The 70,869-nt window shown below is 42.0% G+C and overlaps 3 protein-coding genes across 3 annotated transcripts in view; 2 read left to right on the top strand and 1 right to left on the bottom strand.

Annotated features, from left to right (window-relative positions):
- Positions 1 to 11,434: 11,434 nt before the first annotated feature.
- Positions 11,435 to 18,958, bottom strand: ERH (enhancer of rudimentary homolog (Drosophila)). Its single transcript, XM_017830701.1, has 4 exons — positions 18,836 to 18,958; positions 15,729 to 15,816; positions 14,478 to 14,598; positions 11,435 to 11,930 (listed from the first exon to the last, which is right to left on the bottom strand). Exons 1-4 carry the CDS (start codon positions 18,836 to 18,838, stop codon positions 11,828 to 11,830), a joined length of 315 nt encoding a protein of 104 aa, XP_017686190.1. The 5' UTR covers positions 18,839 to 18,958; the 3' UTR covers positions 11,435 to 11,827.
- A 428-nt stretch (positions 18,959 to 19,386) lies between these two features.
- On the top strand, positions 19,387 to 38,064 carry SLC39A9 (solute carrier family 39 member 9). Its single transcript, XM_017830651.1, has 7 exons — positions 19,387 to 19,650; positions 23,452 to 23,560; positions 26,971 to 27,162; positions 28,666 to 28,734; positions 29,840 to 29,925; positions 31,815 to 31,949; positions 33,618 to 38,064. The coding sequence occupies exons 1-7, from the start codon at positions 19,555 to 19,557 to the stop codon at positions 33,846 to 33,848; spliced, it is 918 nt and encodes a 305-aa protein (XP_017686140.1). The 5' UTR covers positions 19,387 to 19,554; the 3' UTR covers positions 33,849 to 38,064.
- A 7,379-nt stretch (positions 38,065 to 45,443) lies between these two features.
- The window catches only part of PLEKHD1 (pleckstrin homology and coiled-coil domain containing D1), a 31,273-nt gene continuing 5,847 nt past the window's right edge, over positions 45,444 to 70,869 (top strand). Inside the window, exons 1-10 of the mRNA XM_017830652.1 lie at positions 45,444 to 47,493; positions 55,317 to 55,410; positions 56,327 to 56,416; positions 56,935 to 57,011; positions 61,516 to 61,607; positions 64,434 to 64,486; positions 66,738 to 66,832; positions 67,748 to 67,841; positions 69,114 to 69,292; positions 70,021 to 70,153. Of these exons, the coding sequence (XP_017686141.1) occupies positions 47,345 to 47,493; positions 55,317 to 55,410; positions 56,327 to 56,416; positions 56,935 to 57,011; positions 61,516 to 61,607; positions 64,434 to 64,486; positions 66,738 to 66,832; positions 67,748 to 67,841; positions 69,114 to 69,292; positions 70,021 to 70,153 (1,056 nt within the window). The 5' untranslated portion in view covers positions 45,444 to 47,344. The remainder of the gene's footprint in view (positions 47,494 to 55,316; positions 55,411 to 56,326; positions 56,417 to 56,934; positions 57,012 to 61,515; positions 61,608 to 64,433; positions 64,487 to 66,737; positions 66,833 to 67,747; positions 67,842 to 69,113; positions 69,293 to 70,020; positions 70,154 to 70,869) is intronic.

Genomic DNA, 70,869 nt, shown 5'->3' with positions numbered 1-70,869 from the left:
TTTGTTGTGTGCAGTTCTTCAACTGGAGACTGTACTGTTACAACGCTACTGACAAGGACAACCAAATGATCTCAGAAGTCCCTCTAATTACCCAAAGCTGAAGTGTCACCTCTGCTTTCTGTCTGAGGAGATAAAAGCAATGTTCAGAGACCCACTTAATACCTTAGCATTTTTCAAGGCAATCAACTGTTCCAAGCTCTTTTTCCCCCAAGCAATCTAAATGCTAAATAGATATTTTAAATAATTACCATCTCTAAGGCGAGGAGCCATTTTCCCCTGCAAACACCTGATGCTCATTAGCAACATTTAACTGTCACACATCACTTCTGTTTACTCTGAGTTTTTGTGGCAGAAGTTTGTCAGGTATCTGCAAGTAATGAGCCTATGCTGAAGAGTTGGGGAAGCCTCTCGAGCACAAATCCTTTGTCCTGAGAGAGAAGGGGTCTGGATTTCTGCAAAACTCTTCCCTATCTCCACTCCCAGCTTCATTTTGATCTTATTAAAAATAAATAGTGCCAGTGAACTACACCAGCCTGGAACCAGCATAAGCCAGGCCCCCAAATCAGAGATGAGCTCAGCCTGGAGGGGCAGGGGGGCAGAAAAGCTGGCTTCAGTCTGTCTTTGCAGCTTCTCTTTCCCAGGTCAGAACAGGACACAACTGAGACACTGGTGGCTGCTTGCAGCATCCAAGAGCCCTTGACAGGACCAGCAGCTGCCAGCACAGCTGTAGCCCCTTTGCCCAGGAACCTCTCTAGCACACATTGAACTATGAATCCCACGGGGATTCTGCTGCAAGGCTGGTAGAGCAGCTTTCTCGCCTCAAGCAGAGCATCCTGCTGGGGGAAGTCCATAGGAGGGGTCTGCTCCCTGTACCTGATACGGCTGTCAGGAATCACTCCCACCCTTGTACCAATGCAATATGTCAATGAAGGAACAGATTTTTTGGGAAACTGGGACTGCTCAAAGTGGAGCTGTTCTTAGTTCTGCCTGCTAAAGCTGTTCTACTTTGCAGCTCACATGATAATAGAGCTTTTGAACAAAGGATGTATAATTCTAGCCTGGTGGTTGGAGAGCTTCATGTCTTTGGAGCAAGGCCTGGAGCCTAAGATTGCTTCAGGAATTACTTTGCATTTTTATTCAGTAACCATTTAATTTCAAGCTCATAAACAGCCTTTGGAGGTCCTGCGTGGAATGCAGGACCTTTCTGCAAATACCCCAGCTGCTACTAGAAAACTATAATTACTTTCACACTGGTGCAGTCCGTCCTCAGATATTCCATATCAAGGATTTCAAGAGATCCTCACCATTAGACAGTCGGTGTTTTGGCCTTTAATCCTTCCTGCCCGCCCCAGACAAGCCTTTACTGTTTGGGGAAATAGAGAAAGCAGCAACTCTTATTTTTCCATTTATTTGCAATGGCTGTGTTTGGAGAAGGCTTATCAAATCAAGGAAAGTGAAGGAACACCTTGTTTATGAGTTCCCTTAGCACTTACTCTCAGAGGTGTCTGAACACAGCTGAGATTAAAACACTTCTGGATAGGTGTTGAAGCAGATCCTGAATTGTGAAGACTGAGATGTGCATATTTGAGGTGAATCCAGCTTTGGACAACAGTTGAACAGAGGCTTTTTGGATTCCAGTGTGAGATCTAGCAATTCACATCGCACCTACAGCCTTTGGATCTGGGCTTTTGGACACCATCCGTTGTCTGGGGTACAGCTAGAAAAGAGTCTGAAATCATCTGAATTTGTGTTTTGGCTAGGATGCCACAGATACTTTCTAAAGTTCTTATTCAAATGTCTTATTTGAATAATGAGTGTTTTATTACCACAGGGGCTCTTATCCTGTAATATACTGCAAACAAGGCTGAAGGTCTCAAGTGAGTGGACCCTTTGATGGATGTGCTGTGCGTGGTAATGCTATCATCTATGACCTCTGTGAACTCAGTGCCTCCAGACACCATGTTCATTAGTAAAAAAGATCATACAATCTCAAAGGGGATTTTTGGTGTTGCTCAGAGGAAAAGCAAGCACTGCTGTAGGAATTTCCTCTGAATTAGGTAGTAATAAAACCTGACCCAGGTGACTGTGAGCATGTGTGAGAAGGGTTATCTGGGGGCTCTCCCTCATAACCCAGGGTCCCCACCACCTGATCTTTTCAATCACATCTTAATCTGACCATAATCCCAGCAAGCTAATGAAAGGGAAGTGGCAGGAAAGGCTTGGTGCCTGCTGCAGCAGTGAGTGACCAAGCAGATCCTGAAAGCTGTAAAAGCTTTTAAGGAGATCAATATTCCCTGTGCACTCATTTCTAATTGGGCTTTATTGCAGGTCTCTGATTCATGTAGTTCATTAAATGGACTCGGAGTTTCTATAACTAAGTTTATACTCCTAGGGCATAGGATCAAAATAGCAGCAGCAAGCAATTGCCAAGGCCCCTAGAACTTATCTGGAGAAGTAATTGCAAGAGTGCTGAAGTATTAGATTTCAAAGAAGCACAGATATGGCTAAATCAGTATTATTAATTACTTTTAACTTTACCAAAAAAAGTTATCTGCCATGTTAAGAGTGACTTTAAAAACCACCCAGTGCCATGAAGTAGGTATTTCAACGGATTTGTAGTACCTCTTGCATTCTGGGGCAAGTATTTTCTGAGTCTTCATGAAGCCCATGAGTAAGCAGCTCCCAAAGAGTAACTGTATCAGCTAGTTATACCATCTCCAGTTCTCTCATTTTCATGACACTCATACCCAAAACACCAAACTCTTGGAAACAATGAGGAAAATATGTACAAAATACATGGAGAAAAAAACCTACGTATTGCAACTCCTTATCTACCTTAGGTCTGCATAGACACTTTCATCTTCCCTACAAAACATCTGTGGAAGATGTTTGTTAAGTAAAAAGAAATACAACACAAACCCCCAGTATCAGAGTGCTTATGTGCATCGGATCACATACAAGTGCTACATAGCCCATTCGCCTGGTTCTGTCAGTGACACACACCAAGTATCTAAGGAAAAATGTGAGAACAGGGCAATTGAGTGGTGCTGCTCTCCCAAAACACACTCAGGGCCCTCAGTAACTTCTGATGCATTGACACCCTCATCCTTGGATTTAACAGCCATGATGGATTTCTTTTTTATAAGGCTTATCCAAGTAAATAGGAAGAGGGTGTGTTTCAATTCTCTGAGGATCCTCTGCATCAACTAATTAGCACTACTTACTTAGGGTGAGTGTCAGTTTTTGATGGAAGGTAGGACGGGAGATATCAGTTAGGTCGGTGCATGCGTGAGGAGGGAAAGGGAGAACTGGACCAAAGTGCTCAGCTGGTATTGGCCTGGGACCTGCATTTTATTCTTACATTACACTACCAAAGGAGAGTCTAGGCGAGTCACATAGGTAGCTTTTTTCAATTTGAATTATGTGCCAAATGCCTTTGAGGCTGGACCTCTATTCTCTCTGCAACTAGATTTAAGTGATGTCTAACTTCTAAAAGACAGATTGCCTGGAGGTAGTAATGAATTTTCTACAGGAACAGTTTAAACAGAGAGGTCAGATTTATGGAGCTTAAAATGTTTTATTTGAGGTGTCTTTGGGGGCAGGTGGAGGCTGATAAAAATTCTACTGGCTGCTGTTCCCCTACAAGAGGAATCTGGGCCTCTAAGTGAGCTGCCTATGCATCCTGTACCTAGGGAGATTGGGGTCTGAGGAGTGGGACAGACAGTGGAGCCAGCATGTGAGGAGAGAGCTGCTTAGGTTATACAACATGCTAACAAAATGTTTAGTCCATTAATTATAAGATGGAGGGAGGTACCTATATAGCTCCTGGAGCTACAGCTGACCTGATTTGGTGCCATTCTGCCAAGAAGCAGAGCAATACAGTTTTGTGGTTAATGTAGCTCCTGCTCTGCTTATTTCAGACAGGCTTTGAGTTCCCTGGAATATCCAAGGCGAGTGTCCTCATTAAGATCAAATACTTGGTTATTCCCATGTGTTTCTTCCTCAAGCTTTCTAGCTGAAGTTATTTTAATTTGTACGAATAACAAATGCTTTTACTTGGAGATGATACAGGCAAGGAATAGAGTGATCAACAAACAATTGTGTTGTAAACACAAAAAACCCCAAATGCAATTTTAGGAGGCATTAAAGGATTTATCTGATTAAGACTGAGATATCATTACCACAGTATGAAAGACTGGTAATCTTCATTTAGAGCTGCAGGTGCAGTTGTTTCATTGAACTAAGTTCAATCAAAGACAAACTTAGACACGAAAACCTGCAGAAAACTGTCATGATGAGCAGGAAGCAAACATAAAGTGGATAGAAATTGAAATTAAACTCATTTGACCCAGAATCTAGAAGGATACTAATGAGCTGAGAAGTGTGTTGTAGAAGAGCATTACAAACCAGGCAAGGAAAGCAGCATTGTTTTGGCACTGGCTAAACTTCTAGAGATTATGAGAATGGAGAAGAAACAATTCTGGATTCGAGAAATGCACTTCTTTGAAGAGAAGACTTGGATGCTGACTCAGCTTGCTACACTCTGGTTAGTGCTTCTACTACATTCCAGTGGAATAGATGAACAAGCTAAGAATCACCTCAGAGACCAAGTTAATGTGCTGAGAGATATTCTCCCTGCCCCCATTTCCTTCCTGCTCAGAACCTGAGAGAAGGCATAACTAAAAATGAAATTTGGAGCAAGATTTATGTCTAGTCCTAGCAGCACTGACTTTCCTCTTTCCCCTGCAAGTACATTACTGGCTACTGCATTAGGATGCCTCTGTCTCCAATGAGATTTGCAGGGGATTGAGGTGGAGGCACAGGTGTGATTGTTTTTCTTCTCCATTGCCACACGTGGCCCGCTTCTTACTTTCTCCTGGCATTTTGCAACGTCCTTCAGCTTTCCTCAGCAGTACATCACAGATTCCTGAGGCCTTTTCTCTCTTACACTGATTTTTCTTTTTTAATTTATTGAGGGCTGGAAAGAGGGGGGAGTACGGATGCATCTGGGTGGCAAGTCTGATGACCTCTGGGCACTAAACCTCTGTGACAAGGCATTATTCTCAGAGTCCCATATGAACCTTCATTCATACACAGAGAGTATCAAAACAGAATCAAATCTGACTGTTCTGCACCCTGCCTTTTTCACTGGGGAGCAGCTGCACTTTCTGTAGCCTAGTGAATACTATTCTTGTGTCACCTAAATCCACTCATGGATACTTGATGGCCTGCCATTTCCAGCATTATTCTAGGTGGCCTGGGGAACACTTCAAGTGCCTGCATGAAACCGGTCAGAGTAGGGACTCAGAGCTTAGATTTCCTTTTTTTCATGATATGGGATGTTTCAATAGTGACTCCAACAGAATGACAGATAATTTAGGTTGGAACAAAGTTCCAGAAGTCATCTAGTCAAATCCTACTCAGGGTGGGTCTAACCAGATCAGATTGCTCAGTGCTGTGTCCAGTCAGCTCTTGAACATCTCCAAGGATGGATATTTCCCAGACTCTCAGAGCAAGAGGCTTGTGTTCAGTGTGTGTGAAACCCAATCCCCTAGGTAACTAAGAAGATAATAAATTGAATTTAGGAGCCTGTTTCCTGCACAGTTAATGAAGCAATGCAGAAGCAGGAATTAAATACACTAGATGGAAGCAAAGGTGCACTAGGGATCTGGGCTGTATAACTGCTGTATTTAGTCAGTGGTAGAGTCCAGAAACACAGCCTCTAAGTATACAGCCAAATTTTTCACTTCTCTGGGCCTTGTTGACTTACCTGACACAAACACAAGGCATGCAGAAACTACAGAGTTCCAGAAGCTGTGTCTGTGTCACTGATGGCTGATGCTAAGGCAACAATCCATAGTAACAGTCTTAGTTGGGAGGACTGTGGAGAAACTACAAGAGGTACAGCAGCAGATCAACTAGGGTGTGTACAGAATTGCTAACAAAACCCTTGCTAATGCTCCACCAGGAATGGCATATGAAGCATGCAAGTTTTACTTGCATGTCATTACAAACTCAGCATAAATAATTGAAATAAAACCTATGAATTGGACCTGTGCCCAAACTTCATCCAGATAAACTGTTCCTACAGAGATAGTTCAGATTACAGAAAACTAATTGCTAGAATCCAATGTTTTTCTGTAACAAATCCAGACAGGTCTTACTTTACCTTTAATCCCTTTCAGATACAGTGAGGAAGAAGCATTTATTAATAGGTGAGAATAGAGAGCTGCCTTGCTCTACGCAAACCCAAACACCTCCATTCAGTGAATTTCAGTGGCAGATTAATTCCCTTGCTATTGCCATGAATGGTACATTATATTTGACCAACACTAAGTAACATTATAGCAGACAATACATTCAGTGTAGAAAACTTGAGAGAATTGACTAATATGACAGGTGTAAAAAAATTTTCTATTTCAACAGATTTACTCTTGCAGTTTATGTATAGCTAGTACAAGTTATTTATCATTTTACCTTGAGGCAAATGCTGAAGTCAACACTTCTGGACTTCAGAGGCAAGTGGGTACCTAAGGCAAGTTGCTCAGAGGCTCAGTGAGCCTGAGAAAGATGCTGAGAATCTCCAGCCTCATCCATAGCCTGTCTCATGCTGGAGAATTGCTAAATTATGCTACCTGATCCCCCAAATACTCCCCGCCCCCCCCAACTTATGATAATGGTAAAGCAATTTGTTTCAATGCTCACCAGGGTCTAGAAGACACTTAACAGCTTCATAGCAGTCAAAAGCAGGAGCTTGAAATTACTCTGTACTTGTAACCCAGCTACCCTCGATTTTACTGTTTATTACCATTCTTGATGGATTGTTTGAGTTTTCAATGTAGCTGAGTTTTAGTACAATCAGGCCCTTACTCAGTGGGGATTGCAAATGTATGTAACTGTTTATATACTCTAAAGCAAAGCAGCTGGAGCAGCGCATCACAAACTAGCACAAATTGCTTGGCATACTGTAATGGGATTACAACCAGCAAATTTGCAACTTTCTTACGCTTTTCTAATGCAAGTGAAAAATCTAGTGGTTCTTTCAACCTAAAAAATACTGTGGGTAGTCAAGTCTCCTTTTGCTGTAACAGGTTTATTAGTTACTAAAAAAGATAACAAGGTGGTCTTGCTACTACTTAGCTTTTCCCCCCTGTACACGACAGCAGTGTTAAGCACAAGAGCCAACTGATCTAACAATGGGGATGCTGCTACTTTCCCGCTCTGCTTATGATGCATCGTGACGGATGTCAAGATTATGGTCTATTTTAAAACAACACGATCGATCGTAGAAATAGCAGTTGTCCTAGTTAGAACAGCTGGGACCAGTTCATCACTGTATGGGTGTAACCCAAAACTGTGTATTCTATAGCCTTCCATGCCATTTCCCAGAAACTGTTATCAACAGACCATTTACACCCTCTGCCCAGAGCAGCCTGACTCCTCAGGCTATAAACTGGGTGTTAAGAGGCCTGGGAGATAGGAGGGTGCCCCCTGTCCTCACACCCATTGTGGAACTCCCCGCCCTGAGGGAGGTACTGGGCATTCCTGCCTGAACTGGAGGATATAATCTTGGAGTCTTGGGACTTTTTTAATCACTCGTGGGATCCAGAGGAAGACTGCAGACCACCACTCTCAACCAGACTGCAGCCATCACTCTCGACTGGACTGCAACCATCACTTTTCAACCGGACTGCAACCATCACTCTTGACCAGACTGCAACAGCTCTCTCACCAGCAGGTTTTTCCCTCTCCTTTTACTTTGGACTCAGGGGGCCCAACAAACACCACTCTGTTCATGCCCAGGGTGCTGGGTTATACATTTGGGTTTTGTGGGTTAAAACCAACTGTTTGTCTGTATAATCGTATTTATTGTATTATTTTATTAAATTGTTATTCTGACTTATAATCTCCCTTTGAGTTGAGTTCATTTCCCCTGCTGGTTTACCTTTTAACCAGCACAGCAGTAGACAAGTATTTTAACTACCTAGCTTATTTCACCATCAAAGCAGGAATACAAACTCACTTTTGCTTTTCACAATTCCCCTTCAGCATACTGACTACAGAGGCTGCAGAAAGGGATTCCTGTAAGAGAGAGATCCTGTTATTATTGTGGTGTCAAACAGAATTCAGATTCTAATCTTAGTGAGGTTACTCCCTGATCCAGTGCATTACTGACTGGCAGAAGCATGCAGTGGTAGATAAACTGGTCCCTGATATATATCCACCAATTTATCTACCATGCTTGCTTGTTCTCAAAAATCTCAGTTTGTTTTTTGGTTTTTAAGTGATCAGCTACTCTGCTTGTCAGTGCTGATTGGCAGTCCTGTTCTCCCCTTCCCCACAACACCCAATATCTCTTTTGTACATAGTATGAAGTACCATTATGCCTTTCAACAGCAGGGAACTGCTAGATCAGCTCAGCCATCACAGAACTTCACCATACTTAGTGAACAGCCATGCCAAGAAATTAGTTGTACTGGTCCAGTCATGCATCAACTTGAAATCCATAACAGGCAGTCCAGAGACTGTGGAAGGACTTCCCTATTCCATAGTAAGCAAAGAAGCAGCATGGTTCCTGGCTCCACAAGACAAGCAGAAGTCAGGCAAGCACCTCTGCACTCCTGGCAAATGGATGAGGGCTCATACATCTCCTTGGCCTGAGGCTAGGCTTGCTTAATGAACTTGCTTTTAATATTAAGTATTTCCACACTTGGAAATACTAGGTCTCTGGATTCCATTCTTTATCCCTGTTTTACAATACCATACCACTCTCCTACAGAAACAGCCAATATAATTTCCTTTATCATTTACTCCCACACTGTAACAGGCATGACCAGCACTGCTACTTGTGCTTATCCTTAAGCAAGAAACACCAGACGATTTGCTGCAGGCAAAGCACGCATGGGATGGCAGATTCTTTTCTGACATACTTTCTGTAATCATGCCATTTTTTATGGCTTTACTTGTAAAATGCTGCTGCTGAGCCTCACTTTTAAAGCAGCTGAACTTGGGAAAATGATCAATATCAAATATCAAAGTGCTGTCTGATGCCTCTAAGGAGAGGTGAAACTGCAAAAAGTAGTAAATGCCCTCCTGTCATCCTTTACTCAGTAGGAGCCAAGAAGCAAACTGGAGAGTCATTTTTCACCTGGCCTGCTAGAGCAGACTACCTTACTAGAGTGCCAGCCTACTGGCATGTAATAAGTTTCCAAGGGTTCATAAGCCTCTTCACTGTATTTCTGAAGGCAGTGATTAGTTGGAGACAACTTTCCAGATTCTTCTTTCTAGCTAGTTGCACACCAGGTAGATGCTGCAGCATTTTTTTCTTCCTTTCATTGTATTTGGTCAGCTGCTCAGTTAAGCAACAAATCCCGTTGTTTCATGAATAGTTTATCAAGTAAAGCACAACTCTAAAGGACTGTGGAGAACATCAGCTGAAGAACTATGTACTACAGAGTTTTAACTAGTAGCTTATTTCAGAAAAGAAAAAAAGCCTTGTAGCTGGGTGACAAGGGGGAAAAGAGGTGATGCCCAAGTGCCTTGTCTTAAAGTAGCCTACAGACTGTACTTTTTTATCAGCAGAAGGCCAAGTCTGGCTCCAGAGGTATAAAAGGAACATTTACTTGCATTTTCCAATTCTGTGAAAACTTCAGTTTCACAGAGATGACCACAGAACTTTGTCTGCTAAAAAAAACAAAGTGAAAAAACCTTGAAGTTAAAGCTTGCTTACCACCTTCTACTTTTCAAAAAACTAAAAAACATACCTTCGCAAAGTCCCTTGCAAAAAGGCTTATTACCACTTGCTTTGAAGTTCCTTCTTCCTATTTTCTGCTCTAACACAAGAAATTCATATTTTATACTTGTTTAGTGGTCTTAGTTTGCAGTTACTATACTAGAGCCAAAATCAAGGAAGATATTTTTTAATCAGACAGAATTTAGGATATCTTTGAAGGAAGAGCTATGTTATGTTCCAATTCCTGATTACTAGGGATTCAGCATGCTCCTTGCACATTTCACAATAAGGAAAGAGCCCAAATTGCTGCTTTTCCTTGAACTGAAAACAAGTTCGCAAAATGAGGAAAATATTAAATCACTGTTTTAAATGTGATAGGTACTGTCAAGGGATGTTTATTTGGCTTAATTTAAAGACTGCAAAATTGCAGTCTTTGCAGTTAAAGACTGCAAAATTTAGCACCTTGAATAATCCAGCATGAGAATACTGGAATTTTTACCAAAAAAAAAAAAAATGAAGTTAACCTCAAACATGCTAGGAAAGACACATTATTCTACTGTGTGCTATCCAGGAGGATAAACTATACAAGCTGTTTAAATAACATTGCTTATATTAAACCAGATTGTTATTAGAGGGGCAATAGTGAATCTTTTAAGTATTACTTACTGTGTCAAGCTGTATATAAAACTTCCATGCCAAAGTATTTATAGATTTAAGTAACCATCGATGGATTAATATACTTCTGACTTACTACATTTTGAAAATCACTATTTATTATAAAGGAAGCATGTTTTGATGTTAGCAGATTGAATTTATTCCCGGTCACTATAATTCTAGAGCTAGTAGGTCTAATCTTCAACCTGTATTTGTGTTGACAGAAAAGTTTAACACCCTCTCCTGAGTATCTTTCTAAGAACTTGTGTCTCTTCAATAATTCAATTCCCAGTCTTCAGCAGCTATTACTTACCACTTAAAGGAAGCTATTTTCATGAAAGCTTATTATAGACAGTCAATTTGACCTCAAATTCTTTTAAGCCAGTGCATTTGCTGTGAGATCCATCAGAAACTACTGATGTGTATTAGGAAGTGAGGTGCATTGGAGAGAATTGCATTCCTGTGTCAATCCTGGAACTGCTCTTGGTTGAGTATACATGTACAGTCTGTGACTTAAATATGTACCTATAGCAGGCTAACTGAACTAACACAAAGGAACAAAGTACCAATCCAGCCTTGCTTTTCTACCTGCTCTAATTTTTGGTCTAATGAGTCCTTCAGTCCAAACCTTTTCTGTACAGCAAAATTACAAAGACATTAGTGTTCAAGAGAGACAGGGGCAGATACAATTTTACAGTGTGTGTAAACAGTTAAATCCTTACCCTTTATCAGGGGAAAGTTGTGAGTAGACTAATTCTGTGATGTGATACATTCAGCCTGCTCTTATCCATCACCTATCCCAGAGCAGACACACTTGAATACAAATGCCTCATATAAAGATCAAGTATAGAGTGCAAGAGGGTTGCTGTGTTTCCCAAAGATCCCCAGGGAAGACAGTATCAAGACTAGGCCAGAATTTGAGCTGTTCTGTAATACAGCAAACAACTGTTGGTTCAGTCCACATGACCTTTCAAGCCCTATTCCTCAGATAACAGGGAAAAAAAGATTTGTGTTTTTTGGCAAAATTCATAAAATTCAGCACTCAAATTTAACCAAAGGGTAGTTTTATTTCCCATTAGGACCATCTCAAGGATGTAACTGAATGTTGGAAAGCCCACAGAAGGGCACATACAGCAAATGTGGTGAAGTACAATGTGAACAGCCCCAAGGGTTCAAATAAAGTAGGACCATTAGCTAACTGGAGGAAAAAAACCCAAATCAAATCTCCGCAGAAGATGTTGTACTTTCTTCTCCATTTACACTGAAAAAAAAAGACAAATCCAACAAAATCCTTGTATCTCTAACAATACATTCAGTCCTGACTAAAGAGTTTATCAAGATGGCAACAGGATGACTATAATACAAAACGTTCACTACTACACTCTGTACACACCTGTTGTCCAAGCCCTCCCCCAAACCCATGTGATGGTGGTGCCCCCATTATTTGCTTGCTTGCTGGGCCTGCCTGCGAAGGAGGACGTAGATCTTCTCCTTTATCCAGTCTTTATTGTACGGTTGGTATGTCTGAGTGTCAGCACGGTAACTAGAAAGAAAAAAAAAATAATGAATGTTAATCTGCCCTGCAGTACATTTACCAGAAGAACTTCACAAACAATTAAGTGTCCTCAAGTGTATGAAGCAGAAAGTTGTGTACAGATCATAAGTAATATCAGAAGTAGATGGGAATTGCCACTTATCAAATGGATTTATCCTGTTCCCTAAAAAAGTTACGCAGCAGATCAGTCTGACCCTGAAATAAAACTATATGTTCCAAGGATTATCGAGTGACTGGATCACAGTGTGTTCACATTTTAATTCATGAATACAATTACGTATGGGAGACAACTAATGGAGAATCTTAGTATTCTAGAGCTCAGAATGAAGAATAGTTCCACCAGGGAACGATCGAATTTGTCTTAAGGAGCCAAACGCTTCTTCTACACTTCTTTATTAAGTTTTCAAGTGTTCAACTTTTGTCTGGAATTTCCTGAAAATTTATAAACCCAAATTTTTCCAGGAGCAAAGGTAGACTCAGAGATGGATGACAAAGGATTCCTGCCAGTTGTCAGTGAGGACAGGCTTGCATCTAACAAAGTCAATTCATAAAAAGCAAACTGAAAACAAAAACCCACGTGTCTTCTTTGCTGCTCAGGGATAGTTGATAAAAGCAGTTTCCTAGCAAGACTAGCAGGGGCCAGAGAATTCAGTTACCCAGGACACTGCTGAATCGAAGCAGAATGAGACTGAAAAATGAAAGCAAATTGCCTGAAATTGCATCTGTGTATTCATGCCTTTCTTTCTCCCTCATTCATTAAAGTTGAATATTTTGTTCGTGAAGATGGTACTTTCAGTGAATGCTTCAAGAACTACTAAAATCCTGATCAGTCTTTAAATCTTGGTACACATACTTCTGACCAGGTAAGAAAGGTGAGATGGTCATTGGTAAGAACCTGAATAAAAATCTGAAATTAATTCAATCCAGAACAATTTACAGTTCTTACCTAAGGAAAACACCCTAAGCACACTGTTTCTAAGAAAGCCTTTTAAAACCTCAGCATGACTTGTTCAAGGCCAAAGAAAGAGTTTATGTTGATAGAGCAGTAGTTCTTGTGCAGTGTAAGAAATGTTAGTTTCAGGAAAAGTTATTATTTTCTATCCCCCACCCCCAAATCCACTCACAGTGCTACACCGCAAGATCAGACAGCAAGTCCTTCAGGAATCTCCATGAACACAGGACATGTCTGATACACCTCGTGCTAAGTATGCCATCTGGTGGAAAACTAAAAGCTGAAGTAGAATTTGGCACAACACTGAGTTTAGGAGCCTAATTAACAAAGGCACAAGACTGTACTAGAAAACAGTTGCTACCTCCTAAAGCAACTGGCGAGCTTTAGTCTGTTAGATAAACTGAGGTTTTCAAAACCTGCATCAGCCCAGCAATATGACACTTGAAAATCAAAGGTGGCAGAATGTCTAGGGTCAAACCAACTCTGCAGAACCTGTAAGCCCATTTTACTTATTCTACTCAAAACTTTAGCAAACGGAATTTGCAACAAGTCATTATCAGTAAGAAATTTTGTACTGTACATCAGAATACAAAGGAAAACAATCCGATGCTCAGTTTTTTTAAATAAATTATTATTTTAAACTGGAATTAACTGGCAAAGTCTGTTCACTGTGCAGCTAGACAAGTACTTGCACCAGAATTTCAGCCACAGCAGTACAGCTGCAGGAATGTCTATACCAGAAACTCATGGGCTTAAAAATGTTCTGGAATTTTGAGATTCAAAAGCCTAATACTGTGTCTTTTGTTACTTGAATATGAGATTTGTATCCTTATTCCTATGGAATTTCTGCAAAGTTGATACCACTGTCATACCAAACCATTACCTTGAAATTTATGGTATGGAAAGTACTCAACCTAACACTAAGTTTTGTTCTGGACAGTGAAATTTAACATTTGATTTCACAGTGCAGTCAGAATGGAAAGTACTCAAGACCATCTTTGCTTGCCCACAACTCCGACACACAAATGAGGACTGGAGATAATGTTTTCACGAGAGCATGTAAACAATTAGCTAGGCTTTCTAGAGGATTCATCTGTTCCTCGGTCACTTCATTAGCATTTACAGAAACTTCCATCTTGCTGTATCGTGCTCAAAATAAACAGCTGGCTGTAATGCACTTCTGTAGACTTCTACCGTACCACTAGTACTGCTCTCAGCTGGAAAAAGTTCTGTAACTATTCTGCCTCCTTAGGAATCGGACCAACGGCACAAAGGCACATACAGCCCCAATTTAAACAGATTCTAGCAGTAATAAAATAAGCAGCTGTATTAAACTGTTGGATTTCAGTATCTGAAATGCTGTAAGCTTCAATGTGACTAAAATCCAACTGGAATTGTCATTTTCTAAGCCTTCCTTAGAGATTTCAATGCAGATAATTGGAGCAGGCAACATGTTATGGCAGCTACAATACTGTTGCACTACAGTTATTGCAAAAAACACTCAAATAAAATGTGTAAGAGTTTAGAGGGAAGACTTGTGACTTCCCTGAGTCAGTGAAATGGATTTATACAACTGAACTTACACAAGACAGCTGAGGTCTGCCAAGTCATCAATGAAGTCAAACAATTGGCTGATATCATATGTAATGGATGGACTGTTGGGATTCATTCTCTTCAGATGCTCTTCATACATTTTACAGACTCCTACAGAGGGACAAGTTTAACAATGCAATGTTAAAAACTGTATTTGCTGAAACTTCTTCAGCTATTGATCCATAAATATAAGGAAAGTTTAGAGATGAATACCATAAAAACAGAGAGACAGTCAAGATTTTGCAGAGTTGAAATTCTTTTGTTCTAGCTATTTGCACTGAAACATAATACTATAAAATCAGGTAAGATGCATGGAAAAAAGAATTTGCGTCATGTAGAGGAGAAAGTTTTAGCTCTATCAAATATATACCTTTCCATGCAGTAAGCTCCAATGGACACCTAGAACTCCTAATAATTTTAAGACGGCAATTACAACATATATTTCTACTGTACAAAACACCTGAGAAATAGAAGAACTCATAAGAATGATCATTATTCATCACAGAGTCAAACAGGACTACTGAGGTAAGACTGACAGCACAAACCTAAATAGCTTAATTAATTTAAATCAGTTTTATTTATTTAAGCTAGCCCACAAATAGTTCAGATACATTTGAGAAGAATGTAATATTAAAGTGAGCATAGAGGCTTTACATAGTCTTTATTATGCTTTTGTTTGCCTTGCAAAACTTCCTGGAACATTAATGTTAAGTGAACTACAGCTCTAGTATGTCAATCTTCTTTCCAAGCTCATTAGGTGACTCAAAGTCTCACAGGATCTTTACTCTGGCACATACACCAAGAGGCTGTAAGTTATGTATCAACTGCACAAAATGTTTTATTTAATATATTATATCCAGTAGTAATCTTTCCTTTACAGTGCTGCCACAAAGATTAGTGAGAATTAGGTGCTGATCCTGCAATAAAATGAACTGAAGCAAGTCCGCTGCATGGCCCCGCCAAGAATATTGCATACTCTCCCAAACTGAATGTGACTTCATCTAGTTAAATCAAAAACAAATATTTAAGATTAAAAGAAAGTTTTAGGAACAAATAACAACTAGTTGTTCATTTGCTAGAACATTAGCAAACTAAAAGCATGAGACACTTTTTCAAATTTTTTTCTGTGAACTACCTTTGAAAAACATGAAGAGCAATTTATTTTCTTACTGAGTAATTTTGACAGTATGTCAAAAATGGTAGTTAAAAACTGGTGTTTAAAACCCCATGTCTTCACCCACCTTCCATGCACTCATTCACCGATTCATAGTCAGCGTATGTTCTGCCTTCTGGCCTCTTGGTAGGCTGGACAAGTAGAATTGTGTGAGACTGGAAAACAAAACAAACATCAAGAAAACAGGTTACTTGCACAATTTGAATGATTTGTGTTTGATTCAAGTAATTTATCTGAAGGAAGCACCAAAAAGCAGCATAATATTAAAATAGTGAACTAGCAATCAAGGACACATTTTCCAAATAGCATTTACTATTCATATAAGCTGTGTTAACTTTTGTTTCCAATCAGTCCTATCAATCCTTATAGAATTTTAAAATGTGTAATATCACCAGTAAAGCAGCTACTGTGTTGAAAAAAGATACCACAGAAATAGTAGTTTCTATCTAGACACAAAAGCAAAGCAGTAAGGTCACCGTATAAAAGCTACGGCATTAGTGCATTTACTTATTTTATTCCAAATGCAAGCTGTTAGTAAGATTTCAAATGCCCCAATTAAAGTGCAAGGAGGGGATCCAACTTAATCACATTGTCACTCTCACCTTTAAGATTTTAACAGCAATAGCTATTTTGAGTTATTCATTTAATTTCAAGGGAACACAAATTATATAACAAATCTGCACTTAGTATCCAAGATTACTTCCTGCAAAACAGATGTACTGGGTTTTCACACTTCAATGAGTTTACTGAAACAGTAATTATGGCACAGAAAACTGTTGTAAATGTTGGAGTCCATAAGCTTGTTCTTCTGCAGGGAAGACTTAGATGATTGTACACTCTGTGGCTTCCATTATTTCCATAACGTTTTTCACTTTGCTACTGCAAGTAATCTGAGCAAAGAGTGAGCAAGAATTTTTCAAGTGTACACAATCTGTGATCTAATTAAAAAGGTACATAGCACAGAAAGTTCGCAAGCATGCTACAAAAATGGCCATTTCCAGTGCTGCTAATTGGCTCCAACATTTTCAGTGCTAATATAAGAGGTGAGCACACAACTAAGAGGCAACTGCAGAGTAAAACATATTATTTGGCTTAAATTAATCAGCTGCTGACAGAAAAATCCTGAACCATACTTTGGGCATCAGTGAAGACACCATTTCAGTGTTTATCACATGCCATGACAGAAAATAGAAACGACAAATATTAGGATTTACAAGAAATATATAAGAAGAAAACGGGACAAATTCTTGTCCCATGACTGACAGTGTTCTCATGCTTGGAATAAACAGTTTTCAGTTCTTTAAATTCTGCCTCAAATAACACAGCAGTTGCAGAGTCCAAGAAGTCCAGGAAAAAGTTACATGGAGTAAAAGAAGCAGCAAGGCTTCTCCCAGTCAGAAGCGGCAGAAGAGGGGAATTGAGAGCTACACACTGTAACAACAAGAATCACACAAAGGAGACCAGATCATTTAAGTCCACTCTCATGTATGCCAGAGGACGCTGGATTTGACAGGAATTCCCCAAGGGGGCCGGTATTTGGCTGTCCCTAGTGCACTGCACTTGAACAGGCTTGTCTTGCCAGGGAGTCCAAGCAATTTTTCCAGCACTATCATTTTAATTAGCTGGTCACTGAGGAGCATTAAATTAATCATATATTCTGAAATTATCCAAATCTTTAGACTGAAAAAAATTAAAAAATCAGTGAGCCAGACATTTAAAGAACTTCACAGCAGAAATTATTTGGGCTTCTGACTTTAAGCTGTTTATCACTTCAGACACTATACAACATCCATATCAGATAGTGGCCTGGAAAATATTAAAATTAATGCCATTGGGACCATCTGTATTGTAGAATTAATGCTTTTCAAACATTTTTTGGGGGATCTTCATGTTACCTTAAGGGGAAAAAAAAAAGAAATTGTTTGATTTGATAAAATTGCTGGTCCGGCCCTACCACGTAGGCACAAAAAATGACAAGTTCAGAAGCCTGCTGGAAGTTTCCTCTGACTATTATTACCTGCCCCACTTGCCTAGGTGACACAAAACCAAAACAAGGGAAGATCCATAAACCTTTTTGCATTAGCACCAGGTTATCTGAAAAAGCCCAATATGGACCCTTCCCTGCATTTTCTTTAAAAGCATAGGTGGACTGGCTGTTAAGAAGGACACGTAATGAGACACCATATGTTTATATTATACCAATTCTGAACTTCTAGAGAGAACTTTACAAATTGCTCTTGTTACTCAAGGCAGAACCCTGTAAAATTGGTTAAGACAGGGCCGACAGCCAAACCAGAAGGACTTAAAAGCTAGGCAGCATGTGTGCAAAGAGGCTTCCACCAATTGTAGTCTATTAGACAATAAAGCAAAAAAAAAAAAGGCTCCAAAACAATAAAAAAGGAAGATAAACACGGATTGCAAGGGTAAGATGTGCAGTGATGCAACTAGCAGTAGCACATTGCAGACACCTAAATGCCTTTTAGTTCCCTCTGCTAGGCAGAAAAAGTGGTCTAAGGGTCACTCTTCACTCTGGACAACACAGAGAGAGCTTGTAGCTGCTCATCCTGGCCGAAGCCAACTGCTTCGATCAAGTGCCAGGCAGATATGGAGCTTCGCTGCAGACCCAGAAGCAGCTTCTTCCCGCCATGAGGCAACAACTTGCTGCAACGTATCCTAATTCATTAGGTGAAGGCAACAAACCGCGATGAGGGAGGCCTTCGAACTTTAGCGTGCCATTCCGACAGCCCACCAACGCACGCTCCCGCCTTTCCCTTCTCCGACCGGAGGGAAGGAGCAGGGACAGCAGCATGGAAAGCGCCAATCAGCCATTTAAGGCAGACTCGCTCGACGAGCGAGACTCGAGGGAAAGAGACGCGCTTCCAGCAGCGCCCTGAGAAAGGGGCCTGAGCTGCCGGGGGGAAGGCGGGAGCCCCCAGTCCGCCCCTCCACGAGTGCCTCTGCCGCCTTTGTGCCCCCGCCTCGTCCGGCCCTGCCCCGCCAAAACGTGCTGCCGCCCGCCCGGGCCCGCACCGCCGGCCGCAGCCTTCCCGGCCGCGGCCACCCATGGGAAGGGAAGGGAGTGGAAGGGATAGGAGTACAGCTCATGCGGGCGCGGTGGGTCCCGTCCCGCCCGGCGGGTCCCGTCCCGCCCGGCGGGTCCCGTCCCGCTCTCACCATGGCGGCTCCGCTCCCTCAGCACTGCCAGGCAGAAGTGGCGCGCGGCGATCCCCCACAGGCCCCCGCGCCCGCCGGAAGCGCCGTCGCGCCAACGGCCGCCACCATAGAGCCGCCCGCGCCAGAGCGCCGCTCGCGCGCGCGCGCACGCGCCCACAGGGCCGGCGGGGGAGGCCTCCCCGGAGCGGCGGGGGCGGGGCGGGGCGCGCGGCCATCTTTGGTGAGGGTCAGGGTTCTTCCCGCCAGCCCGCGGCCTCGCCCGCCATCTTGGGGCCGGGAAGCGCGCGGGGCTGGGCGAGGCGCGGCCCGGCCCGGCCCGGAAGGGGAAGTTCGGACGTGCCACTCGGGCAGCGGGTGCGGGGCAAGAGCGTCGGTCCCGCAGCGTCCCCTCGTCCCCGCTGTGAGAAGCCGCTGGGGTGCTCGCTGTCCCGTCCCGCCTCCCCTGGGAGCGGCGCGGTGCGGGGGAGGGTTCCTCTGGCTCAGGTGAGGGCCGGGCCTGCCCGCCGAGGGCAGAGCCCCCCCCCGCCCCCCGGCCTTGGCGGGTCTCCCCGCGGACCCCCGGCTGGGGGCACAGCCGGCCGGAGCCGCCGGGCGACAGAGACATGGCTGAGAGCCTCTCCTGGGAGCTCGGTGTCTGCACGGGCTAAGGCGTGCGGCCGGGCGAGGTGGAAAAGTTGCTGTTGAATTTCACTTCAAGGGACCGCACAGAAAGCGGCGAAATGGATGACTTCCCCTCCATCTGCCTGCTGTCCCTGGCCATGCTGGTTGCCTGCTATGTGGCAGGAATTATCCCCTTGGCAGTTAATTTCTCCGAGGTAAGACAGCTCCGCCGAACTGCTCGTTGGTTGCTAAGGGAGAAACCAGATGGGGAGATCTCCCAGTAGGAGTTAACGCTGTCCTTTTGGAAGTCCGGCAACTTTGTTAGGGGCAATGCTGTAACCTTAAAAGGTTTTTAAGGAAGTTCTGAGTGCGATTTTAATTTTCATTCAAAGTTGCTGTGTAAAAATATGCTGGTTTCAGAGTGTGTATAAAAGCCATTTAAACATGCCAAATTCGAGTTGAGCATCTCTGCTATAGGTGCAGCACAGTCTCAGCATGGAAGGACATGAATAGGAGCTGGACTTGGCTATTCTTAGAATTAGAAGCTTGTGTAAGAAACTGCTGAAGTCAGAGATTATCTCTTCTTATGTGCCTATGGGCTACTCAAATTAAGGCTTTCAAAAACGATTCCAAGAATGTTATCAGAAAACTTTGACTGACAATTTTGTTCACAGCTTGCAATGCTGAAAATTAAAACTTAGCTTTATGATCACAATACAAGTTCAAGTTACTGCCCCGGGTAACTCAAAGCATTCTTTTGGAAAAAAAATATCTTGGATAAATAAGGTACTGTTGAGGGAGAGTGAGACTTTCATAGATTGGGTGAGTTTTCAAAACAGTATGGGATTTCATCATTAAGTGTATTTGGTCATTGCGGTGATGACGATTGTTACAGTCTCTGGAAGTCTCCTAATATCCTCTGGTGCCTGAGGGGTTTTTCCTCTTTCTAAGTGATTGTTGTTGTATAGAGGTATGGTGTGAGAATTTAGTTGTTCTAAGGTAGTAAGAGTGCTCTTATGGGAGATTTCCTGTTTCTCCTGGAAGCAGTGCTGCTTTTGTGAAGCAAGGTGCTGGAAGAGATGTTACTTTTTCTTCCATCGAGTCAGAGGGTGGGTTGCACCTGTCCTTTGGTCCCATTATTTCTAGGAGGCTTTGGGAGCAGTAGACCCTGAGCAGCATGGAAGGAAAGGCTGTTCATTTCAGGAACAGTACAAGTCAGCTAAATGAACTGAAACCTAACAATGTATTCTGAAGTCTTCACATAAATATTTGCAGAGTTCTGTTTTGCCAGTGCTTGCTCTGATGCTTTGATGGACCTCCCCTTATGTGTCTTCAGTGTTGTTGCTTCCAGCATCTCACTCTTCAAAAGTCACTTCTGCCCTGAAGCCTGTGAAGGGTTTTCTTGTGAATTTGCTGAGAGCACTGCCTTGCATGCTAATAATGTCTCTTTTTTTATTTAATTTTGCATTTTGTTGTGTATATGTTCAATAGTCATCTGTTTTCTCTGACTTTATATTCAGTGTTGTTTGAAGATAGGGTTCTTGATCTGTCTTTATGTGGTTTATTTATATCATTGAATCAGTGGTCTCCTAAATCTCTCAAGGCTTTCAGCAGTGCAGGAATACAGATCTGTTGTGGATCCAAAATTCTCCATAAGCAGCAATCATGTACTTATTAGCCTTTTGTGTGTGTGGTATTTTACCATCAATGCACATGTGTGCAATCAGGTTTATTGTAGTATCTCAAATTCTCAGAAATTCTTGACTAAGTTTTACTCTTGATTTAAATTGGGTGTCTTAAGGGTTTGCATGCAATGCTGGTTTAAAAGAGGAGAAGAATATCTCTGCAAATTATATACAAATCCTAGCTAATCCTGGGAGTGTATAATTAGAAGTCAGAATGGTTTTGTTAAAAGTGATTGCTTAGGATTCTGCAACAAAGACAATTTCAAACTGAAATGACTGGTTGGACTATGCATTCTATAGTTTGCAAAAGTTGTACAGGTAGCCCAAGTTAAATTGCCTCTTCCCACTGGCCATTTATAATATTTGAGTTGAAAACAAAAAGTGAATGCTATACACAATATACTCCAGATGCTGGAGAACAGTGAAATTATTCATTAGTGTTATTACATTCCTTCAGATGAGTTTTTTGCCATGGAACCTATTACTTGTGTTGTGATTTCATGATGGTTTCTATTATTGTAATTAGATTAGGATATCCTTGAAAGTATAAAACTGGCAAAGCCAGGTATGACTAAACACTGGTGGTAAAAAGGTGCAGATTGTACCGAGCTTCACCTTACTTCTGTGTGCAGATGTACCCTCTCAGCTTAATCCTAATTTACAGGACTCTGTTGGTCTAATTTAGGGCTAGAAACAACACTGTACCAGTTCTTGAGGCTATTTCTTAAGTTTTAGTCTAAACGCAGAAGTTTAAAAGAAAAGAGTTGTAGCAATTTGAATGTTTTGGTGATATAACAGAGGCCAGCAGTGTTGTCTGTGAAAGTAGGTATGAGTTTTTTTTATATGTTCCAGTAAAAGTTTCAGTGCCATGTAGATTTAAAATAAATACTGAGCAGTGAAACAGCTTGCTAATTTGAGGAATTTAAGATTTTTCCCATGGATTTTTAGCACTGTTTACTCTGCTGCTCTTGTTTTTTACCAAGAGACACACAAGTGTGTTTCACTGAAATTGTTTGATTTCTTGGATAAAACTATATTGCTTTTGCTTGTCTGTGTAGGCTGTTATTAAATTTCTGTATTTGCCACATCTAAATATTTTGTACTGAAAAGGAGATGGAGTCTTATCTTGAAACACTAACTTGTTAGTGTGTATTATTTCCATGGATATTCAAAATTCACAGATGCCCAAGGGAAAGCAAGCAGTACTCTGTATTTGCAGTTGTAATAAATCAGTATTACTTTTGACACTTTTTCCCTTTTTTTATGTATGTATGCAAAAGATGCTATAGTGTTGCAGGTAAAAATAATTTTTTTTCCCTTGTAAGATACTATGTTTTTGCAAAATGATTATGAAAAGTGGATGTTGAAGGTTATCTTTTAACGTAGATTGCCACTGTATAACAATTTACCAAGTATAGTTATTATATATGGCACTATAAGGTGCATGTTTGCAGAAACTTTACAGGTGTTTTCATCTCTTCCATATTACTATTTGAATTTTCCCCAGTAATGCTGCAATTGTTTCCTTACGGCCACATTTGGCTTGCTTTCAGAAGGTTAGCTATGCACCTCCCTAGAGCCTCCTACTTCTTCTGTGCAAGTGTTGCCTGTTTTGGTGAGACTGAACAATTTGTGTCATTATGGTGCACGAAGGAGGATGGATGGCACAAGAAGGGTATGTGGCAAGTGGTTTCCCGTTAATCAGACACTGACTTCTGCGTCCAGGTCCTCAGTAGTTAAAGTCTGTATTTTGGTAGCATTGAGCATGGGAGATGATGATGATGGCTCTGCCACAAAATATGTGCTACGTGGTTGTTATGAGGACCTAGACTCCCCTGATTGCTCCATGTGATATGAGCTCTTACAGAAATTTTGAGAAGTGGCCTCTGCAAACTGTTGTATTTTAGAGTCTATTAGATGTTCATGTAATTGGATTTTAGTACATGGCTTTGACTTAAGCCTGTCACGAGGAAATGAATTGGTAGTTTTATTGATAAAACATAATATAGTGAGTTTGGGAGGAGTGATAAGTCTCTAAGCTTTTTGCCCCAAATTAGAATATAACTAGGAAGATAACCCTAAGTAACAGTACAAGTACTGATAAACTATGTCTGTTTTTTAATCTTGTAGAAATTCTTCCCAAAATATGAGTTAAACTATTATTCTTTGCTATACTGTAAAACCATTTTTAGGTATTGTTGTTAAAGTTTAATTGCAAATTGTCAATACTAATGTAACAAGTAACCCCCTGTCCCAACCTCTGTTAATAAGGGAGATTAAAGAAAGCATTTTTATTCGTAAAGATGATACTTGTTTTCTACTTGCTTGCAGGAGAGGTTGAAGTTGGTGACTGTTCTGGGTGCTGGGCTGCTATGTGGGACTGCCTTGGCTGTCATTGTGCCAGAAGGAGTACATGCACTTTATGAAGATATTTTGGAGGGTAAGAACCAAACCCAGATGGCCTCGCTCAAGGGTTTGCTCTCCATTCAAATTTAATTCTGAATAGACTAATTTTCTCCTGTAATGTTATGGCTAGTAGTGAATATAATTGCTGTGAACGTTTGCATTTTTTAAGTTTTTTTCACTAAACGGGGCATACTGTTCACGTATGACATCTACAGCTTGCAGTTTAGAGCTACATGGTCTGTAACTTTGTTTAGTTTGTGGAAAAAAGAGACCATTACTGCAGAAATATTCCCAGAAGTATTATATTAGTAATATCAGAAGTATTTACCTAGAAAAAAAAGAATTTGTCTGTGGCTTCAGACTCCATGTCTAACTCACAGTATCATGTCTAAAGACACTACTGTCTAAAGACAGTCTATCAGTAAAGATTTTTTTTTTTTTTTATATTTCAAAGGGTCGAAATTAAAGGGGTATTACAGATTTAACTACAAAAATTATTTCTAGTATTTTTCTTAGAAAAGTAGGATATTCAAAGTTAAGCTTGTGAGAACTTAACAGCTTTCTTTTGTTTGTTTTTTTTTGTTTGTTTTTTTAAATTCACCTATTTACATAATTAAACCTAGAAAGGTGCACCTGAGGGAAATATTGAGGTGTATTCATAGAACTGGAAAAACAAAAGGAAGAAGGTCTTTGTTTTCCCATTTTCAAATGTAACTTAAATCTGAGACTGGTTGCTTGCTATCAAGCATTTGAGTGTTTTTCATTGATACAAAAGTAATTTACTGTTACTTCTGTATTTACCTGCAGGCCACGGAATAAATAACTTCTAATTTTTGACCTTGTAGGCTAAGAGCCAACAATAAATCACGACGTGGATTATTCTTTGATCATAAACCTCTGTATGTGTGTATTGAAACCTTGATTTGAGTGCTGCCAGCAGATAAAATTCTTTTGCTGATATCAGTCCTTTGTTTTGACTCATGAAACTGTATAACCACTGTCAGAGAGATTGCCATGAGTTACACACTATGTTTTACAGCTTGAAATGATCTGAAGCAAACTTAACTTCTTAATATAGATGACAACAATCTTGTGTGGTCTGAAGTAATTTTTTCTTGTTCAGTGAAGATATGTTTGAAATCTTGCAAGGGCTACCAAGCCTATTCTGATGTGCTTTGTAGCAAAGGCACTGCAACAACATTTTGTACAGTGGGATGAATGTACACTTGTGTCTCATCCAATAAGATATGTGAATACTCCAGCAAGAATATGATTTGCTAGAGTAAGTCAGATTTTTGGTGTTAGTGTCTAAAATGTTTGAAGAGTAGTGGCCAACTGAAAGACCTCCCCTGACACAACTTCTAATATCTAACCTAAACCTCCCCTGACACAACTTCAGGCTGTTCCCTCAGGTTCTGACAGATCTTGAGGTTCTTTTCTGCAAAGCTGCTTTTCTGATTGTTGTCTCCCAGCATGTAAAGGTACCTGGGGTTATTTCTCCCCATGTTCAGATCTTAAGAGAAAATGAAGTTTCTGATCAAGGATTTGAACATGACGAGAGTCCTATTCATGGTATAGTGCTAACAGTTGCTTTGTGAGGGAAGAGAAATTAATGTGCATCCTTATCACCTGCATCCTTATATTGGACTGTGATGCACTGGAGCTTTGCACATGGGTTGTCTGTTTTCACTTCTTACTCAAAGAATAAATTTTTCTTGAGTTTGCATGTAAATACAGGAAAGTTGCTTCTGTGAATAACTGTGTTCTAAGTGTAAGGAAAGGACAGGAGACTTTCTGAAAGCAATTACCATTAGAGATTGCAATACCATCATTAGGTCTGTCAGACAAATATAGAAGAAACATTGTCTTAGTAGCACATTAAAAGGGTTTACAGATGTTAATTTAGCCTGCCAAATGTGATTATTGAGCACTGTCCCTGTTCTATAGTGGAGGCGACTTGTACGTGAATGGTAGGTAGTTCAGGGCTTTGCAGAACAGCATGCAACTCAAACATCTGGCTTGAGGTATCAGTTGGGGAAGTAGATTTACTATCTCTTCTCCCAGTGGAAACACTTGAGTAATACTGTTTGCAAAGCACCTTACCTGCTGTGGAAGTACAACTATGTATAATAACAAGATTGCCAAGGAGCATTAAATGCCTCTTCAGTATCACTCAAAGGGCTTTCTAGCCTGATGTCTTGTCTCTGCCAGGGACCATAAGGGGAAATACAAAAAAAGGTTTAGGTGAGCAGTGTCTGAATCCAAGAGGTCAAATATTACTGTGCTCTATATGGTAGTTGAGAACTTAATTCAAAATTTTCTATTCCTGATCTTTGGTTGTACCTTTTTAACAGTGTTATTTCTGCATGCAGTTGGGAGAAGAAGGCTTTGCCATGATTATTCACTTGTATCAGCTGGAAACAATACCTAGAATTTTGCTAAAAAATAGCTGTATTAAATCTCTTTCACATAAATGTATTAAGGCAACTCTTACCAATCTTTGCTGGCCAATACTAAAGAAGCTATGTACTTCTGGACATCTCCCACTGTGTCAGATGGGATTGCAGAAGCAGATGTTTGCTATGGTCATAAGCAAGGTTGGAGGATCTTGTGCATCTGTCTTGTGAGCTTCTAGGCCAAAGACTACTAGAAATGTTAAGTGTGCGTGCTGGAAAAACTTTCTCTTTTAAGCCTGTGTAAATTCAGAGCGAGTGATGCAATTTATGTTGAAATTGGTGGGAATTTTGTGTGGTATTTGCTAGTGATAAAGATCACACATGCTGGGTAAATGGCAGTCTGTAAAAGTTGGTAAAGTTATAATATTATATCTCTGCTTTTTAAAAGTCATTGCAGGTGGAGACATTTGTTGCTGTTGCTAATCTATGAAATATTTGAAAATGTTTTAAAATTATGAACTGTGCACCAAATAAAGCATTTTCTACACAGAAACTTAATTAAAAACCTGTTGAGACATCATCTTTTCCATTCCTAGATTTTAGACTCATTTGGAGCTCGTCTGATTTCAGCAGGTTTGATTTCAGCTGTGGGGAGGGCATGGACAAGCTTTTATTTTCTCACTTAAATGAAGATTATGAAGTAACTGCTTGACAGTATCACTGAATACTGACAAAATTGGCAACTTCAATTAAAAGGGAATTATACAGCAATTTTTATCAATTAATTTGTATTTAAAGAGCAGCATTTAAACAAAGTAGCCTGGCTTATCATGTGTTAATGCTTTACTTGCTTTTCCATGCTGAAGATGTATGAGGAGAGACCAACCAGGCTTCCCGAAAAAGATCATCTAAGAAAGACCTTAAGAACATCACAGGATGTTCTGTGTATTGTCCAAGAAAGTGTAAGGAAGGCTTTCAGCAAAGGAGGAAAAAGGTGGCCGTGTCATGTTTAGTCCCATCTCCTAATCTATTTGCTTGCCTGTCACAGGGAAGCATCACCCGGCGAGCGAGATGCAGCGAGTGATTGAGTCTGAGAAGGTAGCGAAAGTCGCGGTTGTACCTGAGCATGGCCATGACCATTCCAGGTTGCATGCCTACATCGGTGTATCCCTTGTCCTTGGCTTTGTCTTCATGCTGTTGGTGGATCAGATAGGCAGCTCTCATGTGCACTCTACAGATGGTAAGTAAAGATTTAGTAAGATTGAATCAGATTTGTTAATTCATTTTAATTACCATGTTGTGATTTATTTTTTTTGAGTGCTACCAGATTTAATTTGTCCAGAGTGTTTCAGTAGGTGCTTTACAAACAAAAATCAGGGTCCATGTAAAATGTTTATGCTGGAAATGTATCCTGAAATTCAGCATAGTTTGAGAGCTTGCTTCTCTAACATGAAATAACAGTATGAGCACATATGGTGTGGGGGTGAAGGGTGACTTGACACTTGAGTTATTGTCTGTTTTACAGTATCACCCATAGGGGATTTCTTTGGCTTTCCAAAAAACTTCAGGTTAGTCTTATATTCATTTGTTTTTTCCTACATAATTGTCACACATATAGGTAAGCTTTGCAAAGAACAGGTTATCTTAAGTAAGAATGCAGAAAGGATTAGAGGTAAGCTCTGGTCCTTTACTGTAACTGCACAGCTGGACCTCCCACACTAGTCTAGAGCTTCACTTTCACTTACTTTAAAATATCTCCTGCTTTGTCTAAAGGTTTGTCAACTTCTTGCAAGACTACAGTTGCCTTTGTTTACTGCCTGAGGCTTAATACTCAGACTGTCACTTGAAATACACCAAAGGTGTTCTGTCATTTGAGAAGATACTTTATTGCCTTTAGCTGCTCATTTTCTCCCACATAATTGCCTCTAATGGTGGAATTTGACCCTCAAAAATTAAGGAATTGATCTTAAAGGAGAAGTAAAACACACAAAGAAGAGGGGTGATATGTTTTGGTGGGATTCTCGGCAGTTCACAGTGTAGCTGTGCAAATGTTTGTATGGGGTTAGTGTCGTGGGACAGATGGAAGACCAGTGCAGGGGCTGTGTCACCCTTGTGCTCCTGAAGAAGTGTAAATGGAGCCACAGCCATGGCTAGCTGATTTTCAAAGCTTTTAGAAGGAAACAAGGGCAGTAGGGATGTCAGGAAGATGCAGGTGAGCAACTGTCAGAAGAATCCTTGGTTTGTACAGGTTATAACCCTTTTCTATGTTTCTGATCATAGCAAATACCAGAAGAAAATTTAATTGTGTCTGTGTTAGATATACACATTATAAAATAGGATATTAAGTAAAATTTTATCTAGCCTGTACCTCTGTCACTGGAAATGAAGTAGAGTTTTTGTAATGTTTTTTTAAAGCTGCTGGAGAAAAACACTTTTCTCTTGAAGCAATGTCTTGCAGTTTTGTTATCTCCCAAGTGGCTAGATATTACTTTGTCTAAATTAGAAAAATTCTGTAGGCCAGAATGGAGGTATGATGTAAAATGTGACTCTCTTTGAGTGTGTTTAGTACTGGTCAATCCCAAACAAATTTAAAGGAAATGTTCTTAGTGAGTATCTCCTCATGTTTGACGTGAGTATACCATTGCTGTCAGCCAAGTGCAGCTTATGGAATTAATTTCTCATTCTTCCAGCATCATTTATGTATTTGATCCCTTTATATTAACTTTTCTCATGATTGTTTCAGATCCAGAAGCTGCAAGATCAGGCAATTCCAAAATCACCACAACACTGGGACTGGTAGTCCATGCTGCAGGTAACGTGGGATCTATTGTTAGTGCTTGACAAGGACATCCATTGCTCTGTGGGTCATCTTTGGATGTGATGGACACACTTGGGGTTTGCATTTGAAGGTCGCTTTTTATTAAAAAAAAAAAAGGTAGAGCAGAGAGAACTAAGGATATTCCCAGAATTAATTGGGAAAATACCAGTTCTCAGATGTTCCACAGTTTTATTTGGGTACGGTATTTTCACTCTTTTATTTTTCCCATTTGAAAGGTTGTGTTATGCTCATTCTCTGCCACTTCAGTTCCTTTGCTGGCTCCTCTAGCTGCTGAATTTCAGTACATGCTAACACATTTGATAAGTAGTATGAAACACCTTTGGGTTTGCTTGTTGGTTCACCTGTGTTTTTTTTAAAAATACTAATTTAAAAAATAGTATCTTGTAGGAAAAAAGACGTAAGGTGGAGCACAAAGATTTAACTGAAACACAGTCCAACTTGCAAAGACTGACTGTGCATGTGTTGCAGTCAACCCATGCAGAAATAATTAGATCATTTTTATTCTTGATTGATATGTAGTATAAATATGATGCTTTTTAATCTTCTGCTGAGGGTTGCTATCTAGAGAAGTCAGATGTTGATCAAAAAGATACTTCTTCGCTAAACAAAGTGTCTATATATTAAGGAATAATATTGTATCTGTTTTCTGTTTCATTTAGACAATATATTTATGTTAAATGATAAAAAATTATTTACAATAGTTATATTTGAAAAATCATTTAAAGGGTAATAAAAAACTGATTATTTTTTAATTTAGACAGGAAGCTTGTTCTACTACAGAAGACTAAAACAACTAAACTTGTTACCTGGTTCTAATTTGAAAGGATGTATCAATACTGAGTAGATTCTCAGTATGGTTTTCATGGTCTTGGGAAATATGAGACAGCTCCTGTTGAGGGTTGTCTGATATTCTGAAATCTTGTGGCTTAACAAACAAAGGCAAGTGTTGAGTTGCTGTTGTTAATGGCATTTTGAATAACAGAACTTCTTAAATCAACATGGTTTTTACTGTCAGCCATTGAGGGGGTGGGGAAGCTCATGTGGAGGAATAATCCATGAATTTCCACTCCTTTTTCAGCTGATGGTGTTGCATTGGGTGCAGCAGCTTCTACTTCTCAGACTAGTGTCCAGTTGATAGTGTTTGTTGCAATTATGTTGCATAAGGTAAGTCATCATCCAAAAAAATCTTACTTGCCCTTCAAAAGACTACTAAAGCACAGAGGAATTGCTAAAGATTTAAAGTTTCCTCATTGATGTAATGCCATTGAAATAAACAGGTTAATAGTACAGTTTCAGGGACCAAAAAGCACTGGTATGATGTATGATGGAAAAACAAATGATTGATGCTAAGTCTGAATGGGGTACAAATGAAAGAGAAATCTGACTGCCTACTGCCTACCTTGGTTGCAGTGGTTGGGACAAGCCTCCCAAAGTCTCCCAAAAGTAAGGAGAGAATAATAGCTCATGAAGAAATGTCAGCTTCACACTTCTTCAGAAGCTAGTGTGGTAGTGTTTGGTTGTTTTAACAAACAAAAGCCCTATGGATTCTTACTGCTGTAAGAGATGTATCCAGAGAAGTGAAGCACAGAAATATATGCTAGGGCATTAAAGGAGGAAAAGCAGTTTTATGCTGATTACAAATCTTTTGGTTCTGTGATGTTCTTAAGAAAATGGAAAGGATATTTATTTTGAAGGGTTTTAGTGTTTAAAGGGTTAGTCTTTTGAAACCACTCAATATCAGTGTACTAAATTACAACTTCTAGTTATGTCTGTTATTGTAGTAGTTTCAACATCAGTCATATGCGATGACTGCAGGAAAAAAATTAAATATGTTTCTGCTGGTAACAAGCAAACAATAGCTCTTGAAGATGGGAAGATCTTTCCTTAATACTTGTGCATATGTAAAGGCTCTAAATATGCATGTGCAGATGCCTATTTGCCTTATGGTAACACATGCATGAATTACAGTAGTTAGTCATACATTATTGAATAACTTGCTTGTATAATTACATGTTCAAAATGTTAGGGAACCCACATCTAGTATGTCTTTTCTTTAGTGTTCATACAAGAAACTGTGGCTTATGTAACCCTCTTCAGAGGTGGTGATGTCAGTGTCGCATCTTGTGTGAAGCTTAATTTATGGCTGTTGCTAATTGAAACTTTTGTTATTCTTAATGTTCAAATTAACTGACTTCTGAAATTGTACAAATTTAGAAGAGGAAAATTACTCCTATGAAATATTTGGTATTTGAAGGGAAATGTATTTCTTCTCTGGTGTCTTTTTCCTACTCTTATCCTGATTGATGCTTTTGTCTTTCTCATCTTTTTTCTTTCACTCATGGTTTCCATCCTCTATGTTTAAAAAAAAAAAAGATTATGTATAAAAATGCTCAATGCATTTTAGCGTCCTACATAAAAAATGTAGGACATAAAAAATGTCATGCTTGCTATTGTCTTTATGCAAGCAAAGATATAGTAAATTTCGTGAGTAGTAGGACAGCTATGCCTTTTGGATAAGAAACTGGATGCCAGCGGAGAGAGAGGGGATTATTTGTTTGCTACCTGGTGGGAACAGGAATGAAACTGAATGATGAAGTAATCAAAAGACCTCTTAAGTCTTTGTTAACATGGAGGCTGACAGTTACCTGTCTTTGGGCAATTTTTTCCCTCCTCGTGTTAATTTTAGAATTTTTCTGCTGTAGATAAAGAAACTCTCTATCTAAGTAGTAACAAGAAAAGAAATTACCTAAGTTAATGGAAATTTGGAGATTATAGCAATGACTCAAGTCAGAATGAATATTTTAATATTTATAATGACTACACAGGTATGTGTTTTCTGATAGCCAGAGTGTGAGTTTCCATTAGGTACAGTTATTAAGATGGGGTGGTCTGCAGAACTGACGGTTTATTTGGGTTAGCTGCAACATACTAGTGCTCGTCCTGAATTTCTTCCAATTCAGTACATTTCATAGTAAGTTGTATTTCAACTTTTTCTCATATTTCAGGGGGTTTTAGAACGTATTGTATTACCAGCGTGTATTGTTTTTTTGCAGGCACCAGCTGCCTTTGGCCTGGTCTCCTTCCTGATGCATGCGGGGCTAGAACGGAATCGAATTAGAAAACACTTGCTGGTCTTTGCATTGGCAGCACCTGTTATGTCGATGGTGACATACCTAGGGCTAAGCAAGGTAGGTCTGTGATCTTGTCCTGCCCAAAATCTAGCTTAGTGCTGGAGTTTGGGGAAAGGAATATCATGATTTTCATATAACAAAATTCCAAACTGCTTGAAAAATTCAGCAGAATGGAGATTTTAAAAAAAGTTGGTGAAAAGGTAGCAACATGAATGCACAAAACAAATAACCCATGCTTTCCATCACAGTGACATAACGCCTTTACAGAGTTTTGTGTAGCTTTTTTTAAAAGTCTGATTTCTGTCTTTTCTACTTTCTGTTGCTCCCCACTGAGAACAACTTACTCATATACCAGGCTTTATCAGATGCCTACTTAACTATTTAATTTTCAGCATTGTTGCATGCATTCTTCTTTTAATGTGCAGGTAGAAAATAATCTTTGCTAGTTTCCCCTACCATCCCAGAAGTGGTCCTCTGTGTTCAAAGTCTGTGTCAGAAGTTGAATCCTCAGCTAGAACAGCCTTTTTGCCTCTCTTACTCCTTAAAGCATAGTCTTGTCTTGGGTCTATACAACAAATGGCCTGTGAAATGAGCCACTGCACATGGGTTTATCATCTCTGTCCTAACTAAATGTTTCTGCTTCTTCTAGCATATCTTTTGGCAGTCCTGTATTTCCAAATTGCTGTGGGTCATGCTGGTGACACACTGTGGGGATGTGTTGTAAAGAGTATAACATGATCTCACAAAACCCAAGGCATGAGAGGAAAGATTAAATAAATCATCTGGGCTAATCCCTTTACTTGCCAGAGAGGAATTAGAGTGCAAGAGGCAGCAGAAAAAAGGGTTGGGTTTGTAAACGGAAATAAGAATTCTGTTTGAGCATTCTTTTGAAGCATGCTCATCAAGAGTTGGGTTTGCATTTTGCGCTTCAACAAGAACAGAGAATTGATAAGGCATCAGGGCTGTAACAGGAGTTTTATAGTTCCAGATGAAGATGTATCTTTGCTCTTTGAAAAAATGACCCAAGAATATACCAGAGAACTAAGATCACACCTGAGCTGAAAAGTGTTCAAGAAGCATGTGAATCTGATATGAGTGGGTTTGCATTTCATTACATTTACTGATGTGTAGCGTGATCTTAATCCTAGTATGAATGTGAAGAGGTGCTCGGTTTTGATCCAGAAGTTACATTTCTTCATGAAGTTTGCATGGAAATTCTGGAAAAGTTTTAGGGGTTTCCTTCTACATACAAATGAAATATTGAATGAGTGATGATTTGGGACTTGGCTCTGAACACCAGATATTTAAAGGCTAATATGTTATTTGAACCCTTTGTTTAGAAAAAGGGGAGAAAAAATCAATCTTGAATGTTCTTCCTAAAATTTTTGGCTTTGCAATATCAACTTTATTTTTTTTCAAAACATGTGTTGTATGTTGTGAGATGGTCAAACAAGATGCTTCTGCACAGACTGTGACTTTTTTTCTTTTGCAAGAAGTCCAAAGTGAAGCAACTTGGATGAGGAGTGTCTTTCTGCCCCCCCCAACTTTAGAGTGCCTGTAATGGCACATATAAGGTGCAAGACACAAAAGAACATGCTAAACCATTGTCATTGCGAGAGAAGAGAGTTCATAGAAATCCTGTTGTGTCTGGACATATACAGAATTTTTTTTTGTTACCCATTGAAGAACTTCCGCTTATCCTCACTTTTGCTCTTTGTGTTTCAGAGCAGCAAAGAAGCTCTTTCAGAAGTCAATGCCACTGGAGTTGCTATGCTGTTTTCTGCTGGGACTTTTCTTTACGTTGCCACAGTTCATGTCCTTCCAGAAGTAGGAGGAATTGCTCATAGCCACAAACCTGAAACAACTGGAGGAAAAGGACTCAGTCGTCTGGAGGTGGCAGCCCTAGTATTAGGATGCCTTATTCCTCTAGTTTTGTCTGTTGGACACCATCACTAAAAGCTCAGATTTCACTCTTCTCCTCCGCGATCTGACATGAGCAGTAAAATGTTGGCTGCTCCCTTTACCATTGTCTCTTACCCATCATCCATCCCATCCACTGTATGGAGTTCAGAGGGAATCTTGATTCCAAAATGAGGAATACTAGGAAAGTTTTTAGTGTAGCAAAATGTACTTTGGCAGCTTGACGTAAATTCTATGTAACTTTCTCTTCTGAAGACATTTGCTATTTTAATTGCTACTTCTGGCCCTATTCTCAGGGAAGATGGAATTTGAAGTTTAAGGAAGGTAAGCAGGGAAGAACATAGCAACTCATCACGAAATTGCAATCACCAAAGTATCCTGCAGTTCAGCTTTCACAGCTGAGGGCAAAAACCACGGATTGCTGCATTATGAAAGGTTGAAGTCTTACTGATGAAGAAGGGGGCTCTGCTCTATCGGTTCTACGCTGTCCTGGCAACATAACTGGTCCTTGTGTTGTTTGTCACTAATTGTATTGCAGCAATGGGCTACACTTGGAACTCTGGATAACACTGCTGTTGTCACAGAAGAGTCACTTGATAGGAAAGAAATTATGTAGACAAAGTGTAGGATTAGACTAAGAATCAGCCGGTTAAGAAAGTGCAAATGAATTTTGCAGTGTATTCCACTATTTAAGACAAAGGATAGAAGCAAGGAGAACAGTGTTTTGATTGTTTATGCAATGGTTAATAAATTCTAAAAAGGCACTGTTTCTTGGGAGATGGTCTGCTTCCAAGTCAGTCATGTGTTAAGCACCAAAAATGTTAGCAGGAATTACATCTTGGGTACTATGATTACACTACTGCTTCTATTGAGAGAAATACCCATAGTGCCCTTTGAAATAGAGCTGTTCTGGGCTCTGGGGAGTAGAAATCTGATGGAGACAGCAGTTAAGGGACCAGAGAACTTTACTATCTCATTTTCAAAAGTCTGAACTGCTGAAATCAGTGGAGGGCTGTGTGAGTTTTTCACTAAATAAAAGGTATAAAGGATAACAAAACTAGATGTTTAGTTAAATATTTATGCTGCAGATAGAGTACAAAGTGTTTCTAAAGCAGTTCTGAACAAAAAAACCCCAACAAACAGAAAACCAAACTGGTGGGTTCCCAGTGGACTTGTTAGACATTTTGTTCTTCCTTTGGGAATTCTTCATTCACCTCTTATTGAGAAGCATTAGTTTTGGTGAATCTACTGAAGGACTTATTGCCAATTCATGATGTCTCTCACTGCAGAGGAGTGGTGAAAGAGCCCTCTATTTCCCAGGCACAGCTTTGTCTTGTCAGGCACCATTTCTCTTATGCAGAATATATTACACTCTAATAACTGTAGTGCATTGAAAAGTCAGGAGTTCTTGACATGCACAGAATCAGCATAACATTCTTTCTTTAGGGGAAAACTTTTTAATGCCATACCTGTTTTAAACTGTACTTTGTCTGCACTTTTTAAAGATAACATTGCCAAATATATTTTTCTTTTTGATTGTTTTTTTGTTTGAAATGAATTGTCAAGGCTTGAAATATCTTCTTAACTGAAGTGCTTCTTGTTTCCATTTGAATGAGTGTCTGGTTTTGATGCTGTTTATTACTTATACTACACAGCCCATTGTGCCTCATAACTTCTTCCCATTTTTGTCATTGTTCTGTTTGTCTGTTAGTTCAGTAATGGGTTTGGCCTGGCTCTTGGACTGCTGGTTGCTTTGTCTGTTGACTTTCTAACAATACGGGTGTATCCTAGGATTGAACCTGGTATTGATTCCCAGGACGGCTTGTTTATTTGTGTCTTTCACTACATAAAATCCATGCAAAATTATTAAAAATCATTTTTCCCCATGAGACAGTATTTTCAGGTAGAATTGGTGTTTTAGGCCTAAACAAGCATTTTTTGCATTAGACCTTCAATACTGTGTTCTGAAAAGCCACTGCAAAATTAATGACGTGGATGAGATCCTCTCCTGTGCATTCTTATATGGTTTTGTTTGGTTTTTTACAACATATATATGCAATTAGTAAGTTACCGGTTAAAAAAGTTCAATGAAACAGGTTTCCAGCATGTGCAAATGATACACAGGGATGTTTACACCAGAGGTCCCAGTGTCCTTCCTGATTTCTCACTAGTTAATTTCTTCCTTGATAATCTCACTATTTTACCTTGCTTAATTTTTCCATATAAGTGTTTCCAAACCTGGAGGGTTTGCAAGAGCAGTAACAGAAGCAGGAGACAGCTTAGTGCAGCACTAGGTGCTGATGTTTAGTAAAGCAGTAAATTTTTATTCTTTAAGCTCTTATCTGTCACTTGCATGTGCACCTTGCCCTGGGAGTTAAGGGGGCATCCCGACTGCATTCCACTTCAGCCTCATTTTGTGTATAACAATAGCCATGGTTTAGGGAGGTATGTAACTAAGGTCCTATTCTATGCCTTTTGTTCCAGTGTTAGAGCATGTGGATAGTACCTTCTTTTAAGGATCAGTGTGTATTGACCAGGACGTAATTTCACTGCTAATATAACCTCTGACGTATTAATCGTAGGTGCCACTGTTAAAAGATCTTGTCATCCTTCTATTTTCCTGTCCTTCAGATCATGTTTCCAGTTTCTGGAGCAACCATCAGAAATAGTAATACTCAGTTTAATGATTCATGAAGTATAGAATCCAAGTTATAGCAGCAGGTGAGGGATTTTGAATGAAAACATTGGCAACTTAAAATTGGCACAAAAATTTTGATAACATGCTTTTCATTGTGGCACTTAAGTGATAGAAGACTTCTGTGGTTTTTATTTTTTTTCTTATTTAGAAATGGCAACAGCATTTTGTTTTGGCTGCCTCTGTTATCTCTGTGTGGAATTATTATTTTAAATTCTGTAACTGAAACTGCAGTGACTAAAGAAACTTTTGGTTATGTGATAAGGAGAATGTAAAATTTTGAATTATCAAACCTTTCCAAATTGTTAGTACCAGATAGAGGATTATTTTCTTGAAGCAGAGTATTTTAATGAGTTAAAAGAAATGGCCCATTTTATTATAACCTTTTTTTTACCTATTTCCCCATCTGTCACAGTAAATCCAAGCACTGAGTGTAGTGAGGGCCATCTGGTATCATTTTCTGCTCCTCAGGGGACCTTGGTACAAACAAATTCCTCTTAGTCTCTCTGTAATAGCCATCTCTGCCTGTTTTTTCTTCTGTGAGGTAGATGGCAGCAGGTCTAGCAGGTAATGTTTAAATGTCCCCCTTTCCTTCTGTAAATCCCTCCAGGAAATCCATAGTCTTGTCATCACCTGATTTTTTCAGTTAATGATTTCTTAATTGGCAATAGGAATTGGACTAAAGCTATTTCTGTTGATCCTGGTGTGTTCAAGTACTTTCCCTACTGTTCTAATGCTTTTATTATTCCTTATATAAAGAAGGGAAATACTTCTTTTCCAGCACTCGATGACAGATGCAGAAGCTGTACTGACATTAATTTAAGTGAGGATGGCAGAGCTGTCACACCTAGACAGGACTTTCTGATTTTTGTGGCTTGTCAGAGAGCTGGGTGTTAAACACAGAAACCCACTGTTGACTTCAAAAAACCATTTCCAGGTGGATTGTGTAAAAGGTTAATATTATCCAAGAGGCCCAGGAAAACCACTGTGTTTATTCAGGAACTGGTTCAGAGCCTTCAAGGAGCTTTTGACAGCAGCAGATGCGTCTGTGTGGCATCAGCTAAATGCAGAATAAGAGAGATGCTGTGGAATAAATGTTCCTGCTGGTTCCTTCCTGTTCTGTGCTGGGACTTGGGAAGAAGAGGAGGGAAACGTACTTGTATTCTTTTGGGGGTGGAGGGAGAAGGAGAAGTGATTGCAGATTGGTGGGAAAGTTTATGATGAATTTCAGATTCTTTATGATGAATTTCAGATTCTTTATGATGAATTTCAGATTCCTGTTCACATCAAACTTCTTTTAAAAAATATTTTTTTCTTACTGTTCTTATATCTCTCAGCAGCCTTGGCTTTCCAGGGAAAAACATTGCGTGGTCATTGCTGTTTACCTGACTCCATGTATGGAACTGTAATTTTAATGTCTTTTTTCCAAACCATTTGTACACAAAATCATTCCATGAATGGCTGCCTTATAATTTTTCCACTTTAATTGTGAATGGTTAAAATAATGTTGCCGTTTTCAATTTGTTTTATTATATTAAATTTTTACTAGGTGCAGTGCTTCGGAGTTGGCTTGTCATTTACTGCATGGGGTTTTGTGATAGCTCTGACAAAGAGAAATTAAGTCTTAAATGGGATGCGAGCGGTGCAGACAGTACATTTTATTTTTGTGCAAGTGTTTGCTGCTTTCCTTCATGATGTCTGAGCACCTCCTGGAAGCCTGGACTGAAACTGCATGTTGGGAGGCAGTCTAGCAGGTTGATTTGGATATAGGTATGAATGGGTTTAAAGGTATTGATGCAGACATGATTTGACAGCTCTGCTTGAGAGGGGCATTTGGCAACTCCTGTCTCTCCCAGGGTTTAGGAGTTGGCATTGCCCCAAAGCTATCTCTTCCCCCACCCACAGGGAAATCTCTCAAGCTTACTAGGCAGAGACCTCTTTGGGGGGCCACAAGGAGATGATTGCTGCAACGTTGCTCCGTGCCACTGTTAAAAGGCTGGAGGACTCCAACCTGTGTTTTCAATTGTGTCAGTCCCAAACCCAAAATGCAAATGCTAAGTCCCTGCATTCTTTTTGGGGACTTTGTGACAAAGTAGCCTTTCACATACATATATGTGCTTTTGTGGAATTTGGATTAAAAGTCAACTTTGAAACCCACCCTACTTTTTGTTCTTGTCTTACAGGGGAAACTGCTGGTGAAATCTTCCTTGCCCCTGTTATGTGGTTTGTTGTTGGGTATTTTGCCTCCTATCTTCTTGCTGTTTCTAGGCACTGAATCACTGCTCAGCTTTCCTTGTTGCTGCTCTGTGATCCTCCTGCTTACTATTTACAGCTCTTAGTGTTTCTCTGCCTTCACTGTTAATGCAGTTTCTCTGTTAGGCAGCTCACCTTCCTCCTGCAGCCTGTTGAGCCATAGCTAAGTGTTCCTCTTATGCCAGTCATGGTGGTTGTAACTGAGAGGGGATTGTGCTCTTGCTGTGAAGAAAAACTGTCTTCTCAGGCTTCTGAATTTCTCTGAGTCTTATTTGGCTCTGACATAAATTTTAAGTGGCAAAGTGTAGTAGGATATTAAATTTTTGTAGTGGTCTCTGATGTGCTCAGGCAGGGTAAGGAGGAGTGCTTGGAAAATTAATTCTGTTTTGTTATCAGAGCTAAAGCTTGCAGGGCAGTCTGTGGGTTTTTTCCTATAAAACACTTTATGCCACATTTTTAGGGTTTGCAGATTTTATTAAGAGATTTTTGAAAAATCCAGTGAGTTGCACGTTGTGTGCTGTCATTATAAAACGGGCAAGCTTTTAGAAGAAGACATTTAATGGTTTATGTAACAAGATGCAACTTTAAAGAATGGCCACAGTTAGGCACCTTTGACTTTGTTACTTTCCCAAACTTGGTTGGGACTAGATTTAACATTTTAAAACACATGTAGGGCTCAAATCAGTAGATGAATTGGAAGAGCAAGGGGGAAGGTGCTTGTCTCTTGCCAAAGCATGTCCCATTGTGTGTATTATATTAGGGTTTTGTAGAAGAAAGTTATTACTGCTGCAGCATCCTATTGCTACTGCCAGGATTTAGGAATAACTATGAAGTGGACTCCCTGTCACAAGGCAGTTCCTAAGGAAACACCTGCATAGGCTTTTCAGATCTGTAGGTAGGTCTGTGGGGCTTGGGTTTTGCAAGCGAGGGATCTGAAATTTTGTCACTTGACCTTGCATGATAAAACTATCAACTGGAGCAATGCAGGAAGTGATAATGGTTTAAAGCAATTCTAGAGAGTGAGACAACCCCTTGAGCAGCTTAGGAAGAGGTTGGTCTTCACCTCCCTGCCATGGCAATGGTACTTGGCAGTGTGTCAAGTTCCTTAGCATATTGTGGGGAGGCACTAATTGAATATGGTCTAGAGCACTGATTGCAGAGTGGTTGAGCCTGGAAGGGACCTCCAGAGGTCATCTGGTCCAATAACACCTCTGCTCAAGCAGGGCCACCTGGAGCCAGTTACTCAGGGCTATGTCCAGATGGCTTTTGGGTATCCCCAAGGAGGGAGACTCCACAACCTCCCTGGGCAGCCTGTGCCAGTGCTCAGTAATGCTCGCAGTAAAAAACCTTTCAGGAGGACTCTCCTGTGTTTTGGCGTGTGCTGGTTGCCTCTTTTCCTGTAACTGGGCATCACAGAAAACAGCCTGGCTCCATCCTCTTTGCACCCTCCTCTCAAGTATTTGTATACATTGATGAGTTGTCTCTTGCAGCTGTTGAGTTGACACAGTTTATAGATACTGTTCTCCGTAATTTCCAGCTGCCCTGTAAGCAGGATTGGGTTTTAGACCTGCATTTTCAGAAAAGAGGAAGGGGAAGGTTATAGGATGAGTGATGTATACATTGCAAACGTCACGCATCCATTTAAGAAATACCCTTGGTTGAGATGATTCGTAAGCAATTAATTAAAAAAAAGAATCTATGTTTTTCTCCTGGACTTGCTATCTACAGACTTACCTAAGATTCTGTCACACAGTGTTCTAGGTCTTTCACTCCAGCAATAAGCAATCCTCTCAGACAGTTGCTTACTTTTGATTTTTCTGGTAGTTCATAGGACTTGTGTCATTAAGAAGGAGTGTAATCTCTTTATACTGGCTTAAGCACAAGAGAATATGATTAAAGTCAGTAGGAGAAGCAAATGACAGTGGTGCTGTTGTAGCTAGTACAGGCAGATGTAAGGCGGTGAGGATGGGAAGCCATTATTTTTCCCCAGATAAGCTCTTGGGTTTTTTTGGCAAATAAAATTCAGTTTTAATGGTGAAATATTATACAGTATATTAGCATTCTTTTAGTGTATTTAGTAAATGTCATGGTAACGAATTTTAACCACCGTAGTCTGTGGTAAATCCTTTTGGAGATGTGAGGAAGTGTTTTTTTGTCCATTAATGTAACAAGTCTTACCACTACAAACTAAAGTACTGAGGAGCTGTGGTGGTGCAGACTTCCTGATGATTGCTGTAGTGTTCCTTTATTTGTTAAGGAAAAAAAAATGTACATGAGCATTTTTATGAGAGACTCATTAGAATGAGCACAGCAGCAAGAAGATGAGCTGTCATTTATTGTTCCAGCTTACAAATTAAGTCTTTCTTCTACTGATATGTGCAAGCCTTATCCGAGTATCCCTGCTGGCAGAATTGCATGACATTCCACCCTCCTTATCACAGCACTTCTCCCTCTTGTCTGAGTTGTCTAGAGATTAATAAACCCTTATGGTGGATGGGGGGGAGGTGGATAAAGAAAAATGCCTCATTCATAAAAACTTTTAGAGCTGATTAAAATTAAGCTGTATCCTACTGACTGACACCAAAAGGATATAGTATTTAGAAAATCTAAAAGCAGAGTGAAATCTTAAAGGAAAAAATGCTTGTTCTGTATCTCTATGGCCAACCGGTATCTGAAGTGGTAATTACTTTGATATATGATTATAGCTATGTTGAAGTCTGGGGGGGTTAATGGGCTTCTGCTATCTGAAGAAACACTTTAAATGAGATACTTATGGCTATACTGGGTTGAAGAGGGCTGCTAAAAACCCTGCTTACAAGCCTTACTACTACTCGGAATGACTCTTACTGTAACACCTCTTAGTCAAGCTTTTCTTGCCTCCAGAGTATGATGCTATCAGTAGAATGAGTTGGTTTAGGGCTGCAATGCATTTCCCATGCTCTGCTCTTTCTTTATGACCTTGAACAAAACTTTGTACTCTTGATACCTCTTCAGATGCTTCTCGTGAAGGTGATTGGGTGCACATGGAGGACTAGGCAGTGGGTGTGCCCAGGAGTTTTGCTATGCTCATTCCTGCAACCTGAACTTCAGCAGTATGAAAGAAGCCTGATCTACAAAGGCTGTGTGGTAGCATGGCTCACAGGAGAATAAAAGGAGATGGGGGAAGGAGGAGATGACCCTCTTCACCTGCTGTCTTTTGCGGAGAGCAATGTCTTTGATATCTTTCATTGCCAGGCAGTTTATCCTTCATCTGGCTGATGATTCTCCTCAACACAGCAGGGTTTACAGTAGAGCTCTCATGGTCTGCTGCTGTGATAGATGGCACCAGTAGATTTTTGTGCCTTTGTAGTTAGATAACCCCTTGATAATGTGGACAGGAAGGAGGCAAGAAGTATATCTTGTCCTTGTTAGTAATAAATTTAAAATCCCCACTTTGAGTCTGTTTTGCCCATGATGGTGAGCAGTAAGTGACCTCTCCCTTATCTCAACTCATGAATCCTTTGCTGTAGTTTTCTCTCCTCTATCCAGTTGCAGAGGTGGGGGAGAGAGTAGCTTTAGTGGGTACCTGGCATTCAGCCAGGGTCAACCCACTACAGCTGGCTAAGCCATCTCTGCTCAGCTGTTTCACCTGGTCAAACCATGTTCTTGGTAACTGTCTACTGTTGCTGCTGTCACATTTGGGATTGAGTTGCGTAGTGTTCATCACAAGCAGTTAAGATGTAGGTAAAATTAAATGCTCTTGGAAAGGTAAATAGATATTGCTGTGTACCAAACAGCAAAGTAACCAGCTCTAAACTCTTAAGAAACTTTCTTGGGGAAAGGTTTGTTCTTTCCTGTCCCTGTGTATGAAGGTTCAGCTGCCCTCTCAGGAGAAGGGGCATTCCCGTGGCCACTGTGCTCCCCCACAGCCTCAGGAATGGGACTGGGATGTGGCCGGCTGGGGATGCTGGAGCAGTGCAACTTGTGGGTGTGCAGCACTGCCCCTCCCCAGGGAGGAAGGGAAGGGAGTGTGTGCCGGTGGGTTCATCATCTGCAGGAAAAAAAAGAAAACAAGTAGAGCTGTATTTATTCACTGGTGTTGAACAAGCTGCTTGTTAGAAACAGCCTGTTTAACTGTTGCAGCTCTAAGCATTTTCTGTCAGCTGTGTGATCACTTTGGTGTTTAGACTTGATGGGGGCAAAACTGGTGTCTTGCAGAAGGCTCTGTACTATCTTCTGGAGAAAGCTTTCAATGTAGCTGACCACTGTAATGTATTCTGAAGCCCTGAAAAATAACTATTTAGCAGAAATCTTTATTAAAAAAACTCAAAGGACCAGAATAAATGAGCTTTCTTCCAGAAGAGATCTCTTAGTAGAATTTAAAAAAAAAAAAAAGAAATTAACTCCTTTACATGCTAAGAGAAATGGTCTTTGACTGTGGTGTCAGTTCCTGAGAAAGCCCCCCCCTCAAAAGCCAGGCTATGTGTGTGGCTGCTTGCTATCAAATTTCTTTGCTTCAGTAAAACTGATGTCTTACTTTCTGTCTTCCTGTAAGATTCCTGAAGTAGTGCTATATCCACACCTAATAGTTGGATTAATATAACGCCTGGGCTATCCAACATGGATCTGAGTGGGTCTGAAGGGCTGGGACCAGTGGAGGTCTTTGGCTGGAACAGGTGACTAAGACCAAGTAGTTCTAACCAAGGGATGATGTCAAATGGGATTATACATCTGTATGGGTGATGTCAGATGAGGCTGCAAATCTACAGAGGCACTTGACTTAATTGCTTGTTTGCTGAGTAAGTAACTCTTTTCTTTGAGCTCTACAGGACAGCTCTGGCTTCCCATCTGACACTGAAAATTCAATCATGTGCAAAAGAAACATGCTCTGTCAGTGTATCAGACTAGAGGTGGATTGATGGTGGTTTCTTTTTTTCTGTTAAAAATAGCCTCTGCACACAGCTGTGCGTCTGGGAAGCTGGAGCATCACTTTGAGGAATACATGTGGCATTTTGTCTTTGCAAGAATGCTGTATCATAAATAAAACCTGAGCTGGACTTTATTTCTCTACATTGTTCCAGGTACTTGCTAATACCTTCCATAACTTCTGATGGTTCTCTGGATTGAAAATGATTACGGAACCTATCAGAAGCTGTAAGAGAAAAAGGAATCCATACTGGAAGGCAAGATCTGAATCTTTCCAACTCCACAGCAGCTCTGATCCAAATCTTAACTTACTAGCCCCAGCCCAATAAATAGTTTGTTCTTTTCTGCACAATGTACTATTGTAAGGCTGCCCAGAACATGAAGGTATAACTTTTCACTTAAAAAAAAAAAATACAAGCCTCCTCAGCAGCTGCAGTTAGCCAGTATATGTATCCTTAAACTGAAAGGGAGCATCTTCCAGCTGGAGGGTGGTGAAGGCACATGGTGTGATTCTTGAGGATGTCCTGTGCAGGGCTAAGATTTGGACTTGATGATCCTTGTAGGTCCCTTCCAACTCAGAATACTTTGTGATTCTGTGAAGAAGTGTTACTTCTGTAGAACTTGCACTGGTGTCTGCTTCAAAGGTTTTATTTTTAGCAAAATTTTATTGGCTTGATGTTTAGGGAAAATAGAGACAACATGTTAGCAAAATAATTCCTATACCAGTGCAACCTGTCATTCCACAGAAAGGCCTTCTAATTAAAGCTCCAGTGCTTTCTTTCCAAGATATACAGCTGTGTTTCTTTCCCCTATGAGCCATCAAGAGTGAAACAGCCATCTAAAATCTTTAAATTATTATTCTGAAACAAAAAGGTTTCAGAGAAGGTACATGAGCCTAGTCTGTATCCCTGGAAGGTATGGCTACCCCAGGTTGCTGTGAATATAGTGGACCCCACCAAGTAATGGCTTTCTGCCTCAACTGCTCTTGTTGCATGGCAATTCCACAATCCTCTTCCAGCAATTGTTAATTCCTTTCTTGTTTTTTTCATGACCAATTTAGGCCAATTTGTTTTCTTGCAAGCGTCAACCTTTACCAATACATTAAGAGGGGAAATAATGCCTAAAACTAGACAGCAGTCAAATTTTGCTCTCATTTAAACAAGTGAAGTCCTTTTAGTCTCCTGTCATACTGTGGGTTAGCTATACCTGTGACCATCTGGGTTTTATGACACTGTTTTCTTGATCCCAGAATTTATGGCTAGAAGAAGCAGGTTTTGTATCTGTCAGAAGTAGCACTGAAGAACCTTTAAGCTGGCCCTTAGGACATTACTCCTGTTTGTGAGGCAGGTTGCTTAGACCTGTTCTGTTGCTCTCTACTCTTTCCTTTAGACAGGCCCCCAGCTTCATTAGATTAGTACAGACATAAAGGAAATGTTAACGGAACAACTGTTACTACAAATTACTGTGTCCAGACACCAGTAGTTACAAAATTCACCTTGCCACTATCTTCTGCCTTAGCATTGCTGCTTCTACCTGTGTTTAACTCTTGGTCACCTGACAAAAGCAAGTTGCACTTTCCCTCCCTCAGACTGCTGACTTTAAAGAACTTGCTATAACTACTCAGTCCCTTGCTGAGTAGTGAGCCCCTTCCCTTTTCACCCAGAGGAAATTTATCTCAGTTTTTTGATGTTCAAATCTAGAAACCTCTTTATTAGTCTGTGTAAAGTAAAAACAAGTAAAGAAGCAAAGGATGAAAATCTGCTTTTCCTCACTGTAGGTCACCGCTGTCAAATCTTTGCATCACTGGTGCAGTACAATGGCAGGGGGGCTGGATCATCCTTACGTGGGAACTCTGGCTTTTCACTGCACTCTTGTAAAGTGATGCCATTGAGCCCAGAATCCTTTTTACTCTTTGCACAACATAATTCCAGGGAAACTTTTCCCTCTCCTGTTTATGAGTAGTATTTCCTTCTTGGTGCAGTGTGTGGAATGGTGTCTACAGCATTAATGCTTCTCTTCTGCAATGCAGTGTTTTATTCAAGAGTTGGAACTGAGGTGGGACAGAGGCAGTATCTGCTGCTCTCCCCTCTTTTCCACCCTCTGCCTTAGTGTCGCTCAGAGATGGGCTTTGCTGCTGCTCGGGACATGTCCTGTCTGGGACCAAAAAGTCAGTCAAAGCCAGGGTGAGAGAAAGTAACAAAGCACTGAGTTTGCTGACTCTTTCATCTAGTGATCAATAGTGACTTTTATCAGGGACCTGCATCTCTTAATTTCTCTGATACCAAATGCAGTCTGTGAGCTTGAGGCAGGCTGTCTGCATTTCCTCTCTTTAGGATGCCTTGCAAGTGCCTCTGACCATATAAAGTTAAGTGAACCTGTGTCTGGTGATGTGATCTAGCCTACAGTGTGTCCCAAGTTCCTGATCCCTGGGGATGAGAAAGGACCATATGTCTGCACTGTGTCACTTCTGAATAACTGCATTGGGAAGGGCTGACATCCAGCAATTACAGCTTCAAAATCAATAGATGGAGGATGGCACAGGTTAAAACAGGAGCAGATGCCTCAGCATGTATGTGTCTGTATTGGTTATATAATGCACCAAAAACCCAGATGCTTTAGCAGGCACGATTCTTCCACAAATTCTAATCCTGGAGGGGAGGCAGGACACAGGAAGGAACAATATGATGCTAATGTGCTTTCCTGTGGGCATTACAAAATACAGGGGTTCTTTTGCAGGACTTTGTATCTATGCAAGGAGGAAGGGTTTCAAGGGAGGAACAAGGACTAGGGACCCAGATTAAAAAGCTTATTGTGGGAATGCTAAACAGGAGATGAAAGTAGACTCACCCGAACTGTGGGACATATTTCTCTGTGTCTGTGTTGTGGCCAAGAAGGAGCTGGTACCTAAAATGCAGAGCAGAGACTGTGCTTGCCACATCTCCAAGATGCAGCAAGGCATGGAGGCACGCAGAATTTTGTGTTCTAACTTTGATCAGCAGTGGCCCTTTAAGGCTGAGCAAGGCATGCAGCATGGACACTGCCCAGTCCAAACCCAGCAGCCACGTGAACTCTCCCCAGGTGGGCAGTGCCAGGCTGGCACAGCAAAGCCTCCCTCCCCTGCCCTGATGACAGAGGGAATCTGATTGAACTTGCTGACTCCCACTCACTCTGCCCCCATTTTCCTCAGGACAAATGAGAAGAACCTGTCTCCAAGTGCAAGATTTTGGGAATATGTGTCAGAGATGCCTGAAAGTAAAACATCCAATCTTGCCCTAATTTCTGCATGAAGTGCTGCAATGTCAAGTGAAATAACCTTCCAAGCTGGCTCTGGTGCAGAGGTATTTTGGCTTATGTTATTGCTGAGAGCTTTCTCTCTGATGAGCTCTTTCTGCCTCTCTGTGTTTCTGATGTCTGACTCTCTTCACTCATTTTTTCCCTTGGGCTGGGATGTGTGCTGTTTGTAATGCATCAAGAAGTAATACGCGATGAGGAAACTCTCATCGTCTGTGCATCAGGGAGAGAATTACTGACTGAGTGCTGAGCAGTCAAGTTATTGATTCAAACCAAAGCCCAGTCTCTCTGTCTGCTGGGCTGGTTACGTCCTTCTGGTTCATTGCATTTAATCGGATTCCCTGAGCTGCCACACAGAAGGGGAGAGTTAGAAGCAGATTCATCTATAATGTTCTCTTCAAAATCCAGTTCGGTATCCCCTTCTCCGTCCATGGAACAGGCAGATTCAGATGCTCTGGACATCAGCACCAAAGTGCAGCTGTATGGCGTGCTCTGGAAGAGACCCTTTGGGAGGCAGTCAGCCAAATGGTCCAGGAGGTAAGCCACAGTTGCTGAGGGATGCTTGGGTAAAATACAAAGCCTAAGGGTTGTGGGATAAGTTAGAGCCTGAGTGTGGCTAGCCAGGCAGAGGCTAGGGCTAAAACTGTGGGCATAGCTTCCCTCCTGTTCTGCGTCGGCTTTACACACGTGGTACCCCATTGTTCTCCCTTCTTTATCTGTCCAGACCTTGTGCTATGGGCGCTTCAGGGAATAGGGACTAGCTGCCTCCTCTGGATAATTACCTTATGATAGTTGCACAAAAGAGGAAGAGTCAGCTCATATATTTTGCCCCTAAACTGCTTGACTTTGTTCTTTAGCACTCATTAAAGCTTTGAGTCTTTGGGTGTGAGATGGCTAGGCTGAACTGACTGTGCATGTGAGTCTGTATGTGCATGTGTATGGTCTGCAGGGGTTTGTGGACCAGCATCAGAACGGCTATGCTGCCTTATAGTGATGGCATACTTGGAACAGCACATGAAGACTCTTCCCTGGGAAGAAAGTGGCACTGAAGTCTCTTCCATATGGTGTTAGAGAGTTGTAAGCTGCTGTGTGTTGTCTGCCAGCAGCCCAGAAGTTTGGAGCTGGAAAGCATTTGCTATAACTTTTTACCAAGGATAGAATTATGTTCTATAATACTGAAGTGATGAGTCAGTTTTAAGTTTAGAGTTGGTGTATTTCTCTATGTGAATCACTGAATCTCTGGTACTTACCTTTTGTGGTTAAGTACTTACTCTTTGCTGCAGTGTGCAGTTTGGACACAGACAATCCATTTCTAAAGCCAGCTTTCCCAGTTTTGCTCTGTGTAGTAACCACAGTCCTGTCCAATCTAAACCTGTGAAGATGGCATAGCCTGAAAAATAGTTAAACGTTCCTTGGGAAGCAGTTTTATGTTTATAGCCATCTTTGACCTGTGTGCAGGTTTTATTCCCTTCCCTTCCCTTCCTCCCCCCAGTGGCCTATTTTCATCCAGGAATGAATTTGTGCTGATGCTCCTACTCGGTTCCCAAATATTGATATTTAAATGAATTATGTCTGGAAACTAAAGTGACTGTGTTACGGAAAAGAAGTGGACAGAATAAGGGAGGGGAACATAATTTGCCATGGAGGAGACATTCTTAAAAGGCTTTCTTCCTAATAAAACTTCCTTACAGGCAAATGGCCCATTTCTGCTCTCTCTGTCATTATTTATTTAGTGCCGCTCTATTCCTAGAAGTCACCCCCATCTTTGGCAAGTGGTAAATATTTTAGTGCTAGCAAGTGGGAAGAGATGGGGAGGTGATGTGGGGCAGGCATGATATGGAAGATAAGTTGCAAGCACAGCAGCAGAGGTCCTGGGGGACCAGACACAGGTCAGTGAGAGGTGAGCACAGGGAATCTGTAGGGTTTGGAAGGAAGTGGGTTCTGGAGTTAAAAGACTGGGACAGTAGGAACAATATGTTTGGATGTTTTTTTATCGTGAGAGAGACTTGCTTTTAAATAAAGTACCCTTGGATGTTATTATAAGTCATTATAAGTTATCCCCATTATGTGGGGATAAGGAGCAATTCACCATTCCCCCTACTTATCCCCCCATTCCCAGCAACACGTAGCTGGTCAAAGGCTTTTTTTTTTTTATTGAATGAAGAAGAAATGTTTCCCACTCCAGTTAAATAAAGAAAAAAAATTTGACTTTTGCTCGATGTAGTTGAGGATCTGATCTCTGAGCAATGTAGATTTTACCCTGACATCTTGGACTGGACAACAGTCTTGGTCCCAAGGAAAATCTTTCCAAGATACGGGAGATATACCAGCTTATAAGGGGAGGATTGATCTCATCAGGCCATAAGCCATGAAGACAGGTTTACATGGCTTTTGGGAGATGCATAAAATTTACTGGCTTGATCCCATTTATTTGGCTGTAGCAACAGTGCTTCTGGGGACACTGAGAAGAAAGTCATGTGTTCAAGGGAAAGATGGAGTCTGACTAGATTATGGATCAAGGTAAAAAAGTCCAGGCATGGTGTCCAGTGCTTTGGTGACTGAAATCCCAAGGCTGGGAATTTTGCAGCAGTAGAGGTTATGCTGGGAAAAGGGAGGTATAGCAGAGTCTTGTTTCAGTCAAATGGCACCTGTGAGGACAGCAAAACTTGACATGAGGCAGCTGTCTGGAGCACCTTCTGTCCTTTCCTTTGCTCACACAATGGTCTGTTCTGAAGCCTAAGTATTTGCATGCCTGTCACACCAGGTACTATCCTAGAGCAGGCTGGGTGCTTCTGACACTGGGTCGGTGTGGCTGTGTTTATCTGCCAGGGCTGACATCTGAGCATGCTGCCTTCCAGAGCTCGATTTTGAGATGCCATTACCACTATCATAGTACCTATCTCTCCAAGATAAGAAACGCTATCCCTAATGTGAATTTTCTTTCCCTGTAAAATAATATCCTTTCAACAGAAAAGCAACTATCTTCTGAGTTTACTGATGTTTTTGACCAGTCTAAGCTTGGCTTCTTGCTGGAATGGCTTTGGCAAATAATATTCTCAGCCCTTGACGTATGGTCCTCTTCCAACCAATTCTTCGCACCCCATTCTTCCTTTCAACAAATAGCAAGCAATTTATTTTCTCCTACTGCAAAAGTTGTAATTACAAAACTGGTAATGGCATCAGCCTGTTGTGGAAACTGCAGTGAAATGCACAATGTGTGTACCTGCCCTGGATGTGATATGAATAGGGTACTGTAGCTTTCCGGGAAGGAAGTGGCACATTCTTCTCTGCTATGAATAATCCCAGTCCCATACAGAATGTCAGGCTCTAAACTGTCTGTCACTATGTAGGTGGGAGACTTGGAGGCTCAGTGAGACAGTTCCAGGAGGGGGCATCTGCTCTGTGATCAATCAGAAAAGCAAGGTGGAACGTGAGAAATTGAAAACAGGAGAGAACAAACCACAAATATTCCTATATTTCTGAGTAAATCCATCAGGGATGACAGGTTGCTGCTGGAAGGAGGGAAACATAGCACAGTTAATAGAGAGATTTCATCTTCTCTTGAACCGGTCCTGGCTGTGGCATTGCATGTAATCTTATTTTCCACAGTGACTACTAACAGTCATTGCATGTGGTCACGGAGCAGATGGAAAGGATAATTGTTTAGGACTGCTTTCTGCTCAAAAAAAAAAAGCCCTGAAAAACACACAGCCACCGAGAAGTGTGTGTATGCAGCACAGGGGCAGCAGGAGCTGCCGAGACAGTGCGGCTGCGAGTCCAGCACACCATGTGGTTCCCTCTCGTCCTTGTAAACTTCCCACTTGGCTGCTTGCTGTCGGGAAGCATACAGCTCTTCCCGCTCCCTGTCTGGCTGGGCGTTGCTCCTGCTGCCGGGCGCCAGGGCAGGAGGCAGGAAAGCAAGCGTAAAGCTCCCAGGAGAGAGGAAGAGTGAGGGACGGGCACTGCGACCTCTGAGCTGATATGCTAATAAAGAACATTTGCCCGTCGGTTTCCTGAGCTGTCCCTAGGGATACGGAACTGAGCTGATCTAGCAACTGGGATTCACTGCCTGTGCTCCTGGACTAGTGCCCAGAAAAACACCATTGGAATGAAGGACCAAGGAGACTGCTGCAGTTTTATACTGTAAATACTTCATGCGGGCTGTTGTCACATCAAAAACTTTTACAAATATTAGCTAATTAATCTCATTAGCCCTCTGTGATGCAAAGAAAGCACTGTATTCTCAGAGATCAGGTATCTCTACTTGTCCAGTATAGAGCTGTTTTTTCTAATCCTGGCCGGATCATGGCTCTGGCTTTACCTCAAAGTTATGCAGATTGTTACTGTTCCTCTGCTACTCCAGTTTAATTACACTGCGGTTTCAGTGGTTTCTTAGTACAGGACCCAGCAGCAGGGATGGGTGCCTCAAAGCAGTTGACCTCATGTGAATGGCTATTGTATTACTTGTGCTGCCTGTGGAGCGTGGGTGGCTGTCCCAGGCCATCTCACCACTCTTACCTTCACTGCTGCTCTCTGGGCTTTTTGAACTCTGCTCTGTTTTTAAATCACTTATTTATCTTGGTTTCTTGTTTGTATTCAAAATCTTCCCCTGCCTTTCCAGCACTCCCTTTTCTTATGTTCTCATGCTGCCATATCTGTGCCTACTTTAGATATCTGTTCAGTGTCTCTATCCTCCCAGTCACAGTCCTAACTGGGTGTTTCTTCCCATTCTCCCTTGGCCATCTTTCCTCTTTCTGCTCTTGCTCACCTAGCTGCTGCTTTAGTCTTCAGCTTGCTCTTGAGTCTTATAACTCTCTCCCCTGATTCTTTACTTCATCCCTATTTTCACTGTGCTGCATCAACTATCCCTGTATTGTTGTTTGGAGACTTTGTCCTGAAGGTCAGTTAAAGTGATGAACTTGGTTGCTTAGGTGTTGCCTTCCAGGTAAGGATATATAGATGAGAGAATGTGATCTGAACATAAATACATTATGTCCAGAAGCTAACCAGATTTTCAATGTTTACCTTTATTACTTGCACTGGGATTTTGTTCTTATTACTTTTTAAACCCTTATTTTGTACGTTTTCATTCCAAATTTCCCCATCTGTGAGGTCAGGGATCTAAAAGTTCATTAATCTGTGAGAGACATATCAATTCTCAGAGATTTGTGCTATGTTTTGTTCTTGTTTTTGTTTTGATTTTGGTTTCCACTGGAGCATAATCTATATTATGAGGATTAGCAGCACTGAGCAACAAAAAGTATGTATCAAACTAAAGCCTCGCTTTAACTGGGGGTTAAAATTTAGATTAAAAATCATGGAGTTAAAGATCAGTATGTTTACCTGTCTTGCAACTATTTCTTGAGGTTATTCAGACTGAAAAGAGTGTTGAAAATGATGAATAGACTTTCTCCATTTCATGTGTGGTGTTGACTTTTATTCCTTAGGTTCATATTTCTGCATACAGTAGCTGATTAACTCGCTGGCCCAAGCACAGGAGCACTGGCCAGGCAGGATTGTTTTTTTAAGATGTTATTTCTGTATTTATTGTGCAGATAAGGTAACATTTCCCTCTAAAAAATCAAATTCTCCTTGAACTAAGCATTAGAGACATAACATGAAGATGGAGCTACACATAAGAAAACTTTTTTATAGAGTTAATGATCAGAGGTGGGAGGAAAAATGAATCAGGAAGGCTGCTGTTCACAGAAGTGACATGGACAGGAGGAACCAGAAACAAGCCTTGTGTGCTCTGTGGAGGTTTCTCTGATATCTGCCTTGGCCAGGGTCAGCTCTGAGCCTGCTGCAGAGGTCATGGCTGCCTTTGCCATTAGTGCAGATATATGTGAAAATCCCAGTCCTTGTTTCACACAGAGGTGAGACCTTGATGACTCCACTCTATCAGTAATGTGTCCCCAGAGATGTGCCTAATGCATCTGCTAAATGGGCTGATATCTCAAAGTTGTATGGACAGCCACCACAGGTAGGGTCACACCTGGCTTTCCCAACTGAGGGAATATTAGATGCAGCTTCTCTGGGAGTTGCACTGGAACATGCACGAGTTCGGGCTGGAAGGGAGATGGTCACCCAGGTGAAAGGTGAATAGTAATTTCTCCTACTCAGATCACCTGCCGGACAGCTGCACTGTGAATGAGCAGCTTTTCAGTCCTCTACCAACTAAATAAGCTCAATGCAGAAGAGCGATTTTTGCACTGAGTTGTGCTGTTCTGCTTAGAGCAGTTTTGCCAGGCTGTGGTCAGGAACAAGAGGTGAGGTTGGGCAGTCAACCATGATGTTCCCAGAGTATCAAATGAGGAGACAGTGTCCTGCTGAGGAAGCAAGCTGGCTGCTTCTCCCTGCCTCTGATGCCAACACGAAGAGATATAGATGAGCGGGCAAGGAGAAGAAAAAATTTGGGACACAATAACTGCTGCTGGTGTTTGTATGTTCTGAAGATTTCTGGATGTAAATATGTTCAATGACTGTCAAAGTAGGTCCAGAGCTTGAGTTTGCTACAGTCATTCAGAAGTTTAGCTTTGTTCTGAGTTTTTCGGTTGCTCTGAGAGCCCCATGCACACATATTTCCATGGCATTTGGCAATTTCATCTGTGTTACCAAACCCACAGCAGAAAAGCAAGAGATAGAAGCTGATGGAAGTGGTAAAGCTTTTGCCCAAGTATAATTATAATAATTATTGTTAATAATTATATACATAATTTTATTATTATAATTATATATTATAATTTTATTATTATAATATTATCTGCCAGCTTTGACTTCTTTCTTTAGCTTTAGGAGCTAAACTGCTAAACTGAATTGCTGTGCTTATCTGTACTGGAGGCAGTGCTTGGCTACATCTGACAGCCCATCCACTTCGGGAGAAGACTGCGACGGGATGGACATGTGAAGGCATTAGAACTGTCCTTGTGGATCAATCCCCTGAGCCTGTAGCCCATCACTGATGGTGGCTTCAGGGAAAGGTGCAGGAATGCTCAGGCTGCAGAACTGGACAGCACTACCTGTAGAAGTCTCCTTCTGATCCCTCCCAGAAGCTGGAGGGTTTTCTGAGAATGTTCTTTTTATTCAAAGAAATGCCTTATCCTTTCCAGTTTCTTCATGATCTCTTGTCCTTGGGACCAAATGAAAGTGATTTACACAGCAGTGTTTTGTGCAGTGTAAAAAGGCATTCTTTAATAATTTTCAACTTGCTGCCTTTCACTTTCTTTCCAGTTCCCTGTTTCTCATGTCAGAAAATATGTACAGAACAGTGCAACATATTTTCTTTGTCATTTACTCTTTTGAAACCTCCCTACTAAACTTGTCCCCAATTTTTATTCAGCTGCTCTTCAGAATTTTTGAGTGCTGCAGAGATTTAGACCAAATTGAAACTAAGTCATATATCTCTCACCTGTACCACTGCCTGCAGAGTAAATGCAACCTCGATTTTTGAAGAGAGGAGGGACTCTCCCAGGGGCATTTTGAAAATCCAAAGAAGTTAAAAGTGGAACTCCTTTAATCATAATTTTGAGGGCATGCTCCAGTAAATTAGAGGCTCGGTTTACAGAAATTGTGATATTTTGTGGCTACTATACAGTGATCATCAGAGCATACCTAAGGCTAACTGAGCAGAGCAAGGCGTATCGGCTAATTGAGCAGAACAAGGCATAATTTAACATTACACATATGAGAAAAAAATATTCAATTTCCTTTGTAGTTATGAAGGTCAATGACAGAAGACTTTGCCAGGAGCTCTGCTTAGAAATATCTCTAAAATTTATTTCTGCTCCTGAGTGCTCTGGGGGCCAATTTTTTGCCTCAAGAGTCACTTGCAGATGCTAGCATGTGACTCTCCCTGCCATATGACTCAGTGTTAGAGTGAAAACACTTCCCTTCTGTCTTATTACAAGATGGGAGGAAAGAGGGTGGCAGGGGACAGATTGCAAAAATAATCATTTAGTTGGTCTTAGACCATGTGTGAGACCCTTAAAAAAAAGAGCAGCTCTCTTCCAATAGGTTGAATCCAACCTACATGGGCTAGATAGAGCGCAAACAGCTAGAGGTGCCACAAATCTTTGGTCTTGTCTTGGACAGAGAGTGCTGTGAGTAAATGGTGCTGTGGTTTGCCTTCAACACTGGTGCGTGCATGCTGTGGTGGTAAACTGTAAGCACAAAGTACTTAAACTTGATGCTTGGTGTTAAGCACTAGTTCTTGACTATAAGCACAAGCGAGGCACCTCACCTGAGATGGAAGTAGTAAACTCTTCTGCTCAGAACGTAGCTTTAGTTAGGTGGAGATTTTCTCATGCTGTGAACCACAACCTCTGTTTTAGCAAAATTTATTTCCTTTCTCTGTCTTAAAGGTTCTTCATAATTAAGGAAAGTTTTCTGCTTTACTATGCTGAGAGTGAGAAGAAGAGTTTTGAAAGCAATAAATACTTCAATATCCACCCCAAGGTGAGCAGCATTTGCACAGGGAGGGGGTTATTCTCTTTCTGTCTCCCCCCTCCCCTTTCTCCATGGACCCAGAAAGTGAAGAAGAGGTAAGTCACAGACTTCACCCAGACCCAGGGAAGCCTCAAAAAAGAAAGAATCATGTCAGTACCTTTTCAAGATACTTAATGATTCAGCAGTTACATGACTTCTGTATTTTTTACCTAACAGTAGATGTATCCCCTTGTTTTCATGATCTCCTAAACAACTAATCTTATGGCTGTAAAAATACTGACAAAAGCTGACAGCTTTGTTTGCTGCTTATTCCTAACCTGTACTTGCACTCATTAGCATCTGATAACCCACATGCCTTCAGTTCTTAGGAGTGGCCTCCATAGCTCTCCTGCCTGGAGATCTCACATAGGGGCCTTGGGCTCTGAGTCTGCTTTTGTCCTCTGTAGTCACTGGAGGCTGATGAAGCACACATGCTTCCACAGGTGCTGATTTCACACATCCTGGTTAGCAGCAGCCAGCTGCCCATCCGCCCCCACACAGCACATGTGGGGTGTTGACCTACTGGTAGTGACTGCAATGGATGCACAGCCTCTCTCATGATACCACACTGTGAACCTGCAAAATTCGTCCCTGTTGGGAGATCACCTCCTCCTTGATAACAAGAGTTCCTGCTTCCGTGTTCTAGCTAGTAGTCTTCTCTCTGTGATGAGATCTTCACCTCCTTTCAGATACCAGTTGGGGGGTTTCCAACTGGGTGGTGGTGGGAGTCCCTCTGCTTTTCAGAAACTGTGTGTATTGCCCCTTCTGGTGTAGCCAAGGAAGGGCAGGGCTCCACAAGTGACCAAGGGTGAAAGTTCAGCTCCTGGTTAGTTACTAGTTATACTTGATTTTACTGACTGATTGGAGTGCTCTGGTTTATCCCTAGGGTGTCATACCCCTGGGAGGCTGCATCGTGGAGCCCAAAGAAGAGGCCAACATGCCTTATGCCATAAAAATCTCTCATGAAGACTTCCATGTAAGTAGATTTCTTTTCTTCTAAAAACCCCCAAACACCTCAAAACATGTTAATGCTGATGAGCAGAGCTAGATTGGCAGTCTTTTCCCTCCCCACCAAGGTATGCCTACCCTCTCTGGGCAGACTATCCTGAGAGAGAGGGTGGCTTAACGTCTCAAGTCCCCTCAAGTTTTTGCTGCTGCTGCTTTGACAACCAACAAGAAAACTTGCACTTTCTGACACCAGGTTTTATGCTACTAGCAGACCAGTAGACAGATACTCAGGAGCCCTAGAGCTCATGTTGCCCTATCATTTTATTCCTGCCATGACTGTTTGCCATATGCACACTTTCCAATGTGTGGTAGACCTGGGTCATGTTTGCTACCATGTGATGCTTCCTGTGGAGGTGGAAGACTGTGGTGGGCTTTCCTCCCTCCACAGCTGTGCTGTGTTCAGTTCATGCCCTGAGTGCACAGAGGTGCATAAGGCACCAGCCTCTCTAATCTGGGTTTTTTCTCCCCTCCCCTCCCCTCTTCCAGGGTAACATTGTTCTAGCAGCTGAATCAGAGTTTGAGCAGGCTCAGTGGCTGGAGATGCTACAGGAGTCTGGAAAAGTGTAAGCTTCTTTCTATTCCTTATTCAGTTTGATCTGTTCTCTAGATGTGTAAAGGATAAAGAGGAAGAAGCCTGACTAGAAGGACTATGGGAAGTCAGACAAGCTCCTCAAAACTAGTAAGAGCTTCACTTGTCTCTTGGACCTATCCTTTCCCTAAATGGGAATGCTCTAAAGCTGACACAAAGCTTCCCACCTTGGTAGGCAGTGTGGTGTGCAGTGTGGCTCTTTGCTCCCAACCCCAGGCTGTCATCTGTCAAATGCTGAGGTAATGAGTGCCCTCTGCTGTCCCTCTCTCTTACCTCTGAAAGATGGGACCTGGGCCTGAATGGGAGCCCTTCTGGTCCATTCCGTGTGGGTAGCAAGGTCTGTGGGCTTGACAAAGGTGAGGGTTAGAAAACTTCCCTGTTTGAATTTGGGGTAAAGTACGAACAGAACAGGCAAGGCACAAAGCTTGTGAGCAGCTGTCCATGTGGCTCTACATCCTGCTAGGGGCAAGGACCTCACCAGCACAGTACTGGTCATGCCGAGATGTCAGTAACAACCTCGGAGAAATTGTGTGTCCTTAGAGTGTGCATCCCTTCTGCTCAGATCTCAGGGTGCTCAGGCCACCCAGCAGCAGGATTTGGCCTCTCAAGACATTTAATTCTGAAATGCAGAGGCAGGTTAAATCCCAGGAGAGGAGGTGTTAGCAAAGCATTTCCAGCCCACCTACAGGGGTGAGAGGGTTTGACTGCTGTATGCATACAATACTGAGCTCACAGTCTGCTGAGAATGCTGGAGAAAGATTTGCAGTTTGTTGGCCTCCATTTCTGCAATTCCTCAGCACCCAGGAGCTTGGCAGTGCAAGGAGCAGCTGTCTTGCAAAACCAGAGCAGGCTCCTTCTAAATCTCAGCTGGTGCAGAAGACATAACACTTAAACAGGTATTTGACTTTCCCAAACCAGGTATAGAAACTTCCCAAGTAGAGCAGAGCCTACTGCTCACCTGCAAGGCTTAAAGCAATGAGCGCTTTGGTCTGCCCTTCCTGGCTGCATTACAGTGTGTGTATGTGGTCTCTTGTCACTATAGGGACAGATGATGTTCTGTTTGTAATACCAGTGTGTACATGGTAAAGGCAGTATCTCAGCTCATTTCAATGTTGTGAAGCTCAACATGTTAATTTGTATTAATGAGGAACCAATTTTATGGTGGATCAGCACAAGCCAAGCTCTGTGCTACTGCAGTGTGCCTGGCTTGGGTGCTGGGGCAAGCTGTTACCCCCACAGTAGTGTATGAACTGCAACACAAAGCTGTCCATTAAAGTTTCATGGGAGCAGGAGTCCCATGGGACACAAGACCCAAGGCAGAAGTCTGTCACCCACTCAGCACAAGCAGACTTGACCACTGCAGGGAAGAAGAGGCACAGATTTAGCCTTTGAGCAATCTGGAGTTTTTTATTCAGTTAGCACAGGCCTGCATTTCCCTTCACCACAGTTAAGCTAAATTATTGCCAAGGCCAAGGGCAATAATTTGGTACCAAACTCATCTTTCAGGTGTGCACGGGAGGGAAGGAGCATGGCAGCACAGCTCCAGAGGTGTGCTCACAAGCAAGCCCTGCACGACTGTGTATGTCAGAGTCAACCTTTTCTTTAGTCCTTGCTTCAGTATTCCAGGAGTAGTGTTTAAAAGAGGAGCTAGACAGTGGCTGCTATCATATAGCAGATTACCTGCACCTAGCTGAAAATCTACCCAAGACACCCCCTTCCCTCCCCTCTCTGCTTCTGTTCTTGTATCAGAGGAGAGCAGTGCAGCTCTAGTGCCAGCCTCACCTGTGCTGAGAATAGCCTGCACGTCAGGAAAAGCACAGATTATGTGGTTTATGCTAGCAGGGTCATGTTGGGAGCTAAGCAGCGGTCAGAAAGGCCAGCATGGGCCAGTAACTTGATCTGCGATGAACAGGAAAGCTGAAAGGATACAGATGAAATATTCTAGACAACCTGTTTGAGTGCCCTGTTGTTCCTAGATTGAGATTGCACTGCCGGTGGCACTGCAGCACTTAGTTGTAGTCATCCTGCAGTCTCCCTTATTATTTAAAACCAACCAAAGGAAAAAAACCCACATAAACATCCTCAAAAAAACCTCTTAAACGAATTCCATAGAGTGAGATACAGAAATAAGGGAAAGAGAAAAAAATTAACCCAATCTGGAAATGTCCTCTCTCCTTTGAGTCAATTTTGTCTGCTGTCTCTTTGGTTGGGTGGAGGGGGAGTGTGCCTGCACAACTGCTTATTGCCTCTACCATCATAGTCTGCTCAGTGATATCTTCAGCTCTTCACTCCTTTCCAAGAATCATGGTTTGATAGGGGAATGGCTTATTCAGTGCAGAGGGGAACCGATGGTCTCTCCACCCTTCTAACATGTTGTGGCTTGGACTTACCACACTTGCCAGATCTGGAAAGCTTCTTGGAAATGCACAAAGCCCTGACTCCTAGACCACCAGGCTCTCTTCCCACCCAAAGAGGCTTTTTCTTCTGCTAGTTAGGGAGAGGGGCACACGTAACACTCTCTCTGTCCACAGCTCTCTTCACTGAGCATTCCCTGAATTCGTTAAAAGTAGACTTTGTGGGCAACAGAGGGGGCAAAAATAACATAGAACATATATCCTGTGAACCATGAAGTGCTAAGTGTCTCCAAAAATTGCTTGTGGCTGCTCCCAAGAAAGGTAAAATGCAGGCAAAACTAGAGAGATGTTCCCAGTGCTGCAAAAGGACCGGAACAGACAATGGTTGAGATGCATAACACATGTAGATAACTATACAGCTTTGGGAGTTCTTTTCTTAGTAACCTTTGAGTTACAGACAGGGAAACATCTTGTTAGGCTGGGGAAGGGAAAGGGCCCTGGAAACATGAATCTAATAAACAGACACCTTAAAGGCTACAGCTGTTTTGAAACTCTCCATGTAATCATATGATAAACTCTGTCGTCCCCCCCACTCCCCTCTTGAGATCTTTTGCTGTTGGCTTCTCTGGGATCATATTCATCTTGTATGAGAGAAGGTTAGTGAAAAAACATATTTGCACCCACTTGTTCTCCCTCAAGATGAAGATGTCTACCTGTGGGCAAAACAGCACCTTTTTAATTAGTGTTCTAATTTCCTCTGCACTTTAGAATGATCCTCATCAGCTGAAAAGAAGCACAGCTATCTGCAAGGAGCACAAGACAGTGCTTGGGCTGCTGGAGCTGTGAGCTGCCTGGTCCCTGGGGTGGCGCGTGTTTAATTTATTTGTCTATTTTTTGTAAGAGACGAAGTACAAGTTGCCTTGAAATTGTTATCTAAAAGGTTGCCAACCTAATGGTTTCCAAAAAGCTACAATTTCAAATGGTTCACAAAGAGGCTTGGTACAGGAAGGCTTACAGATATTTAATATTAATAAGCTCCCTCAGGATTTAACAAAGATGGCAGAATTTCTGGGCAGCAACTGCTGTTCCTGTATGTACATCTATATAAATAGATTAGAATCAATTGTATGTATGTTTTAATGTTATGCATTTCTTGTGTATTGATATTTTTTTTCTAATGAAACACCAATAGAATTGAGCAGCAAGCTCCATTGTTGCTTCTGGTTTTGATTTGTGTGTCCTTGTCCATGGTATTTAATATCTGTGCTTAAGCCTATCCTGCCCATCAACTCAGTCAGTAATGGGCATCTGCTCCACAGGCCTTTCTTGTAGCTTAGCTTTATAAAGTGTTTAAGTGACCTTGAGATCCTCTGGCCAATGGTCCTAAAATAACACAAGATGCTCTTTGAATATGCCTGCTTCCTTTAACATTCCCTACTTGCCAGCATCTAGTCTGGCTTTTATCTCTGGTTCTTCTTTGTTTTCACAGGAAGAGGCGCTTAACTCACAGTGTAGGGCCAGACACCAAGTCCTAGTGGCTTATAAGTAGCAGAGGAGGGATTGATTGGTTCCAGGGTGGATGGTGGATACCAGAAAGACTGAAGATAGAAGGCTATGGGAAGAATTCAATAGATGGTTAATGTTTGAAGGGGAAGAGTGACTCTAACAGCAAAATACTGCAAAGGTTGCAGAAGACAATGTTGTTAGCAGTGGGAAGTTATTTGAGTTAAAAGCTAAAATCTGGTCCTAAAGTCTGTCAGGATCTATTCAAAGGGTTCCAGATGCATCCTGTTGCAGTTGGAGGCTGTGGATGTGCTGAATTGGTCTGGAGAGTCCTTAAGCTTAAGATCAGTGTAGGAATCTCCAAAACACTGAAAAATAACATTTGAATAGTTGTGAGGTGTTAACATACAGTTCATGTATTTAAAAAAGAAAAAAATATTACTTAATGTCAGGGAAATTTCTCCAATTCATTTGTGGAGAAAAATTTAGAGAATCACTGTCCCAAATGATGAAAGTCTGCATGTTTGAATTACTTGGTGGCTTGCTAGGCTGAGACCCCCGTCTCAATCTGTAGGACCCTTAGCTCCTTTACATTGCCTGCTTTGTGTCTGCTCTCCCTAGGACATGGAAGAATGCCCAGCTGGGAGAAGCTATGATTGAGAGCCTGGAAGCCCAAGGACTGCAGCTGGCCAAGGAGAAACAGGAGTATTTAGGTAGGAAACTCTTACTTCCAAAAGCCTTAAACCCCAAAATAGCCATTTTGCTTTTCCTGGAGTTGTCAGTGTGGTCAAGCCAAGCAGCTACAGGTTTTTACTGTACAAAACCTGTTTTTACAGGTTTGACTGTTACTGGATGAAGCTTTTAAGTAGTCAGCAGCTGAAATTCAGGTTTGAAGGGGGTCAAAACATGCAATGGTTAAGGTAGGATTTGGACATCTGTTTGGAGTGTGAAAACAAGAATGTGCTTTGGCCAACCTGCTGCAGTCTCGTGGCTGGTCTGTACAAATGTTTGCTGCCCCTGAGATATTTGGATGTGCTGGTTTCAGCTGCTTACCAGGCAAATAGCCAATACCTTTGTCTCCCTGAATCACACAGGACTGATACTTCTGAGGCTGATCACGGCTTTTCATGCATGAGTTTTCTTCAACTAGCTGGGGGTTTTTTGGTCTTACCCTATTTGATCTTTGTGTTTGCTCACACTCTTCATATTGAAAGTGGGAGCATTTACATGGGCTTGCTTGAGGTGTCTAATGGCAGTGGCTAATTTGTCAGTGCTGTCTCCATGGACAGTGCAGAGAGAACAGTTTGTCCAGATGAACATAGAATAATCTAGGTGGAAAGAGACTTCTGTAGGTTATCTAGTCCAATCCCCTTCCAGATTCTGGATGGCAATACCTTGGATGCTATGACTGCCTTGGGAGGTCCAGCTGTCTCTTCCCTGCATTGACCATAGCAAGAGCCAAGGGAGAGTAGCCATTTTAACCCAGATGCCCTCCATGTTAGAGCATTCGAAGAGCCCTTCTGATCTGGGAGCTGCTGGTCATGTGTGGGCCCAGTGACTTGTCCGGACAGTCATCTGCTTTAAACAAGCTGGCAGCAATTTGGGTGCTTCAGGTTAGTGATGCCTTGAGTGAGGCTCATAGTATCTACTCCTAATCACCAAGGTACAGAAGGAATCTTGAAGAACTTTTTGCACTTTTGCATCCACGATGATCAGGCGTGATCTCACATGCAACAGTGGTAATAATTCAAGTATCAAGGCATGTTCATTCTGGCCATCTAAGCTCCATTCACACATGCAAGTTGATGGATGGGCTTGTATGTGAGGCAGGGAGGGAGAAGTGGCTCCATGTCTGACAAAGGGATAATGGGGAGTGCTGAAAGGAGGACCCGGAGGGACAGGAACAGGAGGAAGATTAGAAACAGGAAAACTTTGTCAAAACATTATTTTGCAACCACCAGAGCAGACTACAGAGCCTAAAGGACTGAAGAGGTCTTTAGTACGATGGAAGACAAAGTGATGGAGGAATAGAAGAATATACATTCTGTGGCAAACAGGAGATATTTGGAATATAAAATATATATTTCACTGGGTTCTTTGGTCCGTGACAGGAACATTCAGAGCTGGTCAATTGTCACAGTTGGTTACTTTCTTTTGACAGCAACTGTCTATTTCAATATAACTACTGAGGCTTCTGCTTCATTAGCCTTACCTTCAATGATCTGTGTCCATCCTCTAGTTAAAACTTTGAGGTCAGACACTGTTCCTGGCAGGAGGTCAAGTTTCTCTGGAGGAAGCAAACACTGCTCGGTGGAATTCCCTGAATCCACACTGAGTGGATCCCACCTTCCTCCCACCTGGTTAGGATCCAGGTTTCACTCTCAGACATGGACTTTACAGAGGGCCATCAAGTCCAGGGCTTGGGCCCCCTAAGAGGGGCAGAAGGGGGAAGGTGGAAGAGCCTCTGTGTAATTACAGTGCATCTGTGCTGGGTCCTGCCCAGGAGAAAGAGGTCAAGAGTGGAAAGGAAAGGCAGCAGTGGTGGTCAGCAGAGCTTTGGTAATGTAACACTATTTCTCTGGGAGTGGGAGCCCTGCTGTGGGCAGGAGGTGAAATCTGTGTTCCTCCTAGCAGTAGTACTCCTGCCAGCGGTAGTAATCTCATCAGGTCTCCAGTACCAGGGAAATCAGTAGCATCCCACTCACCTGATATGGGGAAAATTTAATCTAAAAGTGCTACAGTGAATCTGCCCTGCTCACATGGCAGCTTGGTGGCAGAGCTGAGAGCTAAACCTTAGGCTTAACTGTGAGGAGTGTATTTCTGTCTGGCTTCCTGTAAGTGTGACCAAGAGCTGCCTGAGGGAGAGCCTTTGAGGTTAGGGCATAGCACAGCAGCAGGCTGCAGGGTAAGGAGCAGAGCAAGGCCTCTAGTGGATGTGTATCTTCAGTAGACAAGAGCAGCTGATGTTGAGGGGAACTTCTCTGTATAGCAAAACTTTTGTGGCTAGGTTAGGAGATTGATTTCTGGCCTTGGCTGGAACATCCCAAGGTGACAATAGGGAGCTGGCAGTGATGCCCAGAGGGCTAAGGAGTAAGGAGAGGATGATGTGCTAGGCAGGTGGGGATGAGGCACTGAGCTGCAGGAGAACTGACTGCTGGTACCTGGTGTGTGACCCTGTGCACCCACTTAACCTTTCTGTGCCTTTGTTTCCTCATCTGTGAAACAGAGATAAGAATATTTTTCTGACTCAGCTAGAGGATAGTGGAGGTTAGTTCATTAATGTTCTTTAAGAGCATTGAGAGGAAACCTTAGAAGGAGTACACAGCAATGTGGTTGTTTAGTTTATTCAGTTATTTGGCAGGAGGGAAGTTACAGAACATCCCATTATGTGCCATCTTAGACTTTGGAGCCTCTCAGACAGATGCACACAAAGGAATAGGGAATGCTTCAGAAAGTCAGTGTTTCATGTTTGTAAATATCCCCAGGATATAAAATGCTTTTCTCTGTGCTTTCTCTGGCCTTTGTTTGTGTGCTTGCAGACAAGCTAATGGAGGAAACAGAAGAGCTATGTCTGCAAAGGGAGCAAAAAGAGGTGAGTGTTCATCCCAAGCCAATTTCCTTTAAATTCCATGTGGCAGGACTGGGATTTTGGGAGTTGTTGGTTTGAAGGCATGTCAGGGTTCAGGGAGAGGGGCTTGTGGAGCCCCAAGAGTCTCCAGCCAAGCTCTGGACCCCGTGGATGAAGAGAGGAATAAGACTTGTGCCATGAGATGGGTCTTGGAGGTGTACCCTTGTTCCCTTTCCCTGTTATTTTCCATGCAGCGTGCTTGTGATTATATCTGCAGGAGGACCAGAGAGGAAAATGAAATTAAGTTCATATTCACTAGATCGAATGACACAATTGTTATTTGGTAGAGAAGACTCTGGCAATCAAGACTTGTCTCCACAGTTAGAAAGCAAGTAAACAGACCTGACATGGTTCCAGTGTAGAGATACTGTTGTGAGAAACAAGGAGCAGAAAAAGCAACATGGTTTGTTTTTTGGACACACCAGAGATGGGGAGAATAATAAATATTGCACGAGAGAAAAATCAAGAGAGCACCCCTTAAGAGGTGACTATGATACCTTAATTTATCTTAGAATCATAGAATGGTTTGGGTTGGAAGGGGCCTTAAAGATCACCTAGTTCCAGCCTCCCTGCCACGGGCAGGGACATCTTTCACTAAACGAGGTTGCTTTATCAAGTTTACAATTGTTTTCCAACAAGACACGTGTCTTGTCGATACCACCTAAGGAGTCTTTCCGCTGTGCCTTTTGCAGCTGGACTTGTCTATCCCGCATTCACCTTTTTAGTCACCAGCGCGTTTGTAGCAAATGTGGGTAGAGCCCTTCCCAAATCTTCGTTCACGAAGCCTAACCATGAGATGAGATGGGAATTGTTTTCCAAACTATTCCTAACTTATGGTTGCTTAATATAGTAAGAGTAGCTCATTCTCACATTTCCAGCAAAACTATACTGATTTTTATAGCACCATCATAAAGTCATTGCAAGATAGCTGTGCAAATGGATTGTCCTGTTACACAGTAGAAAAGTCTGCATGGATGTAGAATACCATGTTACAACCTTGCAAAGTGCCTCATGTTCTATTCCAGTTAATCCAAAACGACCATTGCCCCTCTTTAGGAAAAGATGGCAATGCTGACCTTGGCTTCTCAGGCCTATATATTTCTTGCATACATTTTTGGAGAGCTAAAATCCAAAGATAGCTTGGACTCTTCTTTAGGGCTAAGCTACTTCTGCCTTTACAGGGAGACATCCCTTTCTGGTGAAAGGGATTTCCCTCCCCACAGCCATGGGGAGGGAAATGCCCTTGTCTGAAGATCCTGGAACAAATTTCTGCTATTAAAAAGCCATGCACAGTAACTCCATTGCCCACAAAGAGCAGATGGGGCCAGGTTAGTCTGAAGGAGTTTGGTACTGTGAAGAACTGAATGTAGAGCTCACTGAGCTGTGGCAGTCTGACCTGTTGAGAGCCTGAAGGCTCCAGAGAAGTATGTTGGGAAGGAAGCTTGAACCATGTATCTGCACCATGGAGCGAGACGCTTAATATTAATTTATTCAATGTCAGTGCTGTTTTGTGACTAGCCTGGGCCTGCAACAGGAGTTGTGCTTAGCAGCTATAGCTGCAAAGGGACCTGTCCGGGAGCAGGACCCTTGCTGTATTTTGTCCCTGTTTTCTCCATCTGCAGTAGGTCTCAGTACAACTGCTGCCTCTAGACTAGAGGCTGTTTCACTGCTTGAGACAACTTGTATTTGGTGCTCTTTAAACATGGTTTTATCAGCACAGAGATAGTGACAGGCTGATTAAACTGTGCAAAGCTGTAACTGAACAGTTTGTGTTTTCCTGCCCCAGTGGGGGTGGAGAGCAAGGCAGAGCTAGTAGAAAAATCACACTTCAGGCACAGCAATTCTGGGGCTGTCACACTCCTTCAGGACTATCTGTACCTGAACATGTGGGTGCCTGGAAATGGTACATACACGTGGAGTCCAGCATTCCCAGGGACCTTCTGTATATATGCATCAGAGCTGACCTGTGCAGAGAGCATGTCTGGGATTTTCGTGTGCTTGGTAACCTGGCTGGGGCTTATGGATGTCTGAAAATCCTTAACTTACTTCAAATCCCTTCTAATTGCTCCTGGACAAAAGCATGGTGTGATCAGACGCCTTGTGGCTCTACATAGCTCGGGTTAAATGCCAGGTTTAAAGTCCCAGGCACTGTTAACAGGGAAGCCTTGCCTAACCGTGTAGGCAGAGTACATTCCTGTCTTCTCTTTTGGTCCAGGAACTCGAGCGCCTGAACCAGATGCTGGAAGCAGAGAAGCAGCAGTTTGAAGAGGTGGTGCGGGAGCTGCGGCTGGAGCAGGAGGAGATCAGACGGTAAGGCAGCAGACTGTGCAGGGCAGGAAAAGGACACCAACTCCCACACCAGACAAAAGTGCCACTGTGGTGGTGAATCAAAACAGTTTGTAAAATCCACCTATTTTTGTGTGTGTAGGAAGGAGAATAGATGCTATATTGACCAAAACAGGAATGGTTGTGGGCTGTTTACCTGCATTTGCTATTGCTTGTGTGACCAATAGAATACAGCTTAGTTTCATTTTGCATTCAGGGCTCCAGCAATTTATTTTCAAAGGGCTTGGACATGAGCAAACCCCAGATTGGTTGGGGAAGCATGGCAATGGAGGTGCCATGCCATGAGGCAATTACTTTGATTGGCTGACCAGCCCTGTGGGGTCCAGACAAATGGATCTGGTTTTCCACCATCAGCTAAATGACAATGGGTGGATGATGATGTTGCCTCATCAAGAATTGTTTTGTTATTTTAAGAATTACACTATGCAAAATGTAACCGGAGAATGTATTTAGAAAGGGAAGGATCAAAATGCTTTCCCCTGAGTGTTGAAAGGGCTGTTTAGCCATTGCCCTCTTTTTTTTTGTTTCCCTTTTCTCTCCCCAAATAACATCTCGGTGTGATTTTGCAAACCATTTTTGTTTTCATAGACCTACCTCTGCTTAAATATGACTGCCCTGTTTGAACTCTTCCAGTTGCAACCATGGCCCTGTCCTTGCTAGAGAAGCACACTGACAGTTCGGTTTGATTTGATGATGAGGAGGCACAATAAAGTTCCTGAATGCCCGTCGTGTGTTCAAGGCAGGATGTGATGCTTCCTGGCAAGCTCCTGACTCTCCAGGACTGCCTTCACCAAGAGATCCACAGCCTGCGCAGTCTGAGCGTGGTCTGTGGGGCTAGTGTTCCACTGCAATAGCTGTTCCCCCTTTTTGCTTCTTTAGGGAGCTAGAGCTCACAGCCCGCTCCCTTAAAGGAGTGGAGGAAGAAAAGAAAGAGTTGCGAAGCCTGACGCAGTCCTTACAGAACACCCTGGAGGTGAGTGACCACTTCTCACCTCTGAGTGACAGCATTTTAGTGTGCTATGGAATGAATCTAATATCTGCTAGCGCCAAAGTTAAGTCCTGTACAGATGAACAGGTTCATTTGGTAGCTTGTATGAATGCCAAAATCCCCCACGGAAAAGGATGAGAAGTGATACAGAGCCCAGCAGAAGCAAAATTTTCTCAGTCATAGCAGGTGATGTGATGATATCAGAAAAACCAAAAGTTGCAGTTTGGGAAGCTCAGGTTGAACACTAGGGAGAGAATTTTCACCAGATGGATAGGCAGGCAGTGGGAGAGCCTGAGGAAGCTTCATCGTGGAAGGTTTTCACAACTGGACTGTAGAAAGCCACATCTGACCATATCCTGCTGTACTGGCAGACCAGCTCTGAACAGGAGGTTGGACTTGAGCCTGCTGGAGGGTGCCTTCCAGCCAACATGGCTGTAAGTCATGCACTTTTTTTTTTTAAACTGCAACTCCCTAAGTTCTGGTGGAAATTGGAGCGGGAGAAAGGCATTCCTTGTTTGCAGAAGAGAGCATGGTGTTCCCAAGGAATCCTGTACCACATGGGAATATAGGAAAAGGAATATTGATGTATTAAAATCTTTCCTTACTTGGTATCACTCTGGTGGATTTGTGGAAAGTGTCTTTTCTAAATGCACATTGTTTGTGAGATTTTCATACAGCCAGCCTTTGGAAGCCTCAAGGTCATTCTTAATGTTTGTGTCAGATGCTGCAAGTTTGTCCAAAAATCTGTTCCTTTGAGCTCTTCTCTTTGCTTGAAGTTAAGGGAATAAAAAAAGAACTGGAAAGCTAGTGAAGGACTGTTCATGCTCTAGTTGCACACTGAACCAAACACTTCCCAGGCAAACAGCATGATATGTCTTATTGCCCTGCAGTTAGAAGTACCACAGAGGGGATGCCTCCAGTTCCCATTGAGGAGCAAGCCAAAGCAGGGAAGGCAGGGAAGTGGGCTGCATCTGTGATGCACTAGGGAATCACAAGGCTCCAGTCCCTGAATTGTGTGCTTACCGGCATATCACATCAAAGGAGCCTGCAGGTTCTCTCCCCCTTCATAGCAAAGGCTGTGGTGGAGGCTTGCTCCTCATGAGGCAGGTACAAAATGAAAACCTAATTTTGTTATTTGTGTTTTTAACCTGAATGAGGCATGTAAGGGTGGAGGGACTCAATAGGGAAGAGCCAGGCAGGAACAGGAGCAGAAACATTAGACTTAGCTGATATTCACAATCTCTGTCCTTCTTCAAGGAGCTCTCCCTGGAAAAGCAGCAAATGCTGGAGATGCTGGAAGAAAATGAGAGCCAGGTCCCACCTCCAACCAGCCCCAGCAAAGAGCAAAGCCCCATCTGGGGACTGCACTGCAGCCTGCGACAGATTGAAGAGAAGATGCAGCAACTTCTGCAGGAGAAACTCCTGGCAGAGAAGAGGTGAAGTGGGGGCAGGGGTTCTTGAGGTGGTATCAGGAACAAGATGTGATCCAGTGTGAGGAGGGTGGTGTGAAAAGAGGTAGTTTTGCCCCTTGCAGGTGGGAGGCATGGGGTTGTGGCTAAATATTTGCAGGCTTAAACTGATATCACTTCAAAACAGTTTCCCTGTTTATCCTGAGACCTGCAGAGAGCCAAGATCCTTTATAATTTCCATTCTTGGGTGTGGTAAAGGGAAGAGGGCACTTCTGCCCTGCTCAGGCTTAGGGATGCCAAATGACGTGACTGTCTGCTGACTTGCTTTTTTGTTGCCAACACGAGACAAGTCTGGAAGATTGTCTGGTTCCCATGGCAGGAGTTTAGGGTACAAACACTTCAAAGGAGACAGAATGAGGCAGGGCTGCTGAACTTCTTGCTCCCAGTTGGGCCTTCTCCTTTCAAACCAGGATTTGGGCACGTGAAGGTGTTCATGGCCTGTCCCTAAGGAGTGTTTGGTGCTTCTAGGCCTCATCTGGGGGTTGAGAGTGTTCTGTTCTAGAACTGTCCACCTGGCTTTCTCCAGCAATGCCTGTATTATTGGAGTGAAGCACAGACAGTGCTCCTGTTAGCACCTCTTTGCTCAGGACAGTCAGATAGTTAAGCATGCCCAGTCACGATACTGAGCCTCTTTCCTTCCTGTCAGTTGTGCTGGGGTGGGAATGGTCATCTTTCTTTGCTGTGCCATGCATCAGGATGAAGGAGAATGAGGAGCGGTCCCGAGCACTGGAGGAGGAGCGGGAGTTTTACTCTTCCCAGTCACAAGCACTGCAGAACTCACTGTCGGAGCTGACTGCAGAGAAACAGCAGGCAGAGAGAGACCTCAAGGTATTCCCTGCAAATGTTGTATATTGCTGTCCCTGGGCCTAAAGTGCTCTCATTTTCCTTCTCAGTTCATCCCCCATCAAGCCAAACTCTTTGTTTTATTTCATTTTCATGTTGTGATTACAAATCTTCATTTGCTGTGCTTCCTATTGCCAGCTGTATCCTGGGCTGCATCAAAAGCATCAAGACCAGTAGATTCTGCCCCTCTACTCTGCCCTTGTGAGACCCTACCTGGAGTACTGCATCCAGTTCTGGGGTCCTCAGCACAGGAAGGACATGGATGTGTTGCAATGAGTCCAGAGGAGGATCACAAAGATCATCAGAGGACTGGAGCACCTCTTCTGTGAAGACAAGCTGAGAGACCTTGGGTTGTTTAGGCTGGATAAGAGAAGGCTCTGAGAAGGAAACCTTACAGCACCTTCCAATACCTAAAAGAGGCTACAAGAGAGCTGGAGAGGGAATTTTTACAAGGATATGTGGTGATAGGACAAGAGGAATTGGCTTAAAACTGAAAGAGGAGAGGTTTAGATTAGATATTAGGAAGAAATTTTTTACTGTGAGGGTGGTGAGGCACTGGAACAGGTTGCCCAGAGAAGCTGTGGATGCCCCATCCCTGGAAATGTTCAGGACCAGGTTGTATGGGGCTTTGAGCAGTGTGGTCTAGTGAAAGCTGTCACTGTCCACAGCAGAGGGGTTGGAACTAGATGATCTTTAAGGTC

Source organism: Lepidothrix coronata, unplaced genomic scaffold (genome assembly GCF_001604755.1).
Source record: "Lepidothrix coronata isolate B3197 unplaced genomic scaffold, Lepidothrix_coronata-1.0 Scaffold182, whole genome shotgun sequence".
Lineage (NCBI taxonomy): Eukaryota > Metazoa > Chordata > Aves > Passeriformes > Pipridae > Lepidothrix > Lepidothrix coronata.
This window is presented reverse-complemented; position numbering and strand designations above follow the sequence as displayed.

Coding starts and splice junctions, on each gene's coding strand:
- ERH (XM_017830701.1), bottom strand. Junction 14,599..15,728: donor GGTGAATGAGTGCATGGAAG/GTGGGTGAAGAC, acceptor GTCCCTCTGTAG/GAGTCTGTAAAATGTATGAA. Junction 11,931..14,477: donor GCAGACCTCAGCTGTCTTGT/GTAAGTTCAGTT, acceptor TTTTCTTTCTAG/TTACCGTGCTGACACTCAGA.
- SLC39A9 (XM_017830651.1), top strand. CDS start 19,555: ATGGATGACTTCCCCTCCATCTGCCTGCTGTCCCTGGCCATGCTGGTT. Junction 29,926..31,814: donor TTGCAATTATGTTGCATAAG/GTAAGTCATCAT, acceptor GTTTTTTTGCAG/GCACCAGCTGCCTTTGGCCT. Junction 31,950..33,617: donor CATACCTAGGGCTAAGCAAG/GTAGGTCTGTGA, acceptor TTTGTGTTTCAG/AGCAGCAAAGAAGCTCTTTC.